This window comes from Achroia grisella, unplaced genomic scaffold (assembly GCF_030625045.1).
Source record: "Achroia grisella isolate CSIRO2021 unplaced genomic scaffold, CSIRO_AGI_Agris_v1 utg319, whole genome shotgun sequence".
Classification (NCBI taxonomy): Eukaryota; Metazoa; Arthropoda; class Insecta; order Lepidoptera; family Pyralidae; genus Achroia; species Achroia grisella.
The window spans coordinates 1,156,850-1,215,461 of record NW_026712795.1 but is presented as its reverse complement, the minus strand read 5'-3'; the positions used below and the strand labels follow the sequence as shown (position 1 = coordinate 1,215,461).

At 33.9% G+C, this 58,612-nt stretch overlaps 3 protein-coding genes across 3 annotated transcripts; 2 read left to right on the top strand and 1 right to left on the bottom strand.

The window, feature by feature from the left end:
* Positions 1-960: 960 nt before the first annotated feature.
* Positions 961-24,740, bottom strand: LOC131843546 (TBC1 domain family member whacked). The gene is made up of 7 exons (XM_059192219.1): positions 24,309-24,740; positions 7,160-7,281; positions 6,670-6,862; positions 2,908-3,091; positions 2,076-2,270; positions 1,525-1,757; positions 961-1,208 (listed from the first exon to the last, which is right to left on the bottom strand). The coding sequence occupies exons 1-7, from the start codon at positions 24,446-24,448 to the stop codon at positions 1,199-1,201; spliced, it is 1,077 nt and encodes a 358-aa protein (XP_059048202.1). The 5' UTR covers positions 24,449-24,740; the 3' UTR covers positions 961-1,198.
* A 908-nt stretch (positions 24,741-25,648) lies between these two features.
* LOC131843555 (large ribosomal subunit protein uL18m) lies at positions 25,649-26,576 on the top strand. Its single transcript, XM_059192229.1, has 2 exons — positions 25,649-25,920; positions 26,126-26,576. Exons 1-2 carry the CDS (start codon positions 25,754-25,756, stop codon positions 26,475-26,477), a joined length of 519 nt encoding a protein of 172 aa, XP_059048212.1. The 5' UTR covers positions 25,649-25,753; the 3' UTR covers positions 26,478-26,576.
* A 784-nt stretch (positions 26,577-27,360) lies between these two features.
* LOC131843544 (serine/arginine repetitive matrix protein 1) lies at positions 27,361-37,427 on the top strand. Its single transcript, XM_059192215.1, has 5 exons — positions 27,361-27,948; positions 29,078-29,212; positions 29,843-30,152; positions 31,172-31,345; positions 31,727-37,427. Exons 1-5 carry the CDS (start codon positions 27,645-27,647, stop codon positions 33,228-33,230), a joined length of 2,427 nt encoding a protein of 808 aa, XP_059048198.1. The 5' UTR covers positions 27,361-27,644; the 3' UTR covers positions 33,231-37,427.
* The last annotated feature ends 21,185 nt before the right edge of the window (positions 37,428-58,612 follow it).

Genomic DNA, 58,612 nt, shown 5'->3' with positions numbered 1-58,612 from the left:
ATCCGGTTTTTACTATAGTTAAAAATGACCATTTTAAATTGCATTTCTTCATGCTTTCCTCATAAAATTATATACTGCCAAAGGGCATATTTTCAAACAAAGTGTCTTAATAGAGATTTTATATGGAACATACATAAACTGTGTAAATAAGTAATTCTATATGAGCCAGCATATATTATATTCAAAACCAAATTAACACAACATTTGGACATAATATATATGTATGGTTTGAAAAAATATAAATATAAAAGGAAAAAAAATATATCAAAAGCATTACCGCAGTAAATTAATAAACTGAATATATAAGTTTTCTAAATACATACATAATATATCCAAGAGATAATGTTTTTATTTAATAACAGACTTGAATATAATATGTACAGGCTCGTAATATAAAATCATAAAACTTCTATTATAATATTGAACAGTCATTATTACTTCTAAAGCGATATATTTTCCCATATAATTAAATAAATAGAAACTCTATTATTCATTGCAAATTTATCTCAGTAAAGTGACTTAAACAAAAAATAACAGTTGAATATGTTCTATTAAAAATAGTTATAGAAAACTAATTTTGTTTTTATATTGCGATTATGTATAAATCAATATAGTGGAATATAATTTCTAGCTACACACAGATAGATACAATTTTTAAGGCACACTTCCAATTGGAGATTGGTAATTTGTTTACAATAAAAATATGATACCATAATTTATTAAATTGAGGCGCCTTTCTGACATGATCGGCGCGTTTTTGTTTCTGTACCAAATTTACAGCTTATTTACCGAGAAGACTGCTAAATTTCGGTACGATACGTTCAAGATACGTCACTATATCGAAGAAAAGGGGACAACCCTATCAGGAAGGCGCCTAAACCTGATCGCCAATGTGTAAGCGGCCTTACAAGGCGCATTAGGAGCCCATATTATCACCAATTACCTTCACAGTCCTCCACTTAACTTGTGCAAGCGATCATCAACGTTACACTAAACTAATACAGTTCATATTGGTTTGTCGCACTTATCACTGACAGTCGTGTAGTTCGGTTTCGTATCGTATCACTACCGTCATTATCACAAAGCACTTAAGGTATGTAATTGCGTGGCTGTCATTATTGCACTCGCGTACTCATAGAGTGTTGAACAGGTCCCGTGCGTTATTCTTTGAATAACGCTTATAGGAGCAATCGCTGAATCAGCTACCACTGTGGACATACAAACATTCACATTAGTTATTCGTCATAGAAGGCATTTTATCATTACTAAAATTAAAAATGCGAAAATACTTTGACATCCTTCTGAATAGTTCTAGAGTTCTTTTTAATCATTTTAAATAGTTCCGATGTTTAAATTAAAAATAAAAACAAATTTTCGTAAAAAAAACTATTTTTTTACGAGTTCCAGCCGATCTGATCGGAGTACAGAGTGTTGGGACTTCATTGTGAGTAACATTAGTAGAGGCTTCTCACTCGTCTAGGTCTAATCTAGTCACATTCCACTGGATTATTTTTATTCCCTTACCTTCTGTTGGGCATGGCGCGCCGCCTGGCCGTCTGCCGCTGGTGTTCAAACTCGAAGTCCTCCTCTGTGAGGTTCAGCCGTTGCATGTGGTACATCAGGTACTCCTCGCCCAGGATGCCCTCTGGCGGATGCCGGAGGACCTCTAGGGTCTCACAGAGTCCGGACGCACGTTTCCGCACCTTCGCTGATCCCAGTGCACCGGCCAGAATCACTAGTGCTGCTTTGAATAAAACCTGAAAGCAAAAAATAATATATATTTGCCATGTATTTGGGTGTTTTCTCTAAATATCTAATACATAGATTTTTATATTTGTATTACTGAAAATAAATAGTAATTAATAAAAAACCTTAGACAACTAATTCAGCGGTGTATGTAACATTCCTAAATTTTCACCCTACTACAATCAGTCCCTATTTTTAACAGCGATATTCATTTATATTGCAAAACAAAGCTTGCCGGGACATCTAGTTGTTTAATCTCTATTCTCACTACACTATTAGAACTTTTAGATCCAGAATTTGAGAGTTTGCTCAATAATTCGTTGATTCACCTTGACCCCTTCGCAAAGGAAGCAGTCCCAGACCCGCAGCAGACTGTCCCAGGGCAGTGTGCGGGTGAGTGCGCACAGGAACCACTCGGTGGCGTACAGTACCGGCTCCACCTTGTGCTTGACGAGGTGACGGTGAACGGCGGGCGCAGTCCGCCGTAACAAAGCGTGCAATATATCACCGTCACGTTGAAGTACCTGTAATCAACGTATAAAAGTATTATTTGTTTATGGTTTTTGTTTAATTTTTCGTTACTGCCAGTTCGTATGATTGTTTCTATTAATCTATGTATTGCAAATAAATAATCCTCGACAATTAACACAGCGCCATCTAGTCCCACGGTAAGGAGAGCTTGTGTTATGGGTACTAGAAAACTGATATGAATACTTATTTTTTTTTTGTAAATCATAATATACATAGGAAACACCTAAACAGATACAAACAAACATACCATAAATTAAATACATACATACATTTTCACCCTTCTATCATCAACCCCTATTTTTTAATAGCGTTTTTTTTGCGGGTTTAGTGTACATATAAAAGTATTCATATCAGTTGTCAAGAACCCACAACAAGCCGTGCTTATCTTGGGACTAGAGTAGGCACTGTGTAGATTTTCCCAGGGTTATTATTATTATAACATCACTTAATATAATCATGGTAAATATGTCGACCCATGACCAGGAAACTCGTAAAAGGGATGAAATATCGGGACCTATAAATAATCTATCATATTATAAATAACCCATTATAATATGTACAATTATGAACAACCATGAATAAAGTATATAACTTTCCTTTTTTTAATTTGGCTAACAAACATCAACAAACCTCGAGTCCTGGATTGTAGTAGCCTTTAAGATACTTGTCGCTAATGCTGACGAGGCACCAGAAGGCCTGCACCGCTGGCATATGCATCAGGAGGAATGCTGCGACGGGCGCCTGCGCTTGGAAGTAGCCCACCTTTGGGTTCAGAACTGAATATGCCTTCAGCACTGAGAACAACTCCTGTTGCCTGTAATGTTATAATTCAATATACGTATGAATAATGACTGAAGTACCTATCATGTGATATAATATTTTTATTTTGGGAACAAAATAGTAAATAGTTTATTACTGTTTACTGTTTTTTGTTATTATTACATTTTTTTATTATTACCCGGACGGGAAAGTCAGTTTTTTTTTCACACTACTCTAATACTGTTGGCCTCAGCTTTTTTACAGCTTCACCGGACGATAAGTCGTTGTTCAGACACGAAATATACGTTTACGAAATATAGTCTTATCGTTACTATCTGTATATATATATATATAAGTAACAAAATTTATTCCAAAAAAAGGAAACAAAACAAAACTTGACTATTTTTAATGCCTTTATAGGTTACGTCCTATTTCTCAACTCCTATTTCTTCCTATTTCCTACTGAATATACATACAAAAGAATAGCTCAAGCCGTTTCAGAGGAATTTTGATACAAACACTATAACACAAGATTTTTATATATTATAAGAGATATTGTACAATATAATGAATTTGATTAGTGTTTTTACAGAACCAATAAACACAAAATCATTGCAACAGTTCGAAACTTCGGGATTACGTTTTGTGGGGAACTCCTTGGTTTTGTTAATGTTCCATTCAAGTGGTTTCCTCACTGCAATTTTTACATACACAGTAACTTTATACACATTTTTAATATTTAAATTATTACACAAATAAGTTCCTATCTATTATATGAAATAATGAAGTAATAGGGAAAATAATAAATGATAGAAGTAATAATGGAATAGGTAATTAATATCGGCGTTGGTTCGGTTCATAATAATAATTTTAATATAACAAAAATATGTATTTATTATATTTATTTATTTATTAGCATACAAAACAGATTACAATCACTACAATAATATAATTAGGAGCGTGTAGTTCGGTATAAAACTGTATTGTAATTCAACTTGCGTGTTGCTAAGATATTTATGAGCTGCTATTTTGGAAAAAAGTATAGATTATTAGTTATGCGATATTATGTCTGTACGTGTGTTCATTTTTCACGACTTAACGGCTGAATGAATCTTAATGAAATATGTATAAGCCATATAATAATTTTAAAAGCACTCTTTGAGCGGAATCTATCCGAGCATAACTGTCAAAGTTAGCCGCCATCTTGGATTTTCCCAAACTTCGGAATTTTCTCGTGGTAACCCCAGCCAAAAGAACATTTCTCCCATACATCGTCCCGACCCCCGGACACTCCTTCTGGGAGAACAACTATGTCAATCAGTCAGTGAGTCACCGTAATGCAGCTTTATATATTATAGATATATACACCTGTATATATTATTTTTCTGTATTAAGGGGGTCTTCCTATGTGATGGGTTGAAAAAATCGATTTTTTTTTTCATAAATTGCTCCCTTAACATGTCTAGAATACGGTAGTAAAGCGATTTTAGAAAATTCGAAGTCGTTTTAAAGATACAGCAGGTAAAAGAAAGAGCGGTTCGGAGCGGTGAGTTGGCAGTTAGAGACCGGGCCTATTGTGTACCGTTAAAAAAAGAATGTGTGGGTCACGTAGAAAAGAGGATGGGAACACGACTTCGGGCTGTTAAAAAGGATAAAACCAATAAAGGAATAGGAGGAAAAGGAGCAGGTAAACTTACTGATAAAGTTATCCAAGAAATTACAAAATTCTACGGATTAGCAATTCGACGCCATCCAGATTCGCTTGAAGATATGAGAAAGGAAGTTTGGGCAACGTACTATCACAAATGTTCTTCTGATGAAAACCCTCAGCATCAATTTTGTCCAGAAGGCGAAGACAGTTGGTGTAAATGGCGTAAGGCTGAAGCTAATAATGAACTGGACCAATTTCATCACGATAAACCACCTCTAATTCCGCAAGTCCAAGAAGCTATCAAACCGGTTTTCGAAGATTTATCGAAAGACGAATTATTAATTCGTTGTTTAGGAGTAGAGACACAAAACAATAACGAATCTTTGAATTCTTTGATTTGGACTTTCGCTCCTAAACATCTTCATTCTGGTCCCAAAGTTGTTGAAATTGCTAGCTACTTAGCAGTTATTATCTTTAATGAAGGTTTTCAAGGTATTTTAAAAGTTATGTCGATTATGGGATGCCCTGTTGGTCGTGAAGCCCAAGCGTATGTTGAGAAACGGGATGAAAAGCGAATCTTACGCTCTGAGCGGCGCGTAAGTGATGTCGTTAAACAAGCCAGAATTGACTCAAGAGCTGAACAATCTGCTTTAAAAGAGTTTCACGAGGAAGAGGAAGGAATACTCTATGGACCAGGCATCGCCGATTGAGAGTAAGTTGATATTTTAATAGTTTTTAACGGACTTGAAACTTTAAACGCGTTTTTCTCAAAACTGTGTTTTTCAAACTTTCCTCCATTGTATCTCAGAAACGGCTGGACCGAATTACTTGAAATTTACAGGGCACACTCAATATATGTAAACACATGGAATGAACTATTATCAATCGAAAATTTTCAAAACTTCGATTTTTTAATAATATAGCAAAAAACAAAAAAAAACGCCTAATTTGCAACTTTTATTTCAAATGTCTATCAAAAATCCAATTTTTTTTATATTCATTTGATTATAGGTCATTCCGTGACCGCCTACAAATTAAAACGCCGTTTTTTTTTTTTTTTCAGATAAGCCGATCAGCCGGATATATGTTCAGAGCGCTGTAACTCTAGTTTGACTGAATATTTTTAGCTGAATATATTTATACTGTCCAAATATGTGTTAATAAATGATAAAAAACTTGAAGCTCCATATTTAAGAAAAAAATCCTAAAATATCCCTAAAAAACAGGCCGTCACATAGGAAGACCCCCTTAAACTATTTTATACTTGTTAAATTGCACCGCCATACTATCTCTGATCAACGCGACGGTTGACTGGTAGAGAATACCATCAGGCAATAAGTCCGCCATGTATACAATTTTGTGTGCAAAAGAATAAATAAATAAGGTTTGCTGTAGTGCTAATGCGAGTGCTATTATATGATGCTATGACGTCACGGTGTCGTAATTCGATATTACATAGCGTACTCGTTCGCCTGCATGCACAACAGTACAGAACTACAGACAATACGTTAGATCTATATTATTGCATATGTTGAAACTATAATATTGTTCGGATTACACAACTAGTTCGTATTAAAAAACCGGTAATGTCCGAAGACAAAATTTTAAACAGGTTTAAGATTCTTCATAATAATGATTTTAATAAAGCAAGTATAAAGAGGTATATTGTATATATGTACTAAGTAAGTATAAAAGTATTAATTATAACAATAAACGAACAGTATATAATTGCCTATCGATGCCACCCTTATGGAGAGCCTGCCAGGGTATATTTAGGCAGTATTTTTGTGATCGAAAACTATAGTATCCATAATAATGTATAGCGTACATAACTCTGGAATCTTGTACTTTCAAAGAATAAAAAACTTCAAAGCTGCGCAGTGGTTTCGAAGGTTGCTTCTATCATGGCAAATCCGCTTATATATATATGTATATATTACTATAAAAAATGTTGAATGATATCAGCAGTGTCTTAAACTCACCCTAGTCCTTCTTCCCTAATAAACATCTCATGGTAAGGGAACTGCCTGTGAAGGTCTTTTCTGATGTCGTCCATACATTTGGGGTCCCCGGGAGCTTGTAGTAACTCTTCATATTCGTTGGGATGGTTCTGGAGTAGCAGCTGTCCACCACAGAGGTACAGCCAAGCTTTGGGTCTCACTGACGCTGGTATGCCTGAAATTTTAAAAGAACATTTAAACTACGAAACGAAATCCTCCTCCTTTTTAGAAGTCGGTTTTAAAAATCTAAAATATCTAATCTAAAAATAGCCATCTACCATGTCAGGTTGACCTCTACGCGGTTCCCCCTTCGCGGAAACCGTCGTGATAAATTCTTGGTGAATGGCCACGATGGGCTAACTGACCTGACCTCATGCTCATCTTATAGTGCAGGCGGGTGCACCACTCCATCATTTCCCATAAAAATAATCTAAAAATAGAAAAATAAATTGGTATAATAGAGACTACCGACCTTTCCTGCACCTCTCGCGCACCTTCTTGTAGTTTTTGCTCATAAACGCCTCCCAATTGTCCAGCATGCGCAGCCATTTCTGTTCCCGCTTCAGTATCGTGCTCGGTGAGACGGTCCTCTTGCTGTAACAAGCAATATTTCACATTAATCAGCTGTATTGCCGTCTTAGTGCTTTTACCACTAACACAAGAAGAGTCCATGTCTGGACGCTAGTAAATTTTTAGTGGGCGTGGAAATAATGCAATAATTTGGTATTTTTTTAAGTGTTAAGTTAGTCCAGTTATCTAGATTAAATTAGGATGGCAACACTTTTAACCAGCTACCTTGTAATATATTCTCAATTGTCACAGATTAAATACAATGTTTGCGATTTTACATACACGAACCATTTAAGTGTTTCAGTGACATGCTATTTTGTACTGTTCCCATTTGCAACAGTTAAATTGGAAAGAAGAAAAGAGTGAATTGGTAGATTTTTATTTATTTCATATAAGAATATCAACTGCGTTACACAATGAAGCCCCAGATGACAAATCCACTGAATATTTTGTAAATATTATTGTAATGATAAGAGCGATAAAAATTGCATATCTATTTGTATTAAGTACGGGAAACTGAAAAATGTTTCGCAATACGCACTTAAACGGGTATATAGTAATTTTAAAAGAAGAGTTATCTCATGGATATCATGTCATACCTACATATAATATACATAAAAATATTTTCATTTAATATCAATTCTTCATAGAAAGGTAAAATGATAATCTACATAACGTCATTCACCATAACCATATGAAAAAAAATGAATTCGTTGTATTAATTGTTTGACGTTACGCTGCCCGTGAGTGTAACCACATGGCCAATTTGTGTTGTAACATGAACCAATAAATGTGTTTCACAATAACATACACAATACCGTTTAAAATAAACGATTATCGTCACGATAAAAAATCAGTGCACATTTTTTTAATGTATATGAGGATGATAAGATGAGTATGAGGTCAAGTCAGTTCCTGGTGAATTTACCTCGGTAGCCTATTAAGGTAATTTTTTCACGATAGTTTCCGTGGAGGGCAGCCTAACATGGTACATTGTTACCCATAGGGTTAATAGTACACATTACTAACACTTCTTCCCCCCGATCAGTGCACTTAGATTTACTATCAGGAGTATTTATCTTTCATTCAGAGCGTTGCGGCTTAGTGGTTTACTACACCGATACTATGAACAGGGCAAAGGGGGAAGGGGGAAGTGAGGAGGTTGTTAGTAGTATAGCAACTAATGTCAACCTTCATACGGTACCGCTTGAAACCTTTGTGGTTAATTCCTGATAGATTCCCCATGATGCGTTAACGACTGGTGCCCCGCCAGCGTGTACCATTACTACTAATAAAATGATTATATACAAGCCTTAAATTTAAACAAAATAAGTACTTATGTGTGGTCAAGCAAGATATAGAAGTTAATCAGCGTACACGGAAGCATCATTTCATTTCACACATTAAAAAACTACCCCGACTGCAAGTAATCCTAGAAACGGTGCGGCGATAGGGTGAAAATATAAATCTGCGAAATGTGGCCATATCAATGGTAATGTCACCACGACCTACGCAGTTGATGACGGCGTTGACCATCTTGAATGATAGTCGTAATGTTTCTATTATGAATTTTATAGACCAAATAGTCGATGAGTGCCAAATCGTAATCAGCCAACTTGTATAAATAGTTAAAAGAACGTAGGAAGGAAATATATAAATTAGTAGTTGAGGAAAGAAGAAGCAAAAAAGGTATATAAGTATTTGACATTTTATATAAAGTCTGGGTACCTCTGTGTCACCTATTACTACCGTCCAGCAACTTGCTTTGTATAGCTGTTTTCATTGATGAGTGAGATATGGCAGTAAAATCACAGGGTAGAGAGGCATGACATCTCAGTCTTTTGCAATGGCAACATCAGTGATATGATGTAATGTCCGTGGTGCTGTTTACGTATATAGGCGACAGTTGCCACTAACTCAAAATATTAGGTGAGTCGTAATAATTAAAAAAGAAAATTACAAAATTTCATTGTGTTGATGAATAAGAGCCAGTAGGCGTCTAATTAAAACCGTTTTGGCTGCAGACAGTAAAATTTTATGTAAGTTTGAATTTTTTAGTATAATGTCCGTAAAAAGGTAATCGACTGGTGATTATTAAACGATACCGCAAAATTATTAAAACAAGTTTATATCCCAACCATATTCGACCATATTCTAACAAATAGATACATAAAACGTAAAATATAGGTTAGACGGTATATAAAACCCGTACCGATTAACTACATCAAATCAAGTAAGTTTGTATTAGACTATGTCCGAGATTCATCAAAAACTTCAGATTTGTTGACTGAGGTAAATCCTGAATCAATATTCTGAGTCCGAAAATAAGAGTCAGTACACAATTCTGTTATATCAAAGACAAACGTACGATTGTCGGTCAAAAAGTACAATCCAATTGAATATTTTGTTACATTTAAAGTCTGCTAAATAAGAATTGACATTCAAATTAAGGTCAAAAATGTGAATAACATGCGTCAAAACTAATAGTCGGTCGTTAGTGGAACTGCAATAAAATGAAGTAGACAACAGGCCCTCATCAGTTCCGGATTAGTACCGCACACTCTCTCCTATATATCCACACTAGTAAAATACAACAAAATATTGATAACAAAAAGATTTTTTAATAAGTAAATTTCTTAAGTTTTAGATAGTCTTCATAGAAGTTCGGGTTTGAACCGGGGACCTCTCGATCTGCAGTCGAATGCTCTACCACTGACCTATATCCCCTATAGTTTTAGATAGTCTAGACCAAGGGTCTTTAACCTGCGGCCCGCCCGTATGTTTTCTGCGGTACGCCAGAAGCATAGGCCCACTCTCAGTAACGACAACAATTAAGTAATAAAAAGTACGAGTACCTTTAATTTAAAATAAAAAAGCCTTATAAAAATACCAACGATGCGGCCCGTTATACAGAAAACAAATATTTTGGCCCTTGATTTGTAAAACGTAGAACCGCTGGTCTAGACCAAGTGTAGCGTGATGGGTATCACCTCATCACTGTAGCGTTATGTATGATGCGAAGAGACGTGCAACTTTATTTGTATTCTTTACTACCTTGGTTTTGAGTATACGGGTGTAATAATTGTACGACATTAGTAAGTTTATTCATGTCAGTCTGCTACATGACTTAGTATCGCAAAACCCAACGCAGGAGTCGTACTGCGGACTGACTTTACACTCAAGTAAGAAATCTAAATTATGTAGTAATGCAAACAAATGAAAGGGTGCCGAGTGTTGACAGAAATATTATAAGTACATGCAAAAGATTTGTGATTTGCGTTGTTTTTTTTAAACAAAAATTAAGAATCAAAGCCAAACCATAGACTTCTTCACTTGCGCTAGATACGACACTGGCCCTCTCGTTCACACTACATACTGCCATTATTTACTTTTCGTTAGGAAAGCGGCGCAATGTAGAAAGCATGGAAAATAAAAGTGAAAAACGTTGTGTTGTATACATCAAATTATTGCTACTGTATGATGGTCATTTTATTAATTCTAGTTACCGTTAGCTACTATGTCCGCTGTTGTTGCTGCATTTTTACTTATATTCCAAATAACATGATTGGTTAAACCTTCCCTCACTATCGCATCTATAATCTATAATGAGCATTAATAAATAAATAAAAATAAATTCTATTTTATCTTTTTACATGTGTGGTCTTTTTTTAGCTTCAAGGAAAATCTTTACTTTATCGGCGCCTCGATATCGCAAGGGAAATATTTGTGGTCAATCAAGATATTTAAGTTAATCCGAAAAATATGTATAAATTTCTAGTGGTTTGGCACATTGCGTTACTTTCGATGGTCGCGGGTTCGATTCCTCGCACAGTACAAATTCTTCCATTTGTATTCATGAATATGATTCTTATATATATATGTTAGTCCATTGTGGTAAACTCACCATGAATTTATCAAGATGGTTTCCTGGGGGAACCGCGTGAAGGTCAACATTGGGGTTATTAGTCCACATTACTAACAATCCCCTTCCTCTCGGTGTTTCCTATGCATAGTAGGTATGTATTTACAAAAAATCTATATTAGTAGGAATTTATATCAGTTGTTGTTCAATGTTGTTTAACCATCATATGTCTCATATATCTACTGTGTATAGATGCGTAATTTTTTATTACATGTATACATTTCCACTTTGTTACAAGCGGTTTATAAGTATTTTTAAATAGATGGCAATTGATCGTCGCACCCGCCTGTGCTTACGGTATACGCTGGCAGGTCACCAGTGAAGGATGATAAGATGAAACTGGTCAGTTCGCCCATTGTGAAGACTAGGTTTTCAGGGGAAACCGGAGGCCGACCTGAGATGGTACATTGCTATCTATAAGTTACTAGGAACCTATAGATAGCAAAGGTACTACCAATCCCTTTCGCCCTGATTTCTAACTATTCTACTTGGCATTCAGTCACGATCTACGAATAACCTTTAGTGTGTACTAATCACAAGATATTTTTAACGTAGGAAAAACCCGTTCAAACTTGTATAAATTAATATTATTCATCCGCAAAATACACCTGTGCAATAAACAGCTGCATAAACAAGCCTTGATGACAATGAGCGATTTTTCGAACTATTCAAATGCTGATGTAAATACGGGAGGCTAGACATAGTCACACCAGATGTTGTCTTAGTATTCCTTTTATTTAATAAGAATATATATTGTGACTTCTGCAATAACGACGCCGCGGCGTATTCCAGCTCTACTTGCCGCCGATATCGACATAGAAAATAGAATATAGTGTACCTACACTTGTAATATTTCCGTCAACACTCGGCAACCCTCCACTAGTTCATCCCTCCAGATAATATAGTTAAATGTAAAGCCAGTCCACGTTATGACTCCGTGTCGAAAGTACGCGTTACTAACAAACCATGCAGCACACTATAATAAACTTACTAATCTAATGTACAATAAATAATACAATTATTTCACCGTACATAATATATTTTTAATGTAGTATTAATAAATAATATATTATTCAGTGACACCTCATCACCTCATATAGGTGATAGAGGTGATAACCACCGCGATACAATAGATTAAGAAAAGGTTACTTTCAGAACTGTATAAAAATCATTCCATCTGACGATTATACGACGATAATATTAATTTGTTAGTAATGTGGACTGATAACCCCATGCTAGCAATGTACCATGTCAAGTTATCCTCCGCGCGATTACTCCTGAACACCATCATGATAATTCCTGGTGAATTTGTACCAATGGACTAACTGGAGAGTGCACCATATCATTATCATCGATTAAAAAAATATATATTAATGAAACGAATACGCATCTCATAAAGTGCTTAGTAACAAGCACTAACTTGCCTTATTGTAGCCTGGTAATTTCCCTATTATAGATAGATAAATATGCTTTTGTATATTGCGAAACACAGTAAAAAAAAATAGGTACATTTAAGTCCTTAGTCACGGGGTCGTTTTAGCATTTTACAGCGAGAGCCTGTGCCTACACTTGTAATATTTCTGTCAGCCCTCGAGACCCTTCCATTAGTAGTCTTCAGATAATATAGATTTAAGTTAGTTAAAACAATAGATCCCGACTCTGCTTCGTATATATACGCGTTACTAATAAGCCATGTAGCACACTATCAATAAAGTTAGTAATGTACAATAAATAGTACCATTATTTCACCGGTATACTCACTACCTACATACAATAAACAATATATTATGTAGTGACACACCATCACATCATATATAATGCTACAATGGTGAGGTGATAACCACCGGGCTACAAGTCCAAATCACCAGACTTACCAACTCCTGCCTCACTCTCACCCTTAGATATTTCGTTTCATTTTATTATTATCTATCTCGTCTTCACCTGACAATCAATTAATTAATAAATAGAAATATAAATTTACACGCAAAGTTTTTTAGTGTCTGCAGATTTTAAGTCACAGCCTCTTCAGTGTAATTCGGTGCAGTAAACCACTAGGCGACCACGACGCTCTCTTTCATATTATTTAATGATCTAAACCCACCATTAACACAGAGAGTACAAATTGACTAAATCCGTCTTGGACATTACAAAAGCTAGTCATCACACACCACATTGACCGGCCACATGTAGTACCTACATTCGGTCGCAATGATCGAAACGTTGCCAACGGGAAATTCCATTTCGTTTTATTTATCCCTCATGATTTTCGTTATGTTCTGATTGTAAACAATTCTATTTATATCTGCAGTCCAGTGAGCAGAGAGTTCAGAAAGAAAACAGATATATACAATCAAAAGTAGAAGGAAGACAATATTAGATAAAAACTATTTCACCCCGCAAACGTTGTTTTGCCTTTTAAATATAAACGCTATTAAAAACATGGGTTGTAGGGTTGTACTTATGTATTTTTTAATGCTAAATTATAAAAAAATGTCCACTAAATTAAAAAAATAAATGTTAGGGATGGACAACCCTTATCCCTTAGAGATATGAAAAATATTATAAATAGTAGCCGATTCTCAGGCCTACTGAATATGCATATAATTTCATAAAAATCAGTCAAACCGGAGGAATATGCTAACGAACATTGTGACACGAGAATTTTATATATACATAAGAAGATAAAAAATATTTTTGGGTGAAGGGGATTATTAGTAACGGAAACTACTGATCCTATTGCTAACAATGTACCATGTTAGGTCGACCTCCACCGATGGTTTCTAGAAACCATTCATCATATCACCCTCCACGAATGACCTGCCAACCTATACAAGCGGATACAATGTTTCTTTAAAATGGTTTAAAATGAAACAGCTGGAAATGAACTAAAGTTTATACTTACAATTCATTTTATATAATATATTGATAGATTTGTGTAAATGTCCCTATAATATTTGTTTGTTGTCTTAAATATCATAAATTTATATGTATATAGTTATTAATTAAGTAAACCCGCCTGTTAATTTTTTTTTTAATGAGTAATGGGGGCTGCCTGAAAACCAGCGCTGTATAGGTGCACCTCATTGAGGTTGTACTTATATCAGCAATTGACAATTTTGTATGTTATTTTTTAATTCTTATTTTGTGTATTATTTGTAATTTGTTGTGTTATGTTGGCAACAAATTAATTGTTGTATCTATCTATTCGTATTTTACAGTATCGTGGGCAATTTAAGACTGAAAACTTATTAGAGAAATATAATCAATCTTTCTGAATGAATAGAAGATCAAATCTGCCCGACACCATAAACACTTTGCCTGACAATTATTTCCTATTCCTATATCCTCCATGGACAGAAACATCGATATCAAATTAATCCGAGACACGGAGGTAGGCTCGTCATCTGCATTATTAAATTTAAATCTACTTAGCGAAATTTGGGCATCATCATCTTAAGGAAATTAGGGTATCATCATTTGTCATCATGACGCTCAGGTTTGACAATGCAGGTAGCATTGTCAAATCACTACTACTCCATTATTATTTGCTGACTACCCCATTGCGGTAAGCCGTTAAGATACATTATTATTATTATGAAAAGTAACATTTATAAACTACTGAATTGAAATATCAAAAAGGTACAGTATTAATATAATGTGACTTGATTTTTATTCAATTTGCCTCATAAATGTATTTAAAACTAGCTGTGAAACCGCGGGGTTTCATCGGGTGAAATTTGGAATAGCCTATGTGTTTGTGATGTACAAAATACGTTATTTAAAAAGTTTTATTAAAATTATAGTAGTTTTTGAAAGAGTTACAATCATCACCACACATAATAAATTTACAATATTAAGCAGAGAATTAAATAGAAAATTAAGTAGTAAGAAGTACGATTTACTAGTGACACGCCCCGAATTCGCCCGTGTGCTTATAAGTATTTGTGTTAAGTATATATTAACATAATATACAGATTATGTGACTTTGAAATAATGTACATTACCTTTCTCTCAAATCGGTACAGTGGTTCCGGATTTTACTTTGCCTTTACAAAGTCCGCTCTCTCTTTACAACATTAGATATATTGCATCCATTCATAAGTGTCTTCAAGCACAGTCCTATCAGTCACAGGTATTCTAGAACCTTACTAATATTACAAACGCGAAAGTTTGTAAGTATGGATGGATGTTTGTTACGCTTACTCACAATAACTACGAAACGGATTTTATTGAAACTTTCCAACAATATAGCTTACAAGTCAGAATAAGAAAACAAGAAAAATCTGTTGAGTTTCTTGCCAGTTCTTCTCAATCGCATCTGATTACTGAACTAAATAAAAAAATATTAATACAAAAAAAAATACGTTCATAAGTGGTTAAAATGTCCTACATGAGTAAATGATTTTTGATTTGATTTGAAATCACATAGGATATTTTCACGCGCGTGAAACCGCGGACACAGCTAGTAAGGTACTTTAAGGTAAGTTATTAACATTATTCTGACCAAATCGGGAGTGTGCCACTAAACCAGGTCTGGTGACTGCTGTATATGTACATGATTGGACATTACATGCACTTTTATAGCAACTGGACATTATTGCGAATAGTGTTATTGAAGCTACATACTTTGTGGTTGTTGATGGCTGTTATTTAATTATTATTATTCCGAATTGAATCAGTATTGACGGTTTTTACGCATGTGTCATCTTTCTCACACGTAGGATTATAAGGTTCACTAGCCTATTTTTATTTTTATTTAATAGCAACCTCACAAATAATTGTGTTTTTTTTATTGATAATAATTTTTAAGAATGATATATTCGCCCACCAGGTTGCTACAGTGGAATCGTCAAGATTTGGTTTATCAAATAAAAAAAATCTTATCCTACTTGTAGTCTCCTAAATATATTACCAAATAAGCATTTAATTTTAATAATTTAATTAATATTTATTAAAATTAAATGCTTATTTGAACACCCTTACATTTAGGACTTTAATATTATTTAACAATATAAATTTAATATTTATTTAACCATTTTATATTCAAATATGTAAATATAGCGAGCTATTTATAATTATAACCACCAATTGAAAGTAGAGCATGAAAGCGAAAGGATATTACAAAAGCGAATAATCTGCTATTTTTTTCTAACTTACTGCGCTCTATGAATAAGCGAAAGTATAGTTCTACCGCTTTAATTGCAATTACTAATTTAGTTGCATGGAAAACGCTTACGTTAATGGGAAGTATAGGCTACACTGGCGGGGAACTAGTAAAATATGTGAAGATTAAGGATTGAATCAGTTACCACATTACAGTGACTTAAGGATCAAATCGAATCAAATCTCTTATCACATCATGGTGAATATTGATTGATCGGGATATTATTATAACAAACAGTACATTATTAGTAGATAATAACGGCAATAATTATTATTATAACAACCCTGTACAATTCACACAGCGCTATCTAGACTAAATATATACTTTTGTTAATGCATAGGTACATAGTACACGTAGAAAACACCCAGACCAATAAAATAATACTTATTAATACAAATGTTTGCAGTGTGCGCGAAATCGTACCCGTGACCATCGGAAGTAAAGCGGTGTGCTAATCCGCTACATCACCGTGACCCTCGAATATGGATTATGGCTGCGTTTTATATACGTTATATATTATATACATCTAATCTTTAGTATAGATAAAATGAGTTATCTCTATCTGTGATTTTTATAATAATAACAATATATACAAAACAATAAATAAATAATAAAATCAATTACATTAAACAATATGTAAAAGAATTGACGTGATTACTTGTTCATTTCAATTAGAAAATAAGTTCTACTCTGTGTTAAATGTAAATATAATAGTTATATATGTATTATTATTATTAAAATATATTATTATCAGAACTAGAACTATAGGATTGTAGATAACAGTAATATGTGAACAAGCCCTGATTGTAATATATTTGATTTCAATAACTTCTATATTGTATGTAGATGGCGGAATGCCCCAGCTTCGCTCAGGTTTTCATCTCCTAAACTGTTTGATTGATCTTTATGGAAATGTTAGTGTATACTTAGGTCTGAGTATAGGTCATAGGCTATTTATTATATATACTCCTAGGTGATAAGGGTGGCCTTATCCAGAAATAATTTATATGGAAAACAACGATTGCAGGATCACCTAGTATTCTTAGACAATGTTTTTTATAGTATAAAATAAAGTCGCTTTCGCTGTCTGTTCGCTTAGATATTTTAAAGTACGCACGCAATGCAGTTTTTAGCAATAGATAGTGTTTCAAGAGGAAGGTTTATTACATATAAACCTTCCTCTTGAAACACTAACTATTCACAATGTTCACCCGTGCGGAGCCTGGACGGAGAGCTAGTATATTGATAATAAGTAAACAGCACGCGTCACATTTTAGTTTATTTATTTACTTACCTACTCGTACTTGCCACTTGGCAATGTTAAATCGTTTTACAAATTTATGTTCAACGACAAATGACATTTCACAACTTATTGTTATATTTACCTTGCGTTAGTATAGCTTTTAAGATTATCAAATTAGTGTAAATATTAACGGCGGCTATGAACGTCAACTTTTTGTTCCGTCCAGTTCAGTATACAGATTCAATTAAGAAGAACTGGAACGAATCTGACAAGTGAACTGAATTTTTTTACAAGCCAGTCAATTTAAATGTATGTGTATTTATACAGATGTCTATGTCTAACATGAAATGAAAATCCCGTGCATGAACAACTATTGCCAAGCACGTTTGTCATTTAGGCCTTAATTTTTTTATTGTAACTATAAATGTGTTCTATCTTAAGTAATCGTTTAGTGAGTAATAGGCTTTGCTCAATAAATATGATTTAAAAGATTACGATTTGTAACCAAGTTCATGCAATTGTTTTTATATATATATATATGTATACCAATTACTAAATCTACTTTTATGGTCATTAAAGATATTTTTTATAATTATCATAGGATTAATTCATTATAATATAAATATAATTTTAACTGAATTACTTTTGCGTCATAGTATGGGAAATTGTTATTACATATCTCATTGTTAGTTGTACTGAGATACACACTGACTTCTTGAGAATCCAAAATTCTTTATTGCAATAAACTTAAATTTAAGCACTTTTTAATTGTTATACTTATTTCTTAATGGGAGACGGTGTCTCCCATTAAGAAATGTAGATTATTATTTTATTTAAAAATCAGTATGAGAAATAATATCTTTACAAACAAAGATTGAAATGATTGCATGGTTTAGTCAATTCGAATCGATGGATGACAGTGAAAAAACGAGAGTCAAAGGATGTCGCCTGTCGCCGAAGGGGTCGCCTTAAGCGGATGTACTTCAAACAAATTAAGTGACATACCACAAAAGGGTCACGAGTACTCGTAATCCATCCGCTATATCCTATGAATGAATGAAATAAATTGAAGAATATAGATTTTTTCGAACTATTCCAATATTGGCCGCAGTTCGAATGATAACGCTAGTCGAGGCAGTCCAAACCTACGGACGGTCTTATCTAGCAGCTAGCAAGGCTAACTCCCGTCTGACGGATACGTCTTTAGTCTGAGGGCACCACTAGGGATTTGAACCTCGGCTCGTTCATCACCATCCCGTCGGTCCGATTGAATCGGAGCATTAAACTTTACGTAGTATAAATCTAAGACACCACCCCTATCTGTTCGCTATATTTTTTAAATTACGCAACGGATTTTAATGCAGTTTTTAGCAATAGATAGAGTGATTCAAGAGGAAGGTTTATGTATATAATACATGCGTGTATTATACATAAGCTCTATCTAGAAAAGTTGAGAAATTAAAAAAATTGTAATGTATCCATGCGAAGCCGGTACGGGTTCCTAGCAATAATAATATTACTTTATTTCTATATACCATCTAAAGTAAAATGAGCAATATATAACAATTAAAGTTAATACTAGATAACTAAATCGCTGAAAGTTCAGTAATCCAATGTTCCTCACATCCCTGATAACGTAAATTAGGTATTACACCTGTCCTATTAGTATCATTGCTCTATATTTTAAAGGATCGTATTGGAATAGTGCACTCACCTGTGCTAACGGTATACGCTGGCGAGGCACCAGTGGAGGATGATAAGATGAGTATGAGGTCGGTCAGTTAACCCATCGTGACAAATTCACTAGAAAGTTAACATGATGGTTTCCAGGGGAAAGCGCGTGGTGGTGAACCTGACATTGCTAGTAATGCATTTATTCATCCACATTACTAACAATCTCTTTCTCCCCTATTAGTGCTCTATTGTAACATGTACTGTAAACAAAGTTTGTTAGTGGTATTTACTTAAATATTTAAGAGTATCAGTGGTGTGTGTACTTTGAGGTACTAAGGGAGAAAGTAGAATATGGTTTAGTGAATGTATATGAGAAAGTTTGAGTGTTGTTTGAATGATAAGTGCTAATTGTATGTAATAGGGGTTGTGTACAAAACGTAAAGGCATTCTTCATCTTTACTTATAAATGCAAAAGTAACTCTGTCTATCTGTCTTGCTTTCACACCAAAACTACTGAACCGATCTAAATGAAATTTGGTACACAGATAGTCTAGACCCTAAGAAAGGATATAGGCTACATTTTAATGCGAAAAAAGGGTTGTAAGGGGTTGAGAGGGGAGATGAAGTTTGTATGGCAGTATTGCCATTTTTAAAGCTAAAGATTGAAACTTATTTTTTAGAATTGAATATAAATAAAGAATGAGGTCATAATTTCAATAAAGTTATAATTCTATGTAATGGGGGTTGTGTCCAAATGTAAAGACGTTCTTTATAGATATGTACGCATTCTATTGTATCTTTCTACCCCAATAGGACAGGCGTAATCTTATATTTCGTATGTATAACAGTGATATGCCACAGTTTATCTTACCTTGTTATTTATTGTCAAATGAAATGAGTTCGACGATCAGAAATAATCAAATAACCCACTTTCCGCTAGAAGTTTAGATAAAATTGCTACATTGTACATTATTGTTTACATATCATGTTAATAAATAGTGAATCCGCCATTTTCAAGTAGAATGGTGGCAAGGTCACAGTTATCTTCTTTATAGCGTTTAATACTTGCAGAGAATATTATATTGTTAATCTTAACAACAGATTAATGACAACCTGTATAACTCTATTGTATACTGAATATTTTAAATACAACCTGTATATCTGTACTAACTCCAGTAATACACCAATTCGGCGAATCTCCATTCTCATCACAAGCAGGGCAATAACCTCTTGCGTTCACTAATAATATCAAGAGTAAAACAGCTGGAAGTAAATCTATTCCGTTTTCCTATGCGGCAACGGGCGGAATTATTATGTAAACGGTACAATCGATAACAACATGCTTATCTACCGACTTCAATGAGGAAGATTTCTCGATTTGAATTTTTTGTTATGTGACATCTTCACTACTTCATACCTTCTTTTTTTCTGTAACTACAATTGCAAGTAAGCTGACAGCCCCACCTGGTGGTAAGCGGTAAGCGTCGCCAATACATGAACAGCAATACGGCCATCACGTTATCATGTAACACACGGGTGTTACATGATAACGTGATAGCACTCATGCGCTAACATTCCACACAACTAAGATATTATACCACTTATACCCGTAATTTCTGCTGCCTAATCTGCACCCTACAGTCGAAATACAGCTCTGAATAAACCTGCAGATTATTTTTTAAAGTCTAGTACTAATGAAGTAACTAACTTATTAGTAATTTTGTAAGTCAAATTGCGACTATATCAAAATGTCTGTGTGAGAAATAGGACTTAATTGCTTGCTTAATCAATTCTACGACAGTTCTGCAGATGCCATTTTAGGGGGCAACATGCACCAGAGACGATCTTGAGGTCTAGCGGTTAGCAAACCTCTTATTTCCAATGGCAGGGGGTTTGATTCTTGCACGACACAAACATTTGTATACACGCGTATGATTATTTGTATGTCTAGGTGTTTTCTATGTATATTCATATATGTATTTAATTATTTGTAGTTATTGTTACGTTAGGTTAGGTACTACCTATAGTAGAAGATCCTGATTAGTTTGCTACTAGTTTACTATTGGAATGGCCCAGGGTATCCATATATATATAAATAAAATTGGAGTGTCGGTTTGTAATATTGAAATAACAGTTTTTATTTTTTTTAATATAAATATGGTACATACACCAAAATAACATTTCTTGCAATTTTGTCTGTCAGTCTGTCTGTCTGTTTGTTCCAATTAATCTCTGAAATGGCTGGATCGATTTTGCCGCGACTTTTATTGGCAGGTAGCTGATGTACTAAGGAGTAACTTAGACAACTTTTATTTTAGAAAAATAAAGTTAAATTCCACGCGGATGAAGTCGCGAGTACAGCTAGTATTATTATATAAAATTAAATAAGTTTATTATAACGGCCTTAATTGTCAGTAACCACAGTTTGGGATAAAAAGTACCAATTCTTCTACTACTACCACCATTGTTAGGAAGATAATAAACATAGTCACATTCACATGACAATAGCAATTTAGGGATTGAATCAATCCAGAGCCGACATTACAATACCCAGTTATCAAGTTGTTGCATCATTGCGGTAAATCATTAAATGTGCACGTTCGATGACGTTTAATGTATTTCATCTCAGAACAATGCTACAATTACTATTCTTACCCTTATATTTAGTTTACAAACTGTACCAGTTTATAAAATTTACCATTTTTGCGTAATTGAAACGGGAAAAGAAGAGGACGAAGTAGTGATCATAAAATACCTTTGTGGTTTTCTGAAATTCATGTAAATCGGTATTTTCATCATTTCAGAATATAAATTGATACACAAATATAAATATAAAATGATGCACAAAGCATTTTTTAGTCTTAGCCAAATTCGAACCCACGATCTTTGTATAAAATGATGTAGTAAACCAAGTGGACCATGACGCTATTAGAATAAACTCCTTTAAAACTTGTGTCGGCGTTAGTTCTCACAGTTCACTGGTGTACATAATTAATCTGTTTTCGTAATCAACTTGCACGTAGTAGGTATAATTAACTTACAGCAATTACATTGTTTTTATTTATCAATTGTAATGACATCGGTATGAAACCGGCATATATCCGGCTTTTTACGTTTTTAATGTACTTTAAGGCTAATTCAATTGAACAAGAAAATAAAACAGTATATACAAATGTACATACTGTTTTATTTTCTAATTTCTTTCTTTAATAAGAAAGTTATATCTTTAGTAAATATTGATGAAACTTATTGTGTATGAGTGGCTCACTACCATTAATTACATTATTTTCGAACTATTAGAATGCTGTTGGCGACACCTGACCTTTACAGCTTCACTCGAGGATAGGGAGGTGTGTAAATGGCACTCCGATCCTGCCAGAAGAAAATAAGGAGCCTTACAGCTGCCTACTGCTCGATTTACAGGGTGTATAAGAATTAACTACATTAATTAAAAATGACTTGAAATATCTACATAGAAGTTAAAATGGTATCTTTAAAGGTCCATAGAACATAGAAGATATATCTCGACAGTCTGTATAAGCTGTATGAACAATTAAATCTGAACATTGCCATTTAGTTATTATAACTGATCCCTCATTGTAACCAAAACTGTTATATCCTGTTTCTACTGTATGTGTAATTTGCATCCTGAGGTTCTAAACTCTGTATAGTCCCATGATTTACATATTGTTGGTTTTAAGCAACATCCTATCATGTAACTAGGGTGCCTACTGTTGCTAGTTTATATTCACCACTAAATAAACAGTTGAATCAGCTTGAAAGATAAAAATTAGAAATGAAGCATTATTAATGTTACTGAAAACAGAACATGAGCAAATCGTTGAGACACTGGGTAGGGCCTTTCTTTCATAACTTATGGGCATTATGAAAGAAGAAGATATGAAGAAAAGGTGAAGAAGTGCCTGTTATATCAAGTAGATTAAGGAAAAAGTTGGAGTTATGTCAATATTTTATCAATATTTAAAGAGAAAATCTTTTGAATTATGAATGAATCCAACAGTTTAAATAATATTTTTTTCTATTCTTGATCAATTTTGTTGTAAAAATTAACTGTAATTTAAACTTTACCAGAAACACTTCAAATAGCCAAAGATATACATATAAATACATACAAATACTCGCTAATTACTTAACTATAGCAATTGAAATAGTATTTTTTAAAATATATTAATATTATTTAGAATAAACAGTTTTGTATTCTGATTTAATAATTACAGAAATAATTCATATACGAATTAAATAGTGCATTAAGTATTTCATGAACAATTATCCTCCTTTTAGGTATAAGTTATAGAAGTTTTAGAATATAAAAATGTGGCATTGATCAATCTGAGGATACCATAATGTCAAAAAAATTTTTTACTATTTAGAGATTTACAAGCGAAACAAATACTTGTGAAAACTAATTTAGCACAGTACAGTATCCAATGCACCATAAAGTGCAGTTGCTATAAACTGTAGTAATAATATAAAACTTATTGCGTCAAATCTGGCAAATTGTGTTATTAGATTAGAATGACATATTTGCCTATACAACAAGCACGCAACAAGAAGAGGTAACTGTAACTATGTACCTAATGAGTGAGAGGTATCAGTCTCGTGAAAAATATTCATATATTGCTATTGCACTAGTTGAATTTTAACTGTCTCCATATTTTTCACATAAAACCCTCGATAGCTCTCGCTCATCATCGCTCTTCATTTTTCACTAAATTGAAAATTTATATAAAAATTGAAATTCTAGTCTATCAAAAAATTTTGGTTGATTGTAGAATTTTAGTATTTAGTATACAGTATACTATTTCTTCAACACAGATCATACTTTGTACATAAACAATACTCATGAATGTTTGTATAGTACAAACATTCATATAATTTATATATGAATAATTTTATGTAACAACTCATAACTTTAAGGATGAGGTTCCGGAAGATTGTATAGAAATAGAATGAATCATTATACAACTTAGATTACAATTGCAAAATACGTTAATTAACATCAAGAAGATATGTAAACATTGACTCACGGTTCCGGACTGTATTGAGCACCACCGAAAAAGCCGTGCCTATCAGGCTGCGTGGTGACGGAAGAACATATCGAAGTGGTATCCGCGAGATCACTTCTATCCGCACCATTACCACTTTTAACACTTTTCTGAAGCGACATCGTCACTTTATCAACTATCTTCTGCCATGCAAAATGCCGTACACCAACAGATAGTAATCAGAATGTCACAGGCTGGTGGGCGTACGAATTAATTACAAAACATCTAACTGTTCCATACGTTCACGCCCGTCGAGGAAACCGCCTCAACAAACTAATGGCACAGTGAAATGCGAGTTGCACACATAATATAAAAATCGCCACATAGCCCAATATTATTCGTTACAAGAGAACGTGTCTGGAATAACAATATTCAGAATATTTTCAAGAAAAGCAAACTCGACGTGTGGGTGGGCGATCGCGACGAGAAACAATACGTCATTATTTTTTTTATGTAGTGATGTCGAGATGAGAGCTTAAACGAAAAGCGTAAACGAAAGTACTATTATACCAATAATGTTTCTATATTCGCTAGAGAAAAATTCTCTATATATTATATGATACACATATTTTTATTTGCTATGTATAATAATCAACATTAGTTGATTTGTACACGTTATAAATAAAATATGTTTACAGTTTCTCTAGCCATTATTATTAAATTAAGCATTAATATTTATTTTTATACAATTTATATCCATTTTTAAATTTAATGTCTTTCATGTGTATGCGAGTCTATATGGTATTTATAATATGGGTCATTAGTAGCCTGAATTAAATGAATAAATAAATAATATACATGCATCATTGTGTGACACCTAATTCCACTACCCAACTATATGTAAAGTTTTTATTGAAAATTTATTTATAATTAAAAAGAGCCTTTACAAACAACGTCCCATTTGAATACAGCTTATTTATAAAATAGCAATAGGACACGACATACTCATGAACTGTATTGTGCATATATTTATCAAAATATTATAACCATTACAAAGTTGAGACGTGGTGTGTAACTTTCATAAATTAACACGAATTAATAATAAACAATAATGCATATTATTTCATAATGTACTGAATACACAAATTAAAGTATAAAAAATATTTTAAATAATAGTATAGTAGAGACATCATGTCTCTATCGGATTTTAGTCGTCGATTAATACTTTTTATATTACCTCGCACCGCTTGTTGGTGGTTGAAGGTTGATTGACAATTTCTTGACATAGCTACTGACTTACTGACATAACATTATAATTATTATATATCGACTATCATTGGTACTTAGAAGAGCGAGCATTTTATTTTGATAGTTTATTTATGCGAAATTTCCTTAATGAAAAATAATTGTCTCTGTTTAAGTAATTGGAAAATTAAAATAATAGTGACCACAAAAATATATAGATACAGTTCATTCAAAGAAGCGCAATGAATTCTTTGCGAATAACTTTAATACAACCACAAATGTTGGCTAGATTTACTTCAACATTACCAGAATTTGTTAATAGGAATCCTCGGAACTTGGAACGAATGAGGATAGCTCGCAAACCAGACGGTTATCATTTGGAAAAACCGGATCGTAAGTTTTGGCACAAGTTAGTATTGTTTTTTTATGTAACTGAATTGACAAATTATGGAAAGTGGCATTGGGCATTTATATGTATACATATATGCCGCCAATAGCACTCATCAATGGTTTGCCCTTGCTACCATACTCTGTAATTTCATTTAGTTTTGAAAGTATTCAAAATGTTCATAATTTGTGATATCTTTTATCTATAGCAACAATTTTTTTTATAGGTTAGTCCTCACTCCAAGCAATCGTACAGTAACAGCTCAAGTCGTTCACTTTGTTAATGGTCCTGTAGTGGAAGCAAAGACATCAGAATGGGCACTCCGTCAACAATTATACAGTATCAATGATACAAGTGCATACATTAATTTAGGAAGAGTGTTTGCTCAGCGGTGTCTTGAATCTGGAATAACTGAAGTGTATTGTAACATTAAACCAGTCTCAGGAGGTAAAGTGGAGAAATTTCTGGATGAGGTTGTTAAAGGTGGCATAAAATTAGAAGAACCTGAGCCTTATATGAAACCTAAGTCATGGGACCTAATGAGACCAGAAAAGCCATGGGAAGTTATAGAAGAATAGAAGAGTAAATTTAAACAATGTTATCATATAAATTGTTATAACTTTTACAGTTTGTGTTTATTTTACATAAATAGATAATAAATTTAGAATATAAAATTAAAATCATAAAATCAGCAGTCTTTTATTTATTATTTTTTCACACATTTACATAGCTACATTTGAATACTCACATATTTGCATTTTTTTTGTTACGTAACACAGATATGAAATACACTATTTAATTAGGCAATAGTACTACAATAGGAGTAGTATAGTAGAATCTAGAGCTGTTTAAATGGGATGTAAGTGGTACTTTATAAATATAATTTTTATGATGCATTGACTCTCTCCCCTAATTTGGGATTGGTTGCCACTTACCATCAGTTAAGTTGTCAGTTTGTTCACCATTCCAAATAGATAATACCTATTTTTTGGTGTATTTCTGTCACCTCTTAAACGGACTATCAATAGGTTCACTATTTATTTATATATTATTTTGTGTAGTTTAAATAGTTCTTGGATGGTTTTAAAGCATCCGGTAGGTGTCGCTACTTTATAAAGTCATGATGACTTTCTCCGATATTGATTTATTATTCTTAATTTCTAATAGTTTATTTCTTACGATATTAAGGAAAAGAGATATAATGAATATTAAAAAGGTACGACAATAAATATAAATAAGTCAAATAACATGAATAATGGCAACCCAAATCGCTAGAATATACAAAAAAGTTGAATTTTCTCAACTATGACAATGATTTCCGTTTTGTTTATATTTACAATTAACTTATAATATTGTTACAAAAGATACTACGTCTTAAACATTAATTTAAAAATAATGTATTAAATTTTATAGTTTATAATTTGCGTCAAAAGTGTTTAAAACTCAGTTTTAAATATCTGTTACGAAAGAGGCGTTATGTTGAGTCATTAATGAATATGGCGGAAAAAGTCATGGCGTCCATTTTTTTATGAGACGCTCTGTAGAGTAGTGTGTTTATCCTTCTCTAACTTATTGAAACCCCTTAAGCGACTTTGGGCACGCGTAGTGATCAATATGTCCACGTGATCTGTCGTCAGTTGCTACTCGCGTAATTGCAAATGCAAAATGTCTGAGAAAGAAACGTTTGTGTTACAATGAAATGTTAATTTTTGTTGTTATTTGTAGTGTTATAGTTTTAAAGTAAAATGCCTGCATCGATTGGTGTTAATTTACGTGTGACTGGCCACTGCAGCCAAGGCGGGAGAAAGTATATGGAAGACTTGTTTTCCGTTGCTTATCAACAAACTGAAGATGAAAGAGATTTGGAGTATGCTTTCTTTGGTATATATGATGGGCATGGTGGTAGCGAGGCGGCAGCATTCGCTAAAGAACATTTGATGGATTCTATTGTAAAGCAACGTCAATTTTGGTCTGATAATGATGAGGATGTCCTGAAAGCCATCAGAAATGGTTACATGTTGACCCATTTGAACATGTGGAAAGAATTAGGTAAGTTTTTGCCTTACGAACAATCTTTTAATTTACTTTGAAACAAATGAGGATAAACTCAAGGAGAATTCATAGTGATTGTAAAATGTTTGTGTGACCTTGTTACTTGGCTCATTGTTTTTTTCTATATTAGTTTGACATTGATTCCACAATAGAAAAGTTTGAAGTCTTATTACTGTTTTATAAATAGTGAGGTGATAATAATTTTGTAATGTGTATTACATGTAAGTCTTTACAAACAACTACTTGTAAAGTGAAAGCAGTTCAGCTGGTTTCAGTTTTTGTGTTATCAAGTTTCCTCTTATGAAAGTCTTGTGTTATGGCATTATCCATTATCATTTTATTAGGATACAATATTATTTTTACATCAAACTGTAATTTACTGTGAAAGTAAAATAAATTAATTAATCTTATACTAATATAATATAAATATTATTATTCTCATATACTTGTTCTGACATGTTTTTTATTTACTAACATCAATGTTACAGTGGAAAAATGTCACTTTACTAAGTATATTAAGTTCTGACTTTAAATGATTCTACTCAAGAAAGAATATTTTCTATAGTGCCTCTAGTAGTGTGAAAAGAAAAAAGTAATAAAGAATGTATATAATTATTTCAGTGTATGATGTGTTGTACTTAAAACACCACATCATCTACTATAACAATTTTACATACAAAGTCAATAATTATTCAGTGTATTTTGTGTATGTCATTTTAACATATTTATGATGACCTTAGTGTTCTAGTGCTTTGCCACACAGCCTTACTTTGGATAGTTGTAGGTTCAAATTCATTCATGATTAAGATTGTTGGCATTTGTCTGGGTGTTTACCATGTATATTATGTATATATTTACAAATAAAGATATATCTAAGTATTTATATCAGTTGTCTAGTACCTATGACTCGAATTCTGCTTAGCTTGGGATTAAATTATGCTGTGTGAATTGTCCAAGGTTATAAATGTTAGCTGTCATTTGTATAATGGAACTAATGACATAATAATATGGTTTTATATTTAATTTAAAAGTTTCAAATACAAATTATATCATACATAACATATTTAAAGTCTTATTTTTTTTGTCCATAATATTTATTAATAACAATGTATGCTATTTTTTCCAGAAAAATGGCCAAAAACAGTAACTGGTTTGCCAAGCACAGCTGGGACTACAGCCAGTGTGGCATTTATTAGACGTGGGAAAATTTACATTGGACATGTCGGTGATTCTGCTATTGTACTTGGTTACCAAAAAGATGGTGAGTTTTTGGTATAACACAAAAGCGTTATTAATGTCATTTTCATTAATATCAATGGAAGCATAGTACAATGACCTTTTGCATTCAGCCTTGAACTTTGACTCTATGCCAAATAATTTTAAACCTATTCTGAATACATTTAAACTGATTCAAATTCATTCGGTTAAGATCAGTACAGCCTTTTGATTAAAAAAGAAACTATTAACAAGTCAACAGTCTCATGTTTCTTTGATTTTTTTAAATGAATAATGAATATTATTTCTACCTGAGGTATTATGTGTACCAGAGAAGGATGAAAAGATGACCATGACAGGTCATTGACTATTACAATAGATTTGCAAATTTTAAAACACTTGACTATATGTATTTTACAAAGAGAGTAGTTATCTACAAAATCTAATATCTTATCTCATTTTGACTCTCTAATCTCATACATCATAGTAATTTAACCAATTTTCATACAACAAAATCTCATTTAACATATACAAAGTTAATAATGTCCCCATTCACATGGCCAAAATCTCATTTTAAGAGGATCTTTTAAGGGTGAAATCTCTGCATTGCAGCTAAATAGATATAAATTTTTTAGAAACAGGTTAAACATGTTTGCAATGTGATTACATTTTTTAGGCTCTGAAGAATGGGCTGCCAAACCTCTAACGTCAGACCATAAACCAGAATCCACTGCAGAAATAGAGAGAATTCAAAGATGTGGTGGGAAAGTTATATCAAAAGCTGGTGTTCCACGCGTTGTATGGAACAGACCTCGAGTAGGTCACAAGGGACCCATAAAAAAGAATACTCCCATGGATGAAATCCCTTTCTTAGCTGTAGCACGATCTCTAGGTGATCTGTGGAGTTATAATCCACAAAATGATGAGTTCATAGTTAGTCCTGATCCTGATGTTGGTGTATTGACAATTGACCCAACTAAGTTTCGGTAAGTTATGACTAATGCAACGAAATATTTGTATATATAAATTAATATAATAATCTAATTATTATTGAATTATTATTTGATAAATTGCCGTACTTCCGTCCAGCAGGCATAAAAAACCAAATTATTATAATAAAACTAGCTAGCTACGGCTTTGCACATGTATTATATATATAAACCTCTTGAATAACTATCTATTTTTAAAAAAATGTTCAAAATTTGTTGCATAATCTTAAAGATTTAAGCATACATATTGATGTACAGACAGCGACAGCAACTTTATTTTATACTATGTAATGATTCTACATTCTTAATACCAAAACTAACCAAAATAGTTGTGATACCATTGCACATTCCATTAAACTAATGTATCTCAGTACTCCTAAAGCAAACCACAATTTCCAAAACAAACAGTCAGCTTTTTACAGACCTAATGAATGGCATATTGCAATTAAAATTATATTGAAATTGGGGCATTGTGGCCTCGTTTATACTTCGGCGTGTGCAAATTCTCCTCTTCAGCACTTTTCGATAAAGCTGTGTGCATTGCATATGTAACTTGTGGAAGTCCATTTCCTTACTGATTGCATTTATATTATTTTGTTTAATTCCACTAACATATATATTAAAAATATAATTAAAGATTCATATGACTTCTGTAGATCCTAAATCTGTATTTATTGATTTGTAATAGATTAATAGATTGAATATAACAAACACAGATTCTTTCGGTTCAAACTACTTAATTTTATAATATACTACATGTACTTTATTATATTAGTGCTTGAATGAACTTACCACAGTAAAAGATTTTGACATATAAATAAGAATGATACTGAAAATAATTGAACAATACTTGATAAATGTTCAATGTTTAATTTCCTAATGTAATGATAATAAAATACTATATATCATCTTTTATCAGATTAAAATCATAAATAATCATAATAATATAAAATAATTGTTGTTTGATGAACAGTTGGTTTATTGAAATTTCTTTGTATGTGTTAATTTTACTTCAGGTGTTTAATATTCGGCACCGATGGACTGTGGAATATGATATCTCCTGAAGGTGCAGTGAACCTAGTCCAAGCAACAGAAAGACACAATGAGGCGGCACTAGTTAGTGGCAACGGTAGCCAGCCCAGAGATTGGCTTAACCCATCAAAAAGTTTGGTGGACCATGCTTTAGAAAGGTAATACATACATCCATATATATTTAGTTTTTCTAGATTTAAACTGAGGTAGACTTACCCCAGTCTCACCTATTTCAGCATTCAAGCAGCTTGGAAGCTTTTTCTTTTGCAGGGTGAGGTAAGGCATTTAAATTACATATTGAGGAGCGTGACTAAAATATTATTTTGTTATTAAAAAAAAAGTTTTTAAAAGTGTATTTATTACTTCAAACACTTAGTTGGCATATTTTAAAAATAAATTAAATATTGTTATTCATTATTGGTTATTATTAATTTTTAAAATACTGTTACTAGAGCATATCTCGCAATTTAATATTAGTGGATACTTACTCCTTGAATTTTATTATTTTAAAATTACATATTGAGAATTATCATTTACAGATGGTCCAATACTAGAATGAGGGCGGACAACACGTCGGTGGTGACACTGATGCTGGACCCGCCCGGGCCCCCGCGCGCTACGGTGCTGCGCTCGCGGACTACGGCGCACAAGCCGGCCGTCGCCCCGCCCCTCGCCGCCTGCGCCGCGCCCCCCGCGCCCCCCGCACACCCTGCGCACCCCACGCACACCGCGCCCGCCCCCGCGGGGCCCGCGCGGCCCGCCGCGCCCGACGCGGAGCGGCCCGTGCCGCAGAACGGACTCACCATCATGACGCGCTACTCGGACGCGGAGCGGCCCGCCGCCTCGCCGCCGCCGCTGCCGCCCTGCGCCTCCATCGACGCGCGCCTCTCCGTCGCGCCGCACGAGCCCGCGCCGCGCGACTCCAGCGACGCGGACGACGCCGACCCCATCACCACCTACGGCAACCCCGCCGAGTCCTACTTCATGGCGCGCCTTCTCAACCGGACTCGCGTCATCAACACCCTCGCCGACGTCTACGAGGAGATCGCCAGCGGCCACGCGGACGACGTCCACGAGCCGTCGCCGCCGCCCCCCGTCACCGTTCTGTCGGAGGGCGACGTCGACTCGGATCCGCTCGGTCAGTCGGCCGACGAGAAATCGACCGGAGCGGCCGGCGACGCGCCGCCGACCGACGAGGAGCCGTCCCCGGCCGTCGACGACGGCGGCATCCAAATAAACGAGGTCTCGTCGAGTTCACCCGTCGAGGCCCCGCCGAGACCCCGCGGCCGACGACCTCGCACCGACGTCCGCCGTGACGCGCCCGTCGTGCCCGACCGCGTGCTGCGCTCCCACCACGAGGACGGCCAGCAGCGCCCGCAGACTCGGCAGGCGGCGACGCGCGGTCGCCCCGCCGGCCCGCCGTCGCTCGACCGAGTCGTCATCCTCAATCGGCGCGCGCCGCCCGCGCCGCCCGTGCAGAGGTCCACCTCCACGGAGACCGTGCCGCCGCCGCGGAGACTAGCGCCCGCGCCCTCGTCCGCCGAGCCGGCGCCGCTCGCGGCCGACGACGACGACGGCAGGCGCGGCGGGCGCGCGACGCGCTCACACGCGCCCTCGACGCCGCTCGCGCAGAAGATCACTCGCAGCATCGGCGGCGTGGCGCGAGAGTTACGCGCGGCGGCGGCGGGAAACTCGGCGCGCGCCCCGGGGCCGGCGCGGCGGGCCCCGGCGGCGCGGCTGCGCGCCGACCGCTCGAAGGAGAACCTCGGCGCCGCGACGCGCCGCGCGCGCGCCCGCGCCGCCCCCGCGCCGCCGCGCCGGCCGCGCCGCGCCGATAGCGCGCGCGAGCCGCTCGTGCACTCGACGTCGGGCGAGGAGCGGCCGCGCGCGCTGCGCTCCCGCAACGAGCCGGCCGCGCCGGCCGCGCCGCCCGCCAAGCGCGCGCGCTGCGACGACCGCCCGCCGCTGGGCAAGCGCGCCGCCGGCCCGTGGGCGCCCGCGCCGCCGCTGCGCCACCGGCTGCGGCGCCGGCTCGCCAAGTAGCGCGCGCCCGACTAGTGCTAATTGTGGTTACCTGCGAGCGTGGGGGAAAACGGTGCCTTCAGTACTGCCGAAGTACTCTTTGACGTTTCGTATTTTATCGGTTCGGTCGCCGAGTCGTGCGGGAGATCCAAAGATGACCGCGTCGTATACGGTTAATGTTCTGTTGTTGTTTTTTGTTTTCGTCGCTCGCTCCGACTCCGACTTAGCGTAAGTAGTCCCCGTTTAGTTCTTTAAACTGTTTAGGTAGGTACCTCGCTCCACTGTCGACTGTAGTTTTTGTACTCGTCCCATGTTCCGGCGCGGCTGTTTGCCACGCCCCGGCGACCGCCGGGTCGCAATCGAATATAAACAATAGTACAAAAGAGTATATTGAATATTTTAACATGTAAGTTTAACATGTGGACCAGGCGAATTGAATAGGCCCCATAGATATTTATTTTATCTATATTTATATATATATATATCATGTTGCATTTAACTTTAGACAGATGTGGAAAACCAATTTTCCTTCTTATGATGTCGAAACAGAGGCTACGTGCGACTTTCAGATAAATATTGTTCTCATAGATATATTTCATCGTTTACGAGACCTGTGAAACTGCGATCTTGTGGACGACATACTTTATTATTAGTAGAATATAAAAATTGTGGGTACTATTACCGAGAGTGCTTTTCTCAAACCTGTTAAATAAGAGTGCTAATTATATTTTTTTTAATATATAGATGTGTACAGAAACAATTTTGTATGATCGTCACCAAAATTTTCTTTTGACTTATTATGCAAAATGTATTTTTTCTATACAAATGTAGCTATTAAATATCAGAGAAGTTATTCTTTTAGGAAAAGAATTGTTTATGTACTTCCTTAACGAGCTTTATTCGTTTTCTATTTCATGTTGTAAAACTCGAAAATGAACCATATATATCTATCTACATTTAATGGTGTTCCTTGATCATTAGTGTTGCTTGAGTAAAACATATCTATAAATTTGGGTATGTTATATACACATTTCCAAATTAAGATACTGTAGTGTTTAATTTTCATCATGTGTCTAATAATAAAACAATGTAACAGAAAGTGCTCATTTTATATCATTAAAGCATAATATTCATGACTATAGCTGTACAATATCGTGAGAATGTATAATATACATTTTCTTAAAATGGCGTGGTTACCAGCCGAGTTTACGTTTGAGTTTTGTGGTATTGTTATTCAAGTGTTCGTCAATATATTATTATGTATGTGTCCATATAAGCTAGTAGACAAAACTTTAAACTCGTTGCTCTGGCATTGATTTTCCTTGATTTACTTATAAAAGTAGTTACATTTTCCAGGAAAATTTTTGTAGCGTTTCGTCAGTCTATGCGGCGATTTAATTTACAAACAAATATAGCTGTATGGGCACAATTCTCTACCTTTCTCTATCGTAAACGTTATACAGAAAAAAAAATGTTTTATCTTTAACAAATTTAAACAGAACTCAGGTTGTTTAGAAAAATAGATAATAATGTTCTTAAATTGTTAAGTGTGTGATTTAAAAGTAAAAAGAACTGTTACAAATGTTAATATATATATTAGTGAATTTTAATAAAGTAAATTCTATTTTATAATACAATGTTATTACAATTTATGTTGTAAAATTGTTACAAGAGGATTTTAACACTAATTTGGTAATCGTAATGGCAAATTCTCAAACGTGAAGTCGTCTGTTAACTTGAATATTAATGTAAAATAAGTCGAAACTTCTAGTACAAAATTAATGTGAAATAACATGATTGACATAAGCTACTGAAGTAAGTTTTGATAGACACATACATATATACTTTATAATAATGTAACTTAAGAAGTCTGTTAAATAAAGGTACAAACAATATATAAAACTTGTTACGATATAGAAAATTCTAAAATAAATTTTATCTTAGTTGGTTTATGTCAATCTCTTACGATTTGAACGCATGTTAATAAAATATACCTTATTTAAAGGCACTTAAGTTTGTAACTTAACTGTATTTTAGAACACCAATTATCAATACCAATTCTGATTAGTTTTAATACATTGTTAACTAGTGTATGCGTCTGTACTGTCTTTTACCCAACCACCTTAGTATCAAACTACAAGCAATTTAAGTAACTTTACGTTTTATACTAAAAGTATTGTGATCATGAAACCATTGAATAATAACCAAATGCGATGCAATTTGTTGTTGATATGAATTTATTATTGTAAAATTTAAAATATTAAACTGAATATTAAAATTATTGACTAAAAGTACATAAGGACTGAAGCATATAGTAATGTTAGTGGCAGTCCATATTGTGTACTAATGCGCCCGTGTTGGGCAAATAAATATTATAAATAATGTGCCTCACTTGTTACCGATTTGACGACAAATGAATTAGGTGAAGTGTTCTTTGATAAATGAGATATGTATTTTTTATTAAATATAAAATTTATTGCATTGTAATTAAGCTGTAAAAGAGTTAATATAATCTGTTAAGTAATTATTGTAAAAGTATTTTTAGTAAATTTCTGTCATTTACGTCTAATAATGAAAGATGTTGGCATCCAGAACTTTCTGAATCTGATGTAATGTTGAAATTTACTTATTTTTTTTATATTAATGTTATGTGTTATTAAATTATTAACAGACGATATTAATATGGTTTTGAATAGAATTTGATGTTATTTTTATTATATACAGAAAAACTGAAGTGCAAACAATGGGGATTGATTTTAAAAAAATAGAAGTAAAATGATTTACATTTGATTTGTTCCAAATTAGCTATGTTTCTAGACGCATTCCTACTCTATGTTGTGTCAATAATTAGAATATCCATTTGCAAGTATAATATAGAAACACATAGTACAATGTTGCCTTTTAAATATTCATATATACACCATAGTTATTCTGGTAAGTAGTAAAATTCTAATTTTATATTATGAGCAGTTACTTCGTTTCTTACTTATGCAATCTCGCTTGATACTTCAATCTTACCCTTGTAAGCAGGTCATCCTTATTAACTGTTTAAATCATATCTAAATTGTCCGATAATTTTTAATCTTTGTAAGAACTTGTTTGCGTGTGTATATATTTTAAAGCTATTTATCCTAAATCAAATCAAATCTAAAATTATTTATTAATGTAGGATATTTTAGCCGCTTATGAACGTCAAGTTTTTTTTAATGAATATGTTTTCCCTACCGTCCAGCTCAGTATACAGATTCAATTGAGAAGAACTGGCAAGAAACTCAACTGAATTTCTTTTTTTTTTATTATATATTTAAAGTAGATAGTCAGTTGAGTATATTGCTAGTATAATTTTATAATATTCACAATCAATACGTATAAATACACATAATCGATTATTTCAGAAAGTATATCTTGATACTAAAATGAAAGAAATTTATTTACAGCTGTTATAATAAAGATAGTATAAAATAGATTTTTCTTATATGGTATTTTTGACAACAATGACAATATTAGCTTAGTAAATCATTAATATATACATGCTAGTTTGGAACAAACCCTAAAGTCTAGTTGGTATTAACAAATGTAGAGGAAATTTGTCATTGATTGTTATAACGGTTGTATAATATATATGTCAAGCAAAATAATAAGCACCATGAATTTAAAAAATATAATTGAGGATCTTATTTTAATGTCAAAACTTTTGAACATATTTTCCAATACTTTTTTAAGTCAATAATCGTGCGTTACATGTTCGCTGATATTCGAACGAATTCTGAAGTAGATCAAATGCAATATTATCAGAATTCAGTATGAATATTATAAAATGCATAATTTTTATAATCGTGAGACTTGTATTTTTCAGAATCGTAAAGTTCTGTGTGCCAATATATCTAAGAAAGCCTAAATGAAGTGTTTGTTATGGTAAAATTGTTACTATTCGTTTTGTAATACGAGTCAACCACAACCGACAGATATTTTCATAGGAAACAGTATTTTATCAATATTTTATGTTTGAACCCAGTTTCTTTGTTTTATTTTGTGATGTAAGTGACGGATCAACATTGGGTACGATGTGACCTAAGGGTTGTTATTGCCTTGAAAGGAGGAACGGTGAAACCTGCTAACGTAAAGATTGAGAAGCTACAACAAATTTATTACTATACATAATAATTTTAAAGTAAAGGATTATTGTAGATTTTATTTTTTGATTTAAATAAAGTTTGTATGAAATAGATATGTATTATTTAACGGTTTTCATACCTTCTATTATTATAATTATACAGAAGCCAGTAAATAACTTTGTTTTTGTACAACTCACGGCGCCATCAGGACTCTGAACTAAGATGAGCTTTTACTATTGAGTCTATGGATCTACCACACAATAGGCAACTAGTCAACTTATAATATGCATAGAAAAACTCTTAGACGAACCATATATCTGAGATATACAAAACTCGAACAAACAGCCGAGCGAAGCTAACGCATGCTACTATAGTGAGTAGTAAAATTTGTAAAAGTAAGTGTGCTTACAATATTTTTAATATCCTTTCTTACGAACCAGAATGCATGTACAGATACTACATCCCTGTGGATAAGCATATTAAAACGATCATAGGCAACAAACGGCATCTATTATTATATTGTCACTGTGCTCCGCTCTGCTTACGGTTCTATTTTACTGTTCTATCTACAGCACAGGTAAACTTTTTATATGCACCCGCCGCTGAATGCGGAAGCTATGCGAGCTATGCACCGTCCCCTATCATGAATGGGCAACCAACCCGCCGGTTTCTATTTACACCCGGCTTTTATCGCTAGTACCCGACCACCCTACTATTCCACTCGGCTAGGTTATATTTATGGCGCGATGTAGTGAACGTCCTGCGCCGTCCCTACCGGCTAGTAGTTGGTTCAGTTACGCCACAACCGTAGTAAGTGCCACATCTGTGAATACAATTTACTACGCGACTGTTATTTATTTATTTGTGACAGTAATATTATTTAATTAGCTAGTAGTGACGTTACATTGAACTCAGTGACGCTATAAACGCGCGGCGGCAAAAAAAAACGCGGGAAAATAGTGCAGTGCGTTGTTTTTATCGATCGATACGATGCAGTGTGCATTGCTGCATTGAGATAATGTGATTATTCGGATGTTTACGACTCATTCTATTGGTCTATTTGTAACAACAGATAAAATAGTCGCTACCTAATAAAATCACTGTTATAAATAGGTCTAATAGTTATTGATTAGTTAGTAATAACAGTGACATTGAATGAGGTTTTTACTCTATTAAGGCCGAAATTGTTAAATACTGTAAATACCTACTGGTGTATGATGGTTGTTATATTCAGCTCTATATGTTCAAAACAGATCAGTCAATTCCTATTCTTTAATGTGATCAAACTAGTTACACAAGTTTTTCTGATCTCAAATCATTATGAATATTTGGCAATTTACTGGCCATCTACCGTTTGCTCGTTTTATTGTAGAGGTACTTAAACGTATAATACCTTTCTTTTCCCCATTTATATGCTATTTTATATGGTTACTTTCTAATTTAATCTTACTTAGCTAACAGTTAAAACTATTTACTTAATTGTTTATAGACAGTGTGCATACAAACCTTTGCAAATATTGTTTAGAATCGTACTATTAACAATTTAATAGGTACGCCTGTAACGAACTGGATTGAACATAAATGCTAATCGTATGTAATTATTATTCTTATTGGTGGCTACGAGCTTTTGAACACGTTTAAGGAATAACAAACATGTTTTTGATCGTTTTCGTCGACAGTAGCTCGATTATTATTATCTAGTTAGTGCAAAACATTAGATACGTACCTACGTACATACCTATATAGTAGGATTTTCGGATGTAACATTTCATTCGTTTCTGCCTTATCATAATTTCTAGCTGTAGAATTTTCTTAAGAAGAAAGTATCTTCGAGATATATTGTATTATCAAGACGAAAATTTTTTTAAAAACTAATTATAAGCAATTACTTCAAACCTACTACCTACTTATTAAATCATTCCAATAATAATAATAATAATAGTATGGCGTACTTACTTCGTTACATTTTATATTAAAACTCATTATTTTGTACTACCCTCGTAAATTTTTATTAAGATCCGTTAAGCCATTAAGTCGTGATAAGTTAGATAGTAAGATAACGATTAGACAGAGGGACAAACAGAAACACTTTCGAATTTATTTAATACTTGCTGACTCTGCAAACGTTGTTTTGCCATATAAATTAAAAAATAGGGGTTGGTTTGTATGTATTTTTTGCCCAAATTTATTAGGGGTGGATAACCCTTACCACTTAGGGATATGAAAAATAGACAGGAGCCTTAGAATCGGCTACAACCTACTGAATATGGATGTGAGATATCATAAAAATCGGTCAAGCCGTTTCGGAATATGAAATTAAATTGGTAGGATTAGATGTTCAATAATTCTAACTCAAGATAGCTAGGTACTAAAGTTAAAATAAATAAAAAACGGGAAATAGAGATTAATGCTCGCATACCAAGGGTTCCGAATATATAATGTAAACTGGTTTTGTTCTTTTGTATAATAATACTTGTTATTCAACTAAATCTTCTTATTATTATTATTATAAACGCGAAAGTTTATGAGTATAAATGGATGTTTGTTACTCTTTACGCAAACACTACAAAGTGGATTTTGATGAAATTTTAGCGTAATATACATCAGAATAACATATACATAGGCTATAAATTTGACGCGGGTGAAACCGCGGGTACAGTTAGTATAATATATGTACATACAAGGTACCTACGAAAAGCCTAAAACTTTAGACATCGTATTAATGAAAGTACAAGATATAAGAAATATAGTTACAAGAAAACAGAAGCACTTATGATCTATAAATAACAGATAAACGTCCAAACGGTACGGAGCTGGATGTTGGCGCATCCGTCACGGAGGTTCTTGTCACGGTCCAAATACGTGACGCGGCGAAACCTTACACTCTGCTTTAATAAAACGCGCACAAAGGACCACCTCACAAAAAGCATGTCATTGTGAACAGGCCGCACATGTAGCCTAGTAAATTACACGTACCTAGTATTTACCTGTGAACGTGAGAGATTACCTGTTACATTACTAGTATTTCCTCATCTAATACTAGTGTCGTAACATGATACTGTAGTTACCATTTTTATTTTAAAACTAGCTGTACACGCGACTTGGTCCATGTGGAATTTAACTTTATTTGTCTAAAATAAAAGTAGCCTAAGTTACTCCCTATTACATCAGTTACCTGCCAATAAAAGCCCGTCAAAATTGGTCCAGCCATTTCAGAGATTAGCCGGAACAAACAGACAGACAAAAATTGTAAAAGATATTATTTTGGTGTATCTCCCGTATTTATATTCATATGCATGTAGTAAAAAACGGTAATATCAATATTACAAACAGACACTCCAATTTTATTTATATGTATAGACTAGTTATTATTTGAGCCTTCGTCTACTTTTGTGGAAATAAAAAAGGCTATATCCGTCTTTGTGGTACAATTTATTATTCATATAAATTTTTATTAAATCAGTTCAGTCAAAAGTTATGGAAAGAAAGAAAATATAATAGAAAGTTTCAATAATAATAAAAAAATGTACATTTCGAATTGTTTCTTTTAGGCATTTCTTGCCTCTAGAATCATGATTTCACATCGGAATTCATTCTCCAATATTTGGATTGTATATATTTTTTATTATTATTGAAATTTTTTATTCAAAGTTTTCTTTATACATGTCATTGTACATATATGATTGAATCCCACCATTTTTCAGGTCTAGAAGTTGGAACTAATAACCCGAAAGTCTCTTATATCTTCTATTTTCCTATTTAAATTGGCAATTAGGTATAGTTTTCTAGAGCGAGAAATATCCCGAAAGTTCCATAAAGATCGAACGAAGCCTGCATTGATGATTAGTAATTTAGTATAGAGTAGTTTTCATTTTTTGTTTTCTATTTCACGGATGAAGTGCCGTCTATTAAAACGCAATGTTAATTTTCTAAATGATCTAGATTTTGTGTAATAGGAAACATGCAAGCGGTATCGACTTCTTATCAAGCTTGACCTCTTTATTAATTACTAAATGACCCGGCGTTGAACTACTATATATTTATATATAAACACCTCTTTGGGCACTTTGTTGATCACGCCATAACCTACACACTTGCTGATTCCACCTTTTGCACTGAATAACTTGACTCCTATCGCGTATATCTCAGGCGGTATGGCAACGTCGCATTCTATTTTGCGATGTGGCCATATATATTCGTCGATAGTACGATATACTCGACACTTTTTTTACTAATAATTCGTGACTGAATGGCTCCGAACGGCTAAATTTTTGGTATACACAAAGACTTTTTGGCTCTGAATATATTTCAAAAATCAATTAATTATGTTGATCACTTTATATACTCGTCCTTACTGCGATACTTACTTTCATCCGAATATATATAGATACCGTAACGGTCTATCAATTATGAATTTATTAATTTACTAATGTAGATATTTTATATTCGCAATGCTCCATACATAGTAACTCCACCGTTGCAGGGGGAGCACCGTACACCGCACCCCGCACACACAACCAAATTAGATATTTTTTGAATACACAAAGACTTTTTGGCTCCGTATATATATTTCAAAAATCAATTAATTGTGTTGATCACTTTATATACTGGTCCTTACTGCGATACTTATTTTAATCCGAATATATATAGATACCGTAACGGTCTATCAATTATGAATTTATTAATTTACTAATCTAGATATTTTATATTCGCAATGCTCCATACATGCAAGCTCCAGCAACGGTGGAGGCAGGGGGGAGCACCGTACACCGCACCCCGCGCACACAAACAAATTAGAATAAATTAAATTCATAAGATTATTTATGTATTTCGACTGCCTCGGTGGTCACACCGCTTTACATCCGATGGTCGCGGGTTCGATTTCTCGCACGGTGCAAACATATGTACTCATCGGTCATCGATTGATTTCATCGGTCTGGGTGTTTTACATGTATATTATATATGTATTTACAAGATAAAAATATCTATTTATATCAGTTCAGTATCAGTCTGTGTTAATTGTCCAGCGCTATTTATTATATTTTTATAAACGGTTATCTTTTTCCATCGCACCGCTCGCTATCGACAGTGAATTCATAGAAATGTCACCCTAAAAACAAAAATAGTTTTGTATTTCAAATACTAAATGCAAAATAGGTATTTTCAAAATACTTTTTCAAAATAAAGTACCTTTTGAATTTTTGTCCAAACCTCAGATATTTTATTTATTTTACATAGGTATATCAATCATTACATAGTGTAGTATAAAACAAAGTCGATGTCGCATCTAACAGTACATAAATAAAGAAAGAAGACTTTTTGGCTCTGATACCGTAACGGTCTATCAATTATGAATTTATTATACCTAATCTAGATATTTTATATTCGCAATGCTACATACATTGTAATATCCGCCTCCATTCATTGTAACGGTGGAGGGACTAAATAGTTGAATAAAACTGAATAAGCAGTTGCTCCACTCTATAGGTATGCGTCGTCGTCGTATGCTGTTCATTTTTTCACTCGTTTTGGCGCCAAGAGAGGGTCACATAGTCGTGGTCAAGTTAAGAACTTATAATTTAATTTTGATGACAATAGATACAAGTAAAAAGTAGGTATTATATTAATGTACGTAAGTACTGTACTTAAAAATATTTATTCTTTATTGTACATTTGAAAAACTTAACACTTAAGGACTTGTACATATACACGTACATACTGCCATTTTCTCTTAAAGACATCCAGAGAAGCACTATTTATCAAATACGCGGGGTGCACCGACCTTTGACCTTATAACAGCTGATTCGCGCGTAACGAATTACATTGCTACTTACATTACTATTTTATAGTGGATATTTCACTATAAAATATTATTATTTCTTTAGATTATGACATAATAGCATAGTTTACATGATTTTAAGGGAAACATACGATAAAAAAAATTCCCGTAAAATGTAAAAGATAAAAAATGGTTATTGTTGGTTATCCTTGAGAGATAGACATATACCATCACGGACTTTTTTGTTGACCTTATTTTGATACATCTCAAAGCACTAGACAATACGCATTTTCATTAAACAGTATTGTATTTTTTTTATTTATTTAACTTTAATGCACAAAAAAATTTGTACATGTGGCGGACTTAATATCTTGCCGCGTTATTTACCAGGCAACCATGAGTGGTGCAGCGAAAGATTATTGGCGGTGCACTAATATAAATAAGAAATGTCAAAAAAAGATATATAAATACAAAGCAAAATATACATTTCTATAAAAAAATAACAATATACATACATAAATATATAACCCATAAATGTATAAATAAATACATAATGACCCGATAATCAAATTATAAGTACAGTCTCAAATTGAAAGTAAGAAAAACAGAAAATATAGAGAGAACTATAGGGATATAACAGAAAGATGTTAAAAAAGGAGAAGGACAGTAAAAAAGTTACAAATTTAAATAATATTCCCGCAATTTCTGTTTAAATGAATTTATTACATTATTATATATATTAGGCATACGACTAGCCTTATGACTGTTACTTTTTTTTTAATCTATACATCTATACATGTAAATAAAATTGGAGTGTCTGTTTGTAATATTGAAATAACCGTTTTTACTACTTGCATATGAATATAAATCCGGTACATACACCAAAATAACATATTGTACAAGTTTTGTCTGTCTGTCTGTCTGTTTGTTCCGGCTAATCTCTGAAATAGCTGGACCGATTTTGACGGGACTTTTTTTGGCAAGTAGCTGATGTAATAAGGAGTAACTTACGCTACTGTTATTTTAGAAAAATAAAATAAAATTTCACGCGGACGAAGTCGCTGGGGCCAGCTAGTCTATAGATATACCGAGATTTAATATTTAAGTTGCTATTATGTTGTTGACAAAATTTTACTGTAATGTTACTATTACGTTATCCTACACAATTTGTATTATTTTGGATGAATAAATAAATAAATAAATAATAATCTATACATCTATACATACAAATAAAATTGGAGTGTCTGTTTGTAATATTGAAATAACCGTTTTTTACTACATGCATATGAATATATATAAGGTACATATACCAAAATAACAATTTTTATAATTTTAGTCTGTCTGTCTGTCGGTCTGTTTGTTCCGGCTAATCTCTGAAATGGCTGGACCGATTTTGACGGTACTTCTTTTTGGCAGGTAGCTGATTTATAAGGAGTAACTTAGGTTACTTTTATTTTAGAAAAATAAAGTTTAATTCCACGCGGACGAAGTCGCGGGAACAGCTTGTTTTTAATAAAAACATCTTTTTTGTGGTACTTGAGAATGTTGAAGCCTGTTGTTTGTAATATTGAAATAACCGTTTTTTACTACTTGCATATGAATATAAATACGGTACATAATACACCAAAATAACATATTTTACAATTTTTGTCCGTCTGTCTGTTTGTTCCGGCTAATCTCTGAAATGGCTGGACCGATTTTGACGGGACTTTTTTTGGCAGGTAGCTGATGTAATAAGGCTACTACCTAGTAACTTAGGATACTTTTATTTTAGAAAAATAAAGTTAAAAACCACGTGGACGAAGTCGCGGGAACAGCTACTGTATAATATATTAGAGATACCTACGTGTTTTTTTTATTGATGACTAGCTGTACACGGGATTTCGTCCGTGTGGAATTTAACTTTATTTTTCTAAAATATAAGAAGTTAAATTCCACGCGGTACAGCTAGTTGTCGGTAGTCTAGCGATTTAGCTAGCACACTGCTTTGATTCCTGCTTGGTGGTCGAGGGTTCGATTCCTCGCACGCTGCAAACATTTGTATTCGTGAGTAGGATTGTTTGTAACGGTCTGGGTGTTTTCTATGTATAGATAATATATATGTATTTACGAAAAAAATCTTTGTATTTATATCAGTTGTCTAGTACCCATAACATAATCTTCAGCTAGCTTAACTTGGGTCTAGATGAAGCTGTGTGAATTGTCCTGAGATTACTATTATTATTAATTGGTACACAGGTAAACTACTAATTAGGCCATATTGGTGTTGTTTGTTATGGTGAAAAAACTAGTATATATATAAGTTACACGTACAATTTCAAAGACTTATTTCTTCAAAATTACTGGCTATTCTGAAATAAAACTTTAGGGTTTGTATATGTAATGTTTGCATATAAAATATGATTAAAGGTTACCAGTGTATTTACACTTTTACTGAACAAACAGAGTTGTTTAATAGTGAAAATATTGTGTGGAAGACATCAATTACTTTCAGTACATGTATAGCTTTTCTCTTTTCCTAATTATTATTATTATTAAGTTTAAAGTGGTGGAATTTTACGTAAGGGGTATTTATACATTATTTCTAATTTACCATTTATTTTAAGTTTTTTAAACTCTATTCATCGAGACCTATCTAATGAGTCCAAACACGATATTTCTGCTGTACATAAGTTTTCGAAGAGTATGTTCATCATCTGATAATACTGGTGCCAGCATGAAGTCAAGGTTAACAGATAACTAATTACTTTTATTTCGTCAAAATCTTTAGATTACGTATAATAAATTCATAATATCGCTACCTATTCAAATCAAAACAAGTATTAGGTACTTCATGTACTAGTATATAAATTCATCAACACACAAGTAAATGATTTTTAAATATATTCAGAGCCAAAAAATCTTTGTGCATTTAAAAAAAATTGCCGATACGGATTCACTATTGCAGGAAATTGTTGAAAAAATATATATCGCGTATAGGTATCTACTACTATCGACGAATACATTTGGCAACAACGCGCAACATATGCGATGTTGCCGTTCCGGCCGAGACCATGCCGGAACGGCAACATCGCATATTAGAATACAAAGATAGTGATAGAAAGAGGGAGACAGTGGGATCAGCAATATCTACGGATCGTGGCTGGATCAACTAAGTGTGCAAGTTTATATAAATGTATATATATATATACATTTGTCTTTAATTCAAAGGAAATATAAATAATGAACGCATCACATTTAAAACAGTATAAATAGTTAATAATTTAATAATAAGTTAATAGTTTAATAAGTACGTACGTAATATTATCACATGGTAACAGCACGTATTATGGCAAAAATAAACATCGGCTGATTTGAAAAGATTTATTATAGTAATAATAGTAATCTCAGGACAATTCACACAGCTTCATCTAGACCCAAGTTAAGCTAGCTGAAGATTATGTTATGGGTACTAGACAACTGATATAAATACAAAGATTTTTTTTCGTAAATACATATATATTATCTATACATAGAAAACACCCAGACCGTTACAAACAATCATACTCATGAATACAAATGTTTGCAGCGTGCGAGGAATCGAACCCTCGACCACCAAGCAGGAATCAAAGCAGTGTGCTAGCTAAATCGCTAGACTACCGACAACTAGCTGTACCGCGTGGAATTTAACTTCTTATATTTTAGAAAAATAAAGTTAAATTCCACACGGACGAAATCCCGTGTACAGCTAGTCATCAATAAAAAAACACGTAGGTATCTCTAATATATTATACAGTAGCTGTTCCCGCGACTTCGTCCACGTGGTTTTTAACTTTATTTTTCTAAAATAAAAGTATCCTAAGTTACTAGGTAGTAGCCTTATTACATCAGCTACCTGCCAAAAAAAGTCCCGTCAAAATCGGTCCAGCCATTTCAGAGATTAGCCGGAACAAACAGACAGACGGACAAAAATTGTAAAATATGTTATTTTGGTGTATTATGTACCGTATTTATATTCATATGCAAGTAGTAAAAAACGGTTATTTCAATATTACAAACAACAGGCTTCAACATTCTCAAGTACCACAAAAAAGATGTTTTTATTAAAAACAAGCTGTTCCCGCGACTTCGTCCGCGTGAAATTTTATTTTATTTTTCTAAAATAACAGTAGCGTAAGTTACTCCTTATTACATCAGCTACTTGCCAAAAAAAGTCCCGTCAAAATCGGTCCAGCTATTTCAGAGATTAGCCGGAACAAACAGACAGACAGACAGACAAAACTTGTAAAATATGTTATTTTGGTGTATGTACCGGATTTATATTCATATGCAAGTAGTAAAAACGGTTATTTCAATATTACAAACAGACACTCCAATTTTATTTACATGTATAGATGTATAGATTAAAAAAAAAAGTAACAGTCATAAGGCTAGTCGTATGCCTAATATATATAATAATGTAATAAATTCATTTAAACAGAAATTGCGGCAACATTATTTAAATTTGTAACTTTTTTACTGTCCTTCTCCATTTTTCACATCTTTCTGTTATATCCCTATAGTTCTCTCTATATTTTCTGTTTTTCTTACTTTCAATTTGAGACTGTACTTATAATTTGATTATCAGATCATTATGTATTTATTAGATATTAACTATTATATTATGCATAAAAAATATTTGTAATAATAAAGAAAATACATTTAAAATGTTTTACTTGTTGTGTTAGTTATTTATAAGATCTTACTATAATTGTTAGCTGCTTTACAATTTAGAAAGTACAATAGGTAATGTAAATTAAAATTAATTGAATACTTAACAACGTTTTGTTCGGTTAAATTCATTTAATTATTAAAATAGTTAATTTAAAATTAGAATAAAGACAAAAAAAAAATAACAAAAAAAAATCGGTGGCGGGAATCGAACCTTGAGCGTCCGTTTGGTAAGTTGATTTGAAATTCAAAGGCTTATTTCTTCGAAATTACTGGTCATTTTGAAATAATACTTAGGGTTCGCATACCCTTATCGGATACTACTACTACACGGAGTTTCGTCAAAATAAAATATCTAGGTTAGGTATAATAAATTCATAATTAATAGACCGTTACGGTATCTGTATATATTCGGATCAAAACAAGTACTATGAAATAAGAACGAGTATATAAATTGATTAACACAAGTAATTGATTTTTGAAATATATTCAGAGCCAAAAAGTCTTGTTTCTTTATTTATGTACTTGTTAGATGCGACAGCGACTTTGTTTTATACTATACTATGTAATGATTGATATACCTAAAATAAATAAAATATCTGAGGTTTGGACAAAAACTCAAAGGGTAATTTATTTTGAAAAAGTATTTTGAAAATACCTATTTTGCTTTTAGTGTTATAGTACTTTAACTGTTATGTTTTAAGTAACAATGTTTAATTATAATTAATACTACTGCACCAACACTCCGATCGTGCAAAAAAATTTGCTGTTTCATTATTTTTTAGTTCAATTAGTGGTCTACCTAAGTCCTGGGCTAAGGGGGGAGAGTCATGACGCCCCCATGACTCCCATGACCTCCATGACGCTCCCCCTGGATCCGCCGTTGCGTCTTCTCTTTATTCGCTCAGTAACTTTGTTACAAAAGAAAAGATTCCTGTCCAAAAAATAATAAGTATTGAGGTTTGATCTGGAGTCACGTTACTCCAGACTGATTTCTATAAATATTTAGATTAGATAGACTATTATTAAGTTACTGTAGCCATAATGTAGTAGCCCAAACGTGCCAATGAGGAAGCCCTTGGCAAATGCTGCACCCTGATTGGCCCGTTTGAATTGGATCAAGAAGTGGTCGTATGCCAAAAAGGTGGATTTGTATAAAATCGTGTATAAATCGCTTAATTATTATTATTACTCGTCGTGACAGTTGTGGCTCAAAACGGATCAACATTTATATATGGTCAGCTGGCATTAGATCAACAAAAGGCCTCCGGATCAACAAGTGAAAATGGATCAACAAAAAACTACCTATACGGCACGTCTGAGCCACAAAGTGCCCAAGGGGATATTTATATATATATATATATATATATATATATATAGATATATATGTAGATGCGTAATCGTTTAGTTGCGATTATCATTCAATAAATTTGTTAGCTTCTAGGGCTTAACTAAACTACCCAACGCGTGTATATATAACGATTAAACAAATAAAATATTTAATTAGTTAAGCCGTTTTTGAGATTTATTGAGACTAATGAATAGAAATAGATTTTTATATATATTCTTAGAGTTATAGTTCTATTTTCCGTAGGTACACATATACAATAGATATCTCTTCATATTTATAAATAGGTAACATGATCTTACCTAACTGCGGTATTTGATCTAAAATAAAAGACAAGAATTAGGTTTTTTGTTTGTAAACCTAAAAAATACCCCGATATTTTTTTTCACCTATGTAGAGTTACATTATCAGAGAATTCCATACGTAAATTGCGTTAAAAAAATATCGTACTACAATAATTGCACCCGTTTTCAATAAAATACAATACTTGTAACAGTGGCTGGTTGTTGTGTGGTTAGATTGTGGTTGGTTGGTAGTGTTATATTGCACATCCTGAGATGATAAAAAAAAAGCTTTCTGCGTATCAATTTGATATCAGAAGGACACTTTGTATAAAGTTGTCGTAGGTCAGTCTCACCTATGTTAAATTTCAGCCGCCAAACAGCTTGCTTTGTGAGCTATATTTGAGTTATAAGGTAGATAAGGTAGTGAAATTACTGGGCAGAAGGCGCGCATGCGTTATCATTCAGGAGGCCAGGCAGGTGGGCGGTGATATTAAACTATAACAATCTCGAATCCTAGCCTTTTTTTAACTTGGGGACAATTCCTCATGGAGATCCACAGCCCTGGGGGAGGTAGAAGGGTACTGCCATGTTCTCACCGACTAAAAACTTCTCCCAGATTTTAATTTAAAAATGAATCTATGTAGAACATTTATTTGAAAAAAATACAAGCAGTTTCTTGTCAGTTCTTCTCAGCTCGAAATCACTCCGAACTTACGATAGGTACGAATATTTTCCTCCGATTTGAAATAATATTTTCTTATCAGTGGTTATATAGAAAATATTACGAAAATTTCTATATGATGCCATTATTCTATATTTTCTTGTGACCATGAAGCTGTAAAAAAGTAATCGGATACACTTTCGAATTTATAGTATTAGTTTCAAAATATACATAGTATATATAGATTTTATAATCAGAATAATATAATAGAATATAGCATACGGCCCGCCTGCTGGTAAATGGTTATTGCAACCACCAAAGGCATCATTGCAACGTTTGATGACCGGTTACATGACGAAAGCTTTTACACTGCATTTCGCGCTTCACAGACTATAAACACAGATTAAATAATCTGCAGGTTTCGCGAAAGTTGCCACAGACTAGACTCGTTTGTTTTGTCATTGTAACTGCTCGATTTCTTTTGTCAACGCTCATTATTTCTTATGGTGACAATCATTTAGGAAAAATTGACAAACAAGTCCCTTAAGTACTGGAACATGGCTAATGTTCTGAAATTTAGAATTTTTTTATATTTAGCGAAAAAATAAGAAAGCATAGATAGATATAGTTGGAATATACTTTTATTTGCATTATACAGAATAGAGAAAAAATGCAGTGAAACATTTCTAAATGCATTTTTTTTTATTTATTTACATACAAATTAATACAAAACTAAAATATAATCATCAAGCCGCAAAACTGCTTAGCAGGTTATCTGCAGCAAAAACTTGTATAACTTTAATAAATATAGTTGAATCATAATAACTATTTTGGAGGTGTAATTTTATTGTTTATAACTGACCCGCGCAAGTTCGTCTGTGTTTCATCAAGAAGATTTCAATTCTACTGGCTGGAATTGAAAAATTCTTTTTGTTTCCTGAGATTAGCGCGTTCAAACATACAAACAAACACACTCTTCAGGTTTATAATATTAGTATAGATTTAAGAGACAAATTGAATAGGTATTGCGTTTAATTTGAAAATAAACGTACAAGGATAAAATAATTTTAACGTTAATTTTTTTCCACAAACAATATCTGATGGAAAGTGATGTTTTTTGCACCAAGTGCAACACAAAATACAGTCAGTAAAGGTATATTAACCTTGCTTGTATAATTAATTACCTACATAATTCCTTTAATTGATATTAATTTTCAAAACTGTCAAATCGAGTAGTTTTCAGAACATTTATTTTTTGGGACCCTGCATGGTCACTGTACATCAGAAAACACTACCTACTCCAGTTGTACTCTATCAGTTCAGCGTAACCTGACAATATTTGCAGACGGTTTCCTGCACAGACTGAAAATATTGTGTTTGTTTATATTGTTGTCATATTAGTGTTTAAAATGTAATGAAATATGTATAACTGTGAAAGTGCATATTTATTACCAAGTTAATATTATAATCAGTGTGCGTTTATGTCGCAGTATATATAAATATTATTATTATTTAAACAGTTTGTGTTTTTTTTACTAATGTTTATAAAGTTAAATTGTGTGTGTAAGAGTCATAATTATGTTGGTATAATTTTAGATTTATTATTATTTTTTAATATACATTAAATAAGAAAGATAATTGTTTCTTCTGTACCATGAAATGTTTTAAAGGATAATATTTTTTACGAAAATTACGCCTAAGACAGAAGAGACATTTGCTGACTCGGCTGACATACTTGCCAGCTTACTGCCACTTCAGCTGACATACTTTGAGAGCTACGTCCACTATGGTCCTCCGTCAAATTTCTTCCTTTTGGATTGTATCACTCGGAGTATCTCCGAGCGTAAAGGATATATTTTCAAAACTATTATTAACACTAATAAACCCGCGACATTTAATTAACATTTATATTTCACCTACTTTACATTATATCTTTTAAAATTATAGCCTATATGTTATTCTGCTGTATAAGCTATATTATTGTAAAGTTTCATTGAAATCCATTCAGCAGTGTTTGGGTGAAAGAGTAATAAACATCCATCTACACTCAGAAATCGTCGATATAATTTTAGTAAGATTTATTCATTGTATAGTAACAGTCTGATGAACTATGTCAATTCTATGTGATTTGTGAAGACTGTGTTATTAAAATTAACTATGATATTGTGATTGTGTTAAAACTGAAACGGAGAGTGACGTACTAAGTGAGAAGATGAGCGGAAATATGGGTAAGTGTTACTTCTATATCACCACCACTTGCTGGTCACTGTTTTTTAGGAATTGGAATGGCAAATACTCTTACTTGGACACGACCACTGACTATCGACGACATTGTCCTGAACCTGTGGCCCAAAAGCTGGGTGAAGGCTGGTACCTTGGGAATGACGGTAGATACAATAGGACTGGACAACTTTGTTATGAATTTATACTAATAATAATCATTTATTCAGCATACCAGAACACAGTGTGGAAAATATAAAAGAACTTAAAAACATATATTATGCTATACCTAAACTGAATGGGCCTCCACTTAGCTAGTACAGGAGCGTGTCACTGCAGCGCTGATTTTTTTAATATACTTTATTGCATTTCTTACATAAATAAATAAAGATTTTCAGTGGCATTAACATTTGATGCATCTATATTTAAATAGATAACACTTTCTAATCAATTTTGATAATTAATTGTTATTTATAACTGTGTAACGGTTAGTTCCCAATTTGTTATAGCGTGATGATGCGTGATTAAGGTTATAAACCTGACCTTTAAAATTTAATTGGCATCTATTAAAAAAAGAACACCAGAATTTATTATATTTTCAAAATTGGAAAGTATTTATAAGGTATATTAATAATAATCTCAGGACAATTCCCACAGCGTCATCTAGACCCAAATTGAGCTAGCTAAAGCTTGTGTATTAGATGACTGATACAAATACATTTTTTTTCGTAAATACATAGGTACATATTATACATAGAAACATCCAGACCGATACAAACAATCATACTCATGAATACATTATGTTTGTGCAGTGTAAGGAATCGAACCCGCGACCATCGGAAGTAAGGCGGTGTGCTAAACCGCTAGACCACCGAGGGCATGAAACATTGCTTACGGGGCAAGAGGGTTTTAGTACGTAACGTCAAGTCAGGTCGACCTTACACGTGGTCCTCCCTATTATCTTACATTTACCCCTGGTGATTATTATGATAAATTCTCCATGATGGGCTAACAGCGGAGCGCAGACAGATATACCGTTTTTAATTATTCAATTATAAAAACTGCCCTGCTTTTAGAAATGAGGGTTAATTTGTATGTTGAGTTAATATGTAGTAAAAATAATATTAATATTATCTTCTTTTAAACTAATAAAAGAAGAGAAAAGAGATAGATATAGATAGAGAGAAGAGATAATAATAATAATAATAACTCTTAATTGCGCACAGATGAACAAAGAACTACTGTTCTTTAGTAAGAAAGTAGCATGCTAGTGAATACAACGTACAAAGGATGTTGTATTCAAAATCAAAATTAAAATATTCTTATTTATGTAGGTCTATTACAAACTCTTCTGATATGTCTAATCTACCGTCAGATCGAAATACTTTCAAGCTGAGAGGAACTGACAAGAAACTAGAATCTCTAATAGATGAACTATTCATTTGTGTATAATGGTAAGGATTACTTAAACTTTGCTATTTGTTTTATTATTATCCATTTAGAAAAAAAAAATAACCTCTACCTTCTAAGTCTAAAACCTTTTTCTTGGGTCTCTCCTACAAAGAGGTTTTAGACATAGAAGGTAGACCTTGCTAGATTTTATAATTTTTTTATACTATTCCTTGTCGTACAATATTAATAGTTATATTAAACTTTAATCAATACAACCAGCGCCATCTAATCCTAAGCTTAGCATGGTTGGTATGGTTAAAGAAGGTACATACTTTTAGAGTAGACATCGAACTTCGTCCCTGAACGGAACAGCGTCAAGGACGAACATCGGTGTCGAGTCATACTGACTGTCAATACATATCTCAGGCGGTTCTATCGGTATAAATATTTAAAAGGGATTATTCTGATAAGTTTAAGCGATAAACAAAAATAAAATAAAAACGCTAGACAATATAATTGTCGGAATTAATAATAACGTTGTACGTATGTAGCGGTTTAACATACCGTTTTATTTCCGATTGTCGCGGGTTCGATTCCTCGCACGGTACAAACATTTGTATTCACGAGTATGATTGTTTGTATCGATCTGCGTGTTTTCTATGTATAACACATACATACATAATAATGTATGTATTTATAAAAAATATGTATCTGCTTAGCCAGTCAACTAGTCCCATAGTTGGCGCTATGTGAATTGTTCTGAGATATTACTATTATTATTACTTATATGACTGTCGACTTCGCACGGATGCATTACAAATCTTTGAATTACTTGGCTTGTTCTATACTATAATACTCATCTATTGTACGTATAAATCTGCCTCCTCAATTACTATATCTATTGCTGAAAACTGCATTAAAATCCGTTGCGTAATTTAAAAGATATAAACGAACATGTAAAGATATAATAAGATCACTTAAAATTATGAAACCAATAAATTGTCACTCCTTTCAATAGTCGATAAAGTTCGGTAACAGAATACTCCTGTATGCGTTGCCGGTATGAAACCCACGTGCTCGTTTGACCTGAATGTACCAACGCCAACACACCTAGAGCCTTTCCAGTAAGTGATAGTATCATTATATCATTGCTGGTATTCCATATTGATGTTGTTATTATAAAGTCAGTAAGTCTGACAGGCTAAGAGATTTCCCACATTGTTTCTAAATTTTGATTTTAATTTTTTATAGCGATATAAATAATGTACATAAAAATGAATATGAAAAGGACAACAAAATCAAAATTATTTATCACAAGTCTACTAGCCTATTTATATTTCACATTTATATTGTGCCCAATTTACATATCTTTATAAATTGTAGCCTATATTAATTATAATAATATATGTAAAGTTTCATCAAAATCCGTTCAGTAGGTTTAACATGAAAGAGTAACAAACAGCCATCCATCGATAATTACAAACTTTCGGGTTTATAATACTAACTATAAGATGAAAAGTGTGTCTGTCTACCTGTTTGTTGTTGACGACTGAACTGATCTTACTGATATTTGACATGAATGTGGTATCACGGTTGCGGACATAGGTTATCTTTTATATCAAAAAATAATAACTACAAATATTATAAACGCGAAAGTTGAATATGAATTTACTAGTTAACACACTATAGTATAACATTTTCTAAGTCTGCTGAAAGAAATTTCTTTTTAGAGATATTTTCTCCCTTACATTTATTGTATCACAATTTTTTCCTGTGTGTGTGTAAACACACACAGGAAAAAATTGTGAGTAAAAAGAAGTAATAAAGACCAGTAAGATTCACTACGTTGCTAAATATTCATTGGCTGCCGACCTTGCTCCAGTATAATGAGGATGCTGCGACACTTTTTGCATCTGTTCAATAGATTTGTTTCGCTGCCTGCGTCATCCTTGACTTTGTTTGCAAACGAATCAATCATTGTCACCGAAAACCTTCCCACGTAATAAATATTGTAATTTTACTATTTTTTTTATTCTCTGTTACATATTAAGATTAACTGCATAATATGGCGCCATAGAATAAATCCTTTAAGTTAATAATAAGCTTAAAGAGATTTATATTTGTGGAAGTGAGATTGATTGTTTTTGTCCAAATTTTTCACGCTTGCTTTGTAAGTATGTGATTTGGATTGTAGGGTGAGATATGGCATTGACATTAAAAGGTAAGAAGACATGACAATTTAGTTCTCAGCAATTTTTTTTATGGATGATAATGAAATTTAGACCCGCTTGCGCTAATGGTTTACGCTGGCGGGACACCAGTGAAGGATGATAGGATGAGCATGAAGTTAGGTCAGTTAGTCCATCATGACGAGTTCACTAGGTATTTACTATGATGGTTTGGGGGGAAAGGGGATTGTTAGTAATGTGGACTGATGATCCCATGGCTAGCAATGTGCCATGTCAGGTTGACCTCCACGTGGTTCCCCCTGGAAACCATCGTGACAAATTCCTGGTGAATTTGTCACGATGAAATGTCATGTCAGGAACTGACCTGACCTCATATTCCTCTTATCATCCTCCACTGGTGCCCTGTCAGCGTAAACCGTTGGCGCAGGCGGAGGCACCATTCCATTATCATCACTAAAAAAAACCACGATGGTTTCCAGGGGGGACCGCGTGGAAGTCACATGGTAGGTACATTGCTAGAAATAAGACTATCATTCCACATTACTAACAATCCTCTTTCCCCCCAGCAATGCATATAAATGTATACGATGCTGTTGCATTCCATCAGGTGAACCGTCAGTATTTTGCCATTCCAGTTACAGTTCCAGTTACAAAAGCAAGGGAATAGAATAAAATATACAATAGAATATGTTTTATGGACCCATTGTGTTGTGTCAAGCACAACAATAACTACATAAAAAATACAATCGATAATTTGGAGAACAGGTCCACAACTCAGCATAATGATGGAAATATATTTTCTAGCGCTGATTTTCAATCTTTTCGAATATTGCTATTCTTTTCGAACATATTGCTCCATTCGTCTTACCTACACCAGTTAAGGGTTTAGGGTGTATCCAGAGATAACATCACAAAAATTTCAGTCGTTGCAAACACTGGGGGGAGACCCCATTGTAACAGCACAGCTGGTCACATTATAGTAGTAAAATGTGATGTCACAATAGTCTACTTTTTTTCAGGACAATTCACACAAAGTTATCTAGACCCAATTTAAGCTAACTAAAGCTTGTGTTATGGGTACTAGTTAACTGGTAGAAATACATAAACATTTTTTTCGTAAATACATACATACTATACATAGAAAAACCCAAACCGATACAAACAATCATACTTATAAATACAAATGTTTGTGCCGTGCGAGGAATCGTACCCGAGAGCATCGGACGTAAAGCGGTGTGCTAAACCGCTAGACCACCAAGGTCGTCATGCTCATCTTATCATTATATTAGATTATTCTAGATTTATGTATGTAAAAAATCCTGAAATCTAGATTTTCCTTCTAAATTTCAAGATTCAACCTTGGGAGTTCTTCAACCTTTTATTATACAATGTCTCACTATATTTACTCCCCCCCCACCCCCACCCCCCTCTTCTGCCTTAATGTGCGATGCAATTTATGGATGGCCCCTTACTTGGTTATACAATTTGTAAAATAATCACACGGATCAAGCACATAGGTAACGGCTTTTGTGCCAAAGCAAAGGACAGTCTTTCACGTTGTTTTGACCACAGTCGCCTGAAGGCACGAGTCGTGGTGGGCGGATGACGCCATTAATATTTGTTATCCTGCACATTTAGTCGGGTGCATTGCGTAAAATTATGGCTATATTTGTATGGAGATCTGAGTAGGTGATCGTTCAGATTTGCGTTTGTCCAATTATAATTTTACCAGAGGGAGACTTCGTGCACAGATGTTTGCGTGGTTTAAATTCAATTTAAAAAAAGTATTCATTCATATATTTTTTTAATGGATGATAATGGAATGGTGCAGCCGCCTGCGCGGTTTACGCTGGCGTGCACCAGTGAAGGATGATAAGATGAGCATCAGGTCAGGTCAGGTCAGTTGGCCCATCGTGACAAATTCAGAAATTTACTGCGATAGTTTACAGAGATTTCCGCGTGGAGGTCAACCTGACATGGTACATTTCTAAAAATTCATCAAGAATTTATCAAGATTTCCAGGGGGAACTGCGTGGGGGTGAACCTGGCATGGTACATTGCTCGCTATAAGGTCATTAGTCCACATAACTAACAATCGCCTTTCCCCCTGATTCCATGAGACGTATAATAAATTTCAACATGAATTCTACGGGGGGAAGGTCTGTTAATAATGAACACTATGGTCCTTATTGTTAGCAAAGTCCAACCAACTCAGGTTGATCATCGGCCGCGCTTTTTTTCTGGAGCGGCACTAATGGAGGTTGATATGATGAGTATCAGGTTGATCAATTAGCTCATCGCGACGAATACCAGACTATTATTTAAAGAGGTTGGTCCCCCCTGGATTGGATTCGGCCATTATAAGTACCATACCTTTACTGTCCATTAAAAAACATAAACTATGCAAGAGGGTTACATTAATAGTAATAGTTATTACTTATTATCTAATTGTGCGTAATTAAATATTGACATAAATAAATAGTATTATGTACCTAATAGTTTCCTCTAAGTTAGCATATATTCCCGTATATAGCTTTCCTTTCTAGCTGAATACGCTTGAAGACACGTCAGTGAAGTTACAGGATCTCTGTATGCCGTAACTGCTCTGCCGTATCTTCAACGAACCATAATAAATTCAGATAATTTGTTCGAAAACAATAGGCAAATTAACATTATACCCTTGGCGAAATTTGTTATTATAGATTAATTATAAAATACACAAATTA

Excerpts from the sequence above, each read along its gene's own strand:
- LOC131843555 (XM_059192229.1), top strand. The coding sequence starts at position 25,754 with ATGAATTCTTTGCGAATAACTTTAATACAACCACAAATGTTGGCTAGA. Across the intron at positions 25,921-26,125 it reads GATCGTAAGTTTTGGCACAA|GTTAGTCCTCACTCCAAGCA; the intron begins GTTAGTATTGTT and ends TTTTTTTTATAG.
- LOC131843544 (XM_059192215.1), top strand. The coding sequence starts at position 27,645 with ATGCCTGCATCGATTGGTGTTAATTTACGTGTGACTGGCCACTGCAGC. Across the intron at positions 29,213-29,842 it reads ACTTGGTTACCAAAAAGATG|GCTCTGAAGAATGGGCTGCC; the intron begins GTGAGTTTTTGG and ends TACATTTTTTAG. Across the intron at positions 30,153-31,171 it reads ATTGACCCAACTAAGTTTCG|GTGTTTAATATTCGGCACCG; the intron begins GTAAGTTATGAC and ends ATTTTACTTCAG.
- LOC131843546 (XM_059192219.1), bottom strand. The coding sequence starts at position 24,448 with ATGTCGCTTCAGAAAAGTGTTAAAAGTGGTAATGGTGCGGATAGAAGT. Across the intron at positions 3,092-6,669 it reads ATTAGGGAAGAAGGACTAGG|GCAACAGGAGTTGTTCTCAG; the intron begins GTGAGTTTAAGA and ends ATAACATTACAG. Across the intron at positions 2,271-2,907 it reads ACTACAATCCAGGACTCGAG|GTACTTCAACGTGACGGTGA; the intron begins GTTTGTTGATGT and ends CGTTGATTACAG.